Raw genomic sequence first — 72,089 nt, forward strand, 5'->3', positions numbered from 1 at the left:
GTATGTTGATCGCGTGAAAAAAGATCTTATCATGGCAAAGCAGTTTCTGCACTCTCACTAATGATTTCACCAATGCAAACATGAGGCATATAAATACAGTAAGAGCTTCGTTGTGTATACACAGTACAGGTCAAAAGTTTGGAAACATTACGTGTTTTTATATTTTTCAAAGAAGTCTCTAATGCTTATCAAGGCTGTGTTTATTTGATCAAAAATACAGAAAAAAAAAACAGTAATATTGTGAAATATTATTACAACTTAAAATACTACCCATACACAAAATAAATATATTTTCAGAGTATATTTTGGAATATATGCAAATATTTGAAATTGGCCCAATAAATATGTTTCACACTTAACATCATATATTTTTGTTATATTTCAGAATATATTTCAATGTATTTGGAATATATGCAACATATATTTTTGACACTTTTGGGGACCCATACAGAAAAAAATACATTGAAATATATTCTGAAATATAACAAAAATATATGATGTTAAGTGTGAAATATATTTATTGGGCCAATTTCAAATATTTGCTTATATTCCAAATATACTCTGAAAATATATTTCAAATATATTTCTTTTGTGTATGGGAAGTTTTCTATTTGAATATACTTTAAAAAATATAAGAACCTCAGGAACTCCAAGGCACTCGAAGTAAGTAGAAAAAAGTTTAAAAAGCCTTTATTTCATTCATGGCTTAAACATTAAAATTGGTGACAGATCCACCTACGCGTTGCGGCTTTACATGCCTTCGTCAGGGTGTGTGTAACCAACAGCATCTCAGGTTCATTTTTAACAGCAGTTAATTAGGCCTAATCAAATTACAAACGATCCCGTTGACATTGAGAAAAAGTGGGTCCGAATACCTACGTACTATAGGAAATGGCATTCTTCGTGTCACCGGTCTGGATCTTCGCTCTACGTTGTGTGTTGACAATTAAAAGAGACCGGACAACAGAAATTCCGCAGACCACTTTTTATTCTGGGTGAATAAAAAAGGAACATTTATGAAAAAGAGGCCTTTCTTCACAGTTTCGCCATTGGCCTGTCAAAACAGATCATTTTAGCCACAGATCTTGGTTAAACACTTCAAACGAATACATACTTCATGTTCCATAACCCTTCAATAAGATTAACTTCATTTTTAACATAAAAATAGATATTAAATGACAAGAAACTAACTCATCTATCTTAAACTTTTTAGAGAGAGCTCGAGCAAACCTCACCTTTGCCCAGCCGTGCTTACCAATGTTAGTTTTTTGTGACAGCGCCACCTACCGAGTCAGAGAACCGCAGTCCCAGGAAAGCATTTCCAGGACCCTAGTTTTGGAGGACCGAAAAATGTGCCACCAAAGCAGTATTTCCACCCAGTTTTAACCATAGATATCATATTAATAAAGGCTAGATGTCTTACGGCGGAGTCACTTCCGGCATCAGCGGCGGCCATCTTACCACAGGGCTCTGTGAATTAAGGTGAGTGATCAGCACGCACACAAATCCTATCTCGCTGAAATCTTGACGGATTTACAAACGGTTTGATTTCTTACAAACGTTATTAACGTGGCTATAATTCTTTCATATGGACGTCCGTTGTTAGAATTATTCATATGTATGCAGTGTAATAGCTACATCTCTGATGTTTATAACAAACCAAACCGTTTGAAAATCGGTAGAAAATTGAGCAAGTTATGGTTATTTAAAAGTACATGCACCATGTTACGAGTGAGCGAGCTCCCTGTGGCAAGATGGCTGCCATGTGGACGTCGACCTCCATTGGCCAGCAGCGCGGAAGAGACATCTAGCCTTTATTATATGATATCTATGGTTTTAACTACATTAAAGGTTTTTTTTTATTAAGTTTTATTACACTCAAATGCTACTTTCTTTATTGCAATCAAACCTGGTTCATAGGAATGTTAAACAATTATTGGGTCTAAGTAGCATATTATAATAACTCAAGTAAAATAAACAAGGAATCATGTTATAGTCTTTTCAGTCACTAGATCGACCACATTTTTAAGTACAGAGGGAAGACAAGGATGATGAGAATTGGGTTGTAGCTCATTGTCTAGGTTACTGTGAATGTAAATAGGTGCCGTTTGTGTTTTAATAACGTTTAGCTCAAGAATAGGGAAGTTCGAATAGCCTATGTGAATATTGCCAACTTCACTAAACTCATTGAGTTAAGCACTGACCACATTTCTTTATATTTGAGTCCAAGTTCAAACACTATGAAACGATCCGTTAACGTACGGAGCTCTGAAACACTGCCAGCGGGACATTAAACAGGAAGTGTTTGTCAGAGCCCAAAACAGGTTTTGCATGGGAACGCAAATAACTTTGCAAAGAAATGCAAAGTTTCTCGGGGGAACGCAAGATTTGAAAAAAAAAAAAAATTCCCCCAAATACATTCAAATACATTTTGGTATAGTTTTTTTTTCACTAGGTATGTAAGATTTTTTAAAACAAAAGTCAATAGTAATGTTATCAAACTTTATTAGTAGGAGCATTCGTCCATTTTTATCCATTCAACAAGAGTCTTTTAGCAAGAGCTCATAAGAGATGATACATACAGAGAGGAGTATATAAAGAGTGTTTAGGCATTAAGTAGAAAGGATTGCGGAACTCTAGTTTACAAGTACAGAGTTTATAAAGGCTTAACATCATCATACCAGGTTACCAGCATCATGAGGCAGAAAACTCAAAGAGGACGATGAGTGTGTCAGCGCTCTGTAGATCATTCAGTAATGGCAGGTGTAGCAGAGGATGACACACTTTGTGGTGCGTCTATTTTCTCCAGTTTGACCTTTACACGTTTGTACTCTATTTGCCACTGCTCCTTGGAGAGAGAGGAAGGATTGACCTCCAAAAACTTGTAGGCATCTTTGTTCTGGAGCTGAAAGATGACAGATGCTTTTTTACAGTCTGCAGCAAAACTGATCCAAGCCTGTGGAATTAAAACATATCAATCATCCCTCAGGTACAAATAAAGATAATAATAATAATAATAATAATAATAATAATAATAATAATAATAATAATAATAATAATAATAATAATAATAATAATAAGAAGAAGAAGAAGAAGAAGAAGAAGAAGAAGAAGAATATCTTCCTGGAAATGTTCTTGTAATCATGTAAACATTAATTTTACCTCTGTGGCTTTTTTGATTGAATCAAGAAATTCATCTTTTAGGATAAGGTCTTCGATAAGATCTTCTCCAGCAAAGGTCTTCTGTTCCAGGGAGACCAGCAACACACGAACTTTCACCCAGAAGTTTAGGAGCTCACCCAGAATGTCATGAATTTTTGTCAAGCTTTTCTGAACTTCATTTAGATGGATGGGGTCGGGTATGGACTCTGAAGAGGGGAAATAAAGGTTTCAACAAGCCACACGTTCGTCTGTCTTAAACTAGACTTGAATCTTGGCATAGTCTAAAGCATGACTTGTCATATAAGAATACTTTAAACATGAAAGAAAACAGACTCACTCCTGTCAGTACTGGCTCTGTCAACCTTCATCTGCCAATCAATGATCTGGAGTTGGATCTGCCACTGCTTCTGTTTCTGAGCGGTCTTATCAGCGATGAGGATATTCAGTTGAGCTGCAAGAGCCTTCAAATGTGCAACATGTTCAGGATCATGTGCTGCATCATAAATGCTTTTAACAATTGGCCCGATGCATGGAACGACTGCAGCGAAGATGCCGAGGCATCTACTTTTTTGAGTTATGGATTTGGCAAATTCTTGAATCTCGTGGTTTTTGCTGTTTATCTTTTTCTCAGTTTCATGAAGCTCTGCTGTGGTTTCCTGGAGTTCAGATTTCATATAATTCAGGGATTTTTCAGTCTGCTTCAACTCTTGGTCTTGTTCTGTAATCTTTTTATCTGTATCTTCTTTTTCCTGGTAAACATCACTGGCGGCCGATACTACATCTTCAACGTGTGAAACAAACCTATACAATGTTGAAGAAATGTTGCTGTGAAATTAGCATTTTATAACAATGGGCTGTGTAACTAGCTTAAAAGTTTATCTTAAAATATGTTCATACTTTTGCCTGATTGTAGCAGTTGCATGTAGAAGAATAATTCAATTGTTCAAGGTATTTTTCATGAGGAAAATATTCTTACCTATCCACTATCTTTTCCACATTAGTGATAATGTCTGTGATCCAGGCTCGTGCATTTCCTAAGGATTTGACTGCCAAAATCGGCTTATTTTTCTCCACAGCTGTCATCAACATGGGAAACAGCGACTTAACCAGGTTTTCACTGGTCAAAATACACTAGAATTAAGAGACAAGTATCTTAGACCTTAAAAACCGACAGTCACACTGATGTGGCAAAACCTTCAGAACTCTTATTGCCTGTTGTCAGGGTGTGGTGCAAGCAGAAGGCGGCGAAGAGGCACAGAGCTCCAGTTGGCTTTATGCACAGCTGCACTACTTCCTGAACTTCAGCCAGCTCCTTTGTTTCCTGTCTGCCATTATTGGACAAACTGATTAATCCAGGTGTGTCTGATTATTGTTGGTGTGATTACTGAGGTCAGGCACACCTGGATTAATCAGTTTCTCCAATAATAGCAGACAGGAAACAAAGGAGCTGGCTGAAGTTCAGGAAGTAGTGCAGCTGTGCATAAAGCCAATTCAAACGTTTTACTACAATAATACAATTCTTAACAGAGGCAAGCAGGAACACACACACTCTAAATACAACTTACAAAGGACAATGAACAAGGCAAAACACAGGGCTTAAATACATGGGGAAACAGATCAGGGAAATGAGACACAGCTAACAAGACTAACGAGGTAACAGGTGAGACAGATGAACTAATAATGACACGTGATATGATGACAGGTAGACAAATCCAAACTAAACAGAACACAACTGTGACATTACTCCCCCCTCCCGGTAGGCGCGTCCTCGCGCCATAGAAGACCAACTGTGGGCGGAGGGAGGGGACTTAGGAGAAGGACGAAGAGCAGGTGAAGACATACAGAAGACAGGGGGGACCAGGGTGGTGCAGACGGCCAGGGCGGAGTCGACGGAGGGAGGAGCCATGGTGGAGGCAGGGCTGATGACTCCAGGAGGGCCGGAGCACTGACGGGAGCGGAGCAGGTGGGACAGGAGACAAGGGTGGAACCGAAGAGCCGACGCACCAGGGTGACACTGAGGTCCCGGCAGGACACGGCGAAGCTGGCGGCTCCGGTGACTGAAGCACAGACGGGGACCCCGAAGGACGCAGCGCCGCCGAAGCAGCCGAAGCGACCGAAGACCCAGGTGGAGCTGGAGGGAGTGAGGAGCTCAACTGAGCCTGAGGGACGAAGTGACGAGGCGAAGCCAGGGGGGTAGTCCCAGTGCGAGGGCGGGTCGATGAGGGACCAAGGCAGAGCCGGTGGATTGAGGATCCATGGTGGAGCTGAGGGCGGTTGGAGCCAAGGCTGCGTCAATGGCTCGACGGGCTGAGGCGGAGTCCAGGTAGCGGAGGTGGGAGGTGGAGACCGGGGATCCTCCGACCCTGATGGAGCTGGTGACAGGCAGACCAACGGCGACTCCACCTCCCCAAAGGTGGATAGAGGAGCCGAGGGGCTGACAGGCAGTGGAGGAGGAAAGGTAGAGAGGAGCCAGATGGGAGGAGGTGGGAGAGGGAGGCTGGGTGGGAATTCAGGCTCTGGTGTCAAGACGAGCTCCGGGCTGGAAGGGACCAGCGGTGAAAAAGTCTCTGGGCTGGACGGGACCAGCGGTGAAGAAGTCTCTGGGCTGGACGGGACCAGCGGTGAAGAAGTCTCTGGGCTGGACGGAACCAGCGGTGAAGAAGTCTCTGGGCTGGACGGGACCAGCGGTGAAGAAGTCTCTGGGCTGGACGGGACCAGCGGTGAAGAAGGCTCAGCGGGCATGACGTTTACAGTCTCTGGCTCGACGGGCATTACATTTAAAGTCTCTGGTTCAGCGGGCATTACATGTACAGTCTCTGGCTCGGTGGGCATTACGTAATGCTCAGGCTCGGCAGGACTGACGTGAAATGCAGGCTTGGCAGGACTGACGTGTGCGGGCTCGGCGGGCAAGACGTGAAGATCAGGCTGGTCAGGCAGGATGTGAAGATTCCCTGGCTCTGGCTGTGCTCTGGATCGGGGCACGACGCTCTCCAGACACCGGATGACAGTTAGAGCTTAGATTCTCTGCCCGAGCCCGAGCCCGGACTCGACCCAACCCGACCCGCGGGCCGGGCCGATATTGCCCGCCACTGTCCTCGGGCGGGGTCGGGTCGGGCCCTTGATAAAGCACGTCACGTGTCATGCGCAGCGTCTCGTCCACTCGCACTCGCAGTCTCGCACGCGTGACGCATCACACCTGCTGTGCGTACTGTAGCCTACTATTCTGTAGCTTAAGTGCTTGAAGAAGCAAAGAAAAAAATTAAAACAGGAGAATTAACTTTGAGCAAGTTTGGAGGAAAATCGGAGGTATGGAAAGTGGAAACATTTTAAACTAGTCGTGGGGAGTGACAACATATGTGTTGTTGGCTTTGTTCTCGTGCAGTAAATGCGGCACGCTGCTCGCCCATGACAGCAAAAAAAAAAAAACGGGGACTTCGACGATGAACAGACACATGAAGCAGTCTTGCCTTGACAGAAATTTTGATAGTCAGCCTCAGCCCTCGATGTCCTCTTTTTGTTACTTTTCCGATCCATTCAATTATTTCTGAATAAACAAACAACGCAATTTACATGCTTCTTCCTTGTCGCATTATTCATTAAGATAATAATTAATAAATGCACGCACAGTTATGAATGTGATAAATGTTACAGATATGTTTTACTATGCACAAACAAATGCCTTTCAATATGTGCAAAATTCAGAATTAAATGAATGTGCTGCAATTTGTTCAAAAAGAGAGTCTGTAGTAGCCTACGTGTTTTAGCCATTGAATAAGCACATTTAGTTTCAAGTTTAAGTTTTGTTTTGAAGAAAGCTTTTCTTTAAAGTGAATTTCGTTTAGTATAAATTGTATTTTAATTGTAATAATTTTTTTTACAATTACAATTGCCTAGATTTAATAAAAAGCATTTTACCAGACATCACGACATGGAGTCGCGGGCGCGCCGCGGTCACTTACACCATTTGAAACTCGCGCTGTCACCGAATTTACAAATGCACATCTTGCTTGTTGCTCACACACATATTATGTTGAAATAACAATATGTTGAAGTAACATTATAAATAATAATTATTCTTTAAGAATATTTGATTGAATGCTGAATGTTGTGCTTGTCCAATTTAATAAAATTAAAACTTTAATTGTGATAATTAAAATAATCGAATATTTAATATTGAGTGGCCAATTTTTGCTCATTTATTAATAGTATTTATATAATATATATAACTGTGCACAGTGTGCAGCTCCCCCCTGTAGCCTAAATGATCTAGCGCAGCAGCACCTGCATTAAAAAAATTATATCGCCGCCCCTGGTTATAACGGCCCACATATTAAAAATGGTCGGGTTTAAATCGGGCTCGGGCTCATAATTACAGTGAACGTGTCGGGCCGGGCCGGGCTCGGACACAACGGGCTCGGGTAGGGTCGGGCTTGATTTGTTGGGCACGATCTAAGCTCTAATGACAGTCTCCCTCCAGTCCAGTCCGTTGGTGTCTGGGAGGTCGATGTTAGGCGTGTGAAAATGTATAATTTCTACGATGCATCGCGATGCAGACGAGGACAATTCAGTATGGGTTCAGTAATAGACCATAACCGATTATAATGTACTGACACTTTTCTGACGTCATGCTTTGTCCCGGTAGCATACAATGGCAGAGGGAGGCGAGACGCGAGTGCGAGAAAATAAAAATGCTCCAACTACTTTAAAAGCCTACATCTGGGCACATTTTGGCTTTTATAAACAACCTGGTAAGCACGACCCGCAGAAGACGTGCTGTGTGCGCTCATTTCACTTGATAAACCACATTAGCCGCTTTCACCCCGAGATGTTATCGCCTGCTGCTAGAGATGCGCGGATGAGCTCCAACGCCGAATCCGCAGCCAAAAATAAATCATCCACCCGCCCAAATCATTTTCTCTGATTTATGTATCTGCACCCGATGGTCAGATTACAAATATTCTGTGTTGTTACGCGTGATAATAAATGGATGATCGTCACCTTCAACATCGGATTCGGCAACGGTAGATGCATGCATCTTTAATGGTAACATAATACACTGATTAATGAGCGCTGCTTTTAAATGAACATTTCTTTAAAACAAAATTTATTTGACAGATTTTCCTTTTCTTAAAGGTGCAGTGTGTAATTTTTAGCGGCATCTAGTGGTGAGGTTTGCGGATTGCAAACAGTCTGTCACTCACAGCCAATCCCTCAAATTGCAAACTCGAATGAGAGGCTACGGTGGCCGACGTAGGATCGGAAGATGTCGTCATCTGAGTCAGCAGAGAGTAGCAAGTCAAGCAATGAGGTTTCTTTATATTATATTTTATACTAAATTATATTTACTTAATTATTCAGTAAAACTACGTTATTGCGATTGTTATTTTTACTTGTTTATCATTGTGTTAGTCTTTTATTCACTGACTTTACCATAGCCTGTTTCCATGCAAGTTGGTATAAGATAAGAGCTATGGTTAAGAGCAGCTAGGTAAGAGGAAATAGCTAATGTTACGATGTCCGAGGCTTCATTCAGACAGCATGTTTTTCTCCACGTTTGCAGAGTCAGGGGCGACCTGAGTATTCTGCTGCGTCTTTTTCTGCTGCTTCTCATTCAAGTTAGTGACGAAACGCGCTCTGTAGCGCTGTCTGTTCGCTGACGGCTACGGTACAAACATGACGTCATGATATGTCGACCTTCATAGAAGGGGTGCCCGCGGTTATGTAAATTACTCATTCTAAGGTAATAAAAACATAATGGTTCATTAAGTAAGGTCTTTATACACCACTGAAAACATAGTTATGGATCTTATATTGCATATCTGTCAATAGTTCTCAGAAATATCACACATTGCATCTTTATTGTCATAAACAAGCTTTACTCCCTTGAAACTTAAACTGTTTCTGTCACTGCGAATTCCCGAACAGGCGAGCACAGACATGCGCGCGCACATCACTTTTGAAGTAAAATTTAAAATTGAGGATGCGGTGCATCACGATGCATTGTGATATCGAATTGAACTGAATTGATGACATGATAATCGTAATCGAATTGTGAGACCAGTGGATCTCTGTTCACACCCCTAGTCGATGTGCTGGTTGAATGTGACCCCGATCCGGAATAAGGTGCTCAGGCTCAGGTCTTCGAGGGTGCTGGTGACAGCAATACACAAAAAGTCCTCCAAAAGAAAATACATTTTGGCTCTCTTGAGCAAGGAGGATGATTCTTGCCCTATCCTCCATGTTGGGCGCTCCGTTGCTCTGTCAGAGTGTGGTGGAGGCAGAAGAAGGCAAAGAGGCACAGAGCTCCAATTCAAACGTTTTACTACAATAATACAATTCTTCACAGAGGCAGAAAGGAACACACACACACTCTAAATACATCTTACAACGGACAATGAATAAGGCAAAACACGGGGCTTAAATACATTGGGGAAACAGATCAGGGACACGAGACACACACAGCTGACAAGACTAACAAGGATAGGTGAGATAGATGAACTAATAATGACACGTGACATGATGACAGGTAGATAAGTCCAAACTAATCAGAACACAACTGTGACACCTGTATTTGTCCTGTAAATCTGTCTGTTCCCAGCAAACATTTGGACGTTTAATGACCGTTGAAAAGACGTTCGTCCGAGACGTCCCGTCATGGTTGAAAAATAGTTCCAAAATGAAAGTTGAACCGACGTGTTTGACGTCGTCTGGCCGTGAATTCCACGTCTTTTCTGCGCGTCCCTGGACGTCTAAATGGGTTTATTTTTTAGTTCTTCTGGATGTTTATAAGATAGGCCTATAGGCTATATAATCCTGCATATAAAATAATCACACCCATATTGTGTAACATCGTGAAAGGCAATCATTTAGGCTATTTTTACACATCTTAACTTGACAAAGGGTTTTAAAAAGGTCCAAAATCGGTCCGGTCAGACCTGAACGTCTATAAAACCGTTTAATCACGTGTACATCAACACATTATTTGTGGACAAAAGCAAAAAATAGTGCTATAATTTAGCACAACATTTTATTGTGAAAAATACATTTGAAATGTCTTCCAGTTGTTAAACAGCTACTATTCAAAAAAGATAATAGAAATAGTACAATGTGGTAAATTCTGTGGTAATGGCATTTTCTCTAACAGTTTCACATTAAGGTTAAGCAGACATTAATCAAACCAGAAAATAGCAAAAGTACAGGAACAGTCAACACATTCTATTTTTAGAGTCTTTCTATAATATGCCATCATTGATGAATAGAAGTCAGAGCTGTGGCAGTACTAAGTTTCAGTTACTTACAGTCTTGCATTACTGTTAAACAGCCATAAATAAAAGTTTTTAGAGTCTATGAAGTTTATGGCTTTATGGTTTTTGTTTTGTTTATGGCTCATTTTTTAAATCCACCACCCTCAGCTGTTCCTGGAGCGTTCTTCAGGTGTTCCTCCAATGCTGCATCAATGTCTGAATCTAGCATTTGGGCTCCACCTCATCACAGCATCTGAGGAAAGAGAATATGGTTTAAAAAGAAAAAGAAAAAAAAGGCTAATTTCTAGGTAAATGACGTACTTTTTTTTTTTTATGTCGGAAAATAACTGTTATTGTACTGAATAAACGGTCCGTGGAGCACAAACGAGTTGCGCAGTTTCGTTCCGCTTTCATTTTTTATTTTATTTTTACCATTCGCTGCTGGGCAATGTTGTCAAGCAAGGAATTATCTTTATGAAATACACGATTTTTATACAAAGTAAATATATTTACTTTATCTTGTTTAAATAAATTATAATCACAAAGTGCCCATTGTGGTTAATTGATTGCAAAGCCACGGCATTTTAGTCGTTTTAAGTGGACGTCCAGTAGGTGACGTCCTTTACACGTGCATTTATAGTCCATCATGACCCTCTATGAAATCCTTATGAAATATGCAAAAGTATTATACATACACCTTGGTTGATACTGCAATAATGAATTTAAGTGCCCCAAGTAGTTTTTAAGAGGTTCTGAAAAGACGCACACTGCTTTACATGTCAAAACTGTGCCACCGGGATGTTGTAGCAAATCTCGCGATATTGCAAAATCCCACGATATGATATATTATCTCGCGATAAAGCGATAACGTAGCCATTTTCCAGTTTTTCTACAACCACGAGGCGAGCAGGATTTGAGGGTGCATTGATGTGTTGCCGAATTACTAAAAATCTGCTGTTGGGTAAGTACATTTTGTATTATAAATGTAAATTAGACATTCTCTGCTTCAACAGAGTACCCGCCTTCAATGAAGTTAACGCTTGTCAATGGAGAGGGGGCAGACTCTCTGTACAAATTTTATTACATTTTACATTTATGTACGAGAGTCTGGTAGAACCAGGCTAATTTTTTCTGCCGGTGAGACCACATTTTGTTATAGGTCGCGCTACCGCAACATTGCCCAGCAGCGAATGGTAAAAAAAAAAAAAAAAATGAAAGCGGAACGAAACTGCGCAACTCGTTTGTGCTCCACGGACCGTTTATTCAGTACAATAACATAGTTCATTTCCGACATAAAAAAAAAAAAGTAGGCTACGTAATTTACCTAGAAATTAGCCTTTTTTCCTTTTTTCTTTTTTAAACCATATTCTCTTTCCTCAGATGCTGTGATGAGGTGGAGCCCAAATGCTAGATTCAGACATTGATGCAGCATTGGAGGAACACCTGAAGAACGCTCCAGGAACAGCTGAGGGTGGTGGATTTAAAAAATGAGCCATAAACAAAACAAAAACCATAAAGCCATAAACTTCATAGACTCTAAAAACTTTTATTTATGGCTGCTTAACAGTAATGCAAGACTGTAAGTAACTGAAACTTAGTACTGCCACAGCTCTGACTTCTATTCATCAATGATGGCATATTATAGAAAGACTCTAAAAATAGAATGTGTTGACTGTTCCTGTACTTTTGCTATATTCTGGTTTGATTAATGTCTGCTTAACCTTAATGTGAAACTGTTAGAGAAAATGCCATTACCACAGAATTTACCACATTGTACTATTTCTATTATCTTTTTTGAATAGTAGCTGTTTAACAACTGGAAGACATTTCAAATGTATTTTTCACAATAAAATGTTGTGCTAAATTATAGCAATTTTTTTTGCTTTTGTCCAGAAATAATGTGTTGATGTACACGTGATTAAACGGTTTTATAGACGTTCAGGTCTGACCGGACCGATTTTGGACCTTTTTAAAACCCTTTGTCAAGTTCAGATGTGTAAAAATAGCCTAAATGATTGCCTTTTTACGATGTTACACAATATGGGTGTGATTATTTTATATGCAGGGTTATATATATATATAGGCCTATCTTATAAACATCCAGAAGAACAAAAAAAAATAAACCCATTTAGACGTCCAGGGACGCGCAGAAAAGACGTGGAATTCACGGCCAGAAAAGACGTGGAATTCACGGCCAGACGACGTCAAACACGTCGGTTCAATTTTCATTTTGGATCTATTTTTCAACCATGACGGGACGTCTCGGACGGACGTCTTTTCAACGGTCATTAAACGTCCAAATGTTTGCTGGGTAGCTAAAAGTCAAAATAACAATTATACATGCAACCCCAGAGAACTGTAGACATGTACAAATGTATCTGAATGCATTTTTAGGAAATGTTCTGTGTTACATATTTTTACCGATTAATGCCGTCCTACCGCGACTATTTTTGGCCAGGGACACGACGTTGCCGTCGGACCAATGTTTGCTGGGTTCATAATGCTGCTGCATTAACCGTTGTTATTATAATTTAGGTTAAAGGGATAGTTCACCCAAAAATGAAAATTCTATCATTGTTTACTCACCCTCAAGTTGTTCCAAACCTGTATGAGTTTCTTTGTTCTGCTGAACACAAAGGAAGATATTTGGAAGAATGTTTGTAATCAACAGATCTCGATCCCCATTGACTTCCATAGTAGGAAAAAAATATACTATGGTGGTAGTCAATGGGGACCGAGATCTGTTTGGTTACAAACATTCTTCCAAATATCTTCCTTTGTGTTCAGCAGAACAAAGAAACTCATACAGGTTTGGAACAACTTGAGGGTGAGTAAACAATGATAGAATTTTCATTTTGGGTGAACTATCCCTTTTTTAACAGTTTTAAAAATGTAAGAATTGCATTTAAAATGTATAAGAAGCATATCCAACCAAGATTATGAGTACAAACTCTTAGGTTATAAAAGAGATTTTACCTAAGATTTTTCATGGCTCACATTATGATATTATGACACCAGGGAGAGACTCTCATAGCAGTTTAGCTCAGATTAATCTCTAGCTAAAAGACGGACTATATGACTACAGACCCTTCATGTTTGGTGAGTTGATACACTTTCACCTTTTTTCTTTCTAGGAGACAAGATAATGAAATCAAGAGAAATCTGAAACTGTACTTTCAACATGGCTTTATCAGAAGAGCCGAACAGAAGCTGGGTTTCCACAGCGCGACTCCTGATGGTTCTCTCCAGGCTGGTGAACTTGCCCAGGCACAGGTAAGAGAGATGGTAGAGAAGCGCTGTCTTTTCGGCAGAAGGGAGAAGATCTTGTACAAACGCCGGGCTCAACGGGGACACAGCCACTGGTGATAAAAACACATTGTACATTTTTAAAGACTGAAAAGATCACATTGATGGCTGGTATTGTATTCAAATCGGTTTGATGAAATAAGATAATACTTGCTTTTGCTATCAGCCATCCTTAGTAGGTTTACACAAAAATGTGTGCAATGATTTTCTCCTACAATGTACTGAAAGCAGAACAGATGTCTCAGAAAATACAATATGTAACTGGAAGGATATCTGACAATTATTATACAAATGTTACATGAAACTGACTTACCTTTGTTTTAGTAAGTGATTTTGACAATGTATCTGGTTCTTTTATACTAAAGCTATGACCATCCTGCCTCCACCCTCTCAGAGAAGGACTTCCAAAGAAACTGAAATTTAACTTATGTCTTTATTTAAGAGAAAGGACCACAGGTGCTTAGGAAACTATAGGCCTAGTTCTCGCCCTGGAGAACGCAGGACAGGAGGCAGGAATCAGTCCGAACACTTTACTGAACTTTCTTCTACTTTCACATTACAGGGCAGATTTGAATGTAGTAGTTGCCTCTTAGCTTATATTGATGGAAATGGTTGGTTTACATTATGTATTTGAATGTATTTGTGTCGCTGCAAATAAACAAAACAGTAATAAATGTTACATATACTGTATAAAGTAGCATTATTGATGAAGTCTATCAGCTTAACATTATATCTAACACAATACACCAGCGTAACCAGGTGACTAATAACTTGTGAGTCACCATTCCTTAACGTAATCTGTACAGATAATGATATATCTGTTTGAATAATACAAGCGCAACACATATATATATATATATATATATCGATCTTAAACAAGTATTGCGTAAAATGAAACTCACTTTTCTCATAAGGACGTACACAGTTGATTTTCAACACAACCACTGCACCGCGACTTCTGGAACAGTCTTACTGTGGAGAGCACAGCTGTTTAGCACCCATATCACCCTGTAGCCCAAGACTTGTTGCCCACTGAAGCTAAGCAGGGTTGATCCTGGTTAGTACCTGGATGGGAGACTCCTCAGGTTGCTGCTGGAAGAGGTGTTAGTGAGGCCAGCAGGGGGCACTCACCCTGTGGTCTGTGTGGGTCCTAACCATAGATATTAAAGGCTAGATGTCTTAAGGCGGAGTCACTTCCGGCATCACCGGTGGCCATCTTACCACAGGGCTCTGTGAATTAAGGTGAGTGATCAGCACGCACACAAATCCTCTTATCTCGCTGAAATCTTGACGGATTTACAAACGGTTTGGTTTCTTACAAACGTTATTAACGTGGCTATAATTCTGAATGCTTAAACATTTTGAACATAATTATTCATATGTATGCAGTGTAATAGCTACATCTCTGACGTTTATAACAAACCAAACCGTTTGAAAATCGGTCGAAAATTGAGCAAGTTATGGTTATTTAAAAGTGCATGCACCATGTTACGAGTGAGCGAGCTGCCTGTGGTAAGATGGCCGCCGTGTGCGGACGTCGACCTCCATTGGCCAGCAGCGCGGACGAGACATCTAGCCTTTATATGATATCTATGGTCCTAACGCCCCAAGGGGACACTATACTGTCAAAGAGCACCGTCCTTCAGGTGAGACGTAAAAGCGAGGTCCTGACTCTCTGTGGTCATTAAAAATCCCATGGCGTGTAACCCCGGTGTCCTGGCCACATTCCAGCCACTGGCCCTTACCAATCATGGCCTCCTAATTATCCCCTTACATTGAATTGGCTCTATCACTCTCTCTCCTCTGTCCACCTATAGCTGCTGTGTGGTGAGCACACTGGCGCCGTTGTCCTGTGGCTGCCGTCGCATCATCCAGTGAATGCACACACTGGTGGTGTGAAGGAGAGATCCCCTGATATGATTATAAAGCGCTTTGGGTGTACAGTAGTACATATGAAAGCGCTATATTAAAGATATTTCTCGTATCATTTATATGCCAAAATGAGTTTTTGCATACATATGATACGCAGTTTTCGCGTGTAATATGCACACCCTCCTCACCCCTAATCCTACCCAAGGGGTTTACAGTGCATATCATTTGAACGCAATAAATTGGCGTATAAATGATATGAGAAATATAATTTGTGCAGCTATAGATACGTATTTTCATGAGGGCTCATTCTATTCTATTCTTCTTCTATTCTTGATATCATGTGCATTCCTCTGGCAGGCTAACGTGGCTTAAAGCTACAATATGCAAATTTTTTGGCCGCTAGAGGGCGCTGCATCCAAACAACAACAACGGCGTAGCCCATGGAATGATGTCGTTTTAAACTCCACCGTGAATGTAAATCAGTCAGCCAGGAATCGAAAAATCATGTTAATGGATGAGGCTAAGTTATGTTTTTATAATGACATGCTTTTTGTGGCGAGGGGGGCGTGGTTCAGCGCGGTCTGTAATGGGAGAGAGAAGAGACGAGCGGGACGCAAGTAGGTCGAGTGCAAATGACGAACACCTGTGTCTTATTGCTGTGATCCGTGTGGAGAGACGCTTATAAGCCGCGCTGGAACGAGAGAGAGACTGAAGAGAAAATTGGATGCAGAGAAAGAAAACCGGTGGATCCGAGCTCGCATTTTTTAACTGTTTTATATGTTTTATATGTTTTGCTTTATTTTAATAAAGTACGAGTCCCAGTCACGCGACCCCTGTCTTCTTCCTTCCCGACTCTTGAACCTCATCACACTTTTATTTCATTAAAATAAATTAACCGCAAGAAAAGTAAGGTTTAATACTACATTGGTTATCATAGATGTTACTGTATGTCGAATTCATTGTTGTGATAATGCGGCGCAGTTTTACGTGTTCTAAACAATTGTTGTAAAAGTACATTCGAACATACCCACATCATTTGCCAAAATACTGATTAATCTTTATGTATAACACATGCTATATTTATTTACATGGCCATAAACACCAGACTGGAGCTCTTTTACTCTGGCTAATGTCTCCACTGCCACAGCAGTGATGTCTCCTATGCTCCCACTGGAGCTCTTTTACTCTGGCTAATGTCTCCACTGTCACAGCAGTGATGTCTCCTATACTCCAGAAAGAGCTCTTTTACTCTGGCTAATGTCTCCACTGCCACAGCAGTGATGTCTCCTCTGCTCCCACTGGAGCTCTTTTACTCTGGCTAATGTCTCCACTGTCACAGCAGTGATGTCTCCTATACTCCAGCAGGAGCTCTTTTACTCTGGCTAATGTCTCCACTGCCACAGCAGTGATGTCTCCTCTGCTCCCACTGGAGCTCTTTTACTCTGGCTAATGTCTCCACTGCCACAGCAGTGATGTCTCCTATACTCCAGCAGGAGCTCTTTTACTCTGGCTAATGTCTCCACTGCCACAGCAGTGATGTCTCCTATACTCCAGCAAGAGCTCTTTTACTCTGGCTAATGTCTCCACTGCCACAGCAGTGATGTCTCCTCTGCTCCCACTGGAGCTCTTTTACTCTGGCTAATTTCTCCACTGCTACAGCAGTGATGTCTCCTCTGCTCCCACTGGAGCTCTTTTACTCTGGCTAATGTCTCCACTGCCACAGCAGTGATGTCTCCTCTGCTCCCACTGGAGCTCTTTTACTCTGGCTAATGTCTCCACTGCCACAGCAGTGATGTCTCCTCTGCTCCCACTGGAGCTCTTTTACTCTGGCTAATGTCTCCACTGTCACAGCAGTGATGTCTCCTATACTCCAGCAAGAGCTCTTTTACTCTGGCTAATGTCTCCACTGCCACAGCAGTGATGTCTCCTCTGCTCCCACTGGAGCTCTTTTACTCTGGCTAATGTCTCCACTGTCACAGCAGTGATGTCTCCTATACTCCAGCAAGAGCTCTTTTACTCTGCCTAATGTCTCCACTGCCACAGCAGTGATGTCTCCTCTGCTCCCACTGGAGCTCTTTTACTCTGGCTAATGTCTCCACTGTCACAGCAGTGATGTCTCCTATACTCCAGCAAGAGCTCTTTTACTCTGGCTAATGTCTCCACTGCCACAGCAGTGATGTCTCCTCTGCTCCCACTGGAGCTCTTTTACTGTGGCTAATTTCTCCACTGTCACAGCAGTGATGTCTCCTATGCTCCCACTGGAGCTCTTTTACTCTGGCTAATGTCTCCACTGTCACAGCAGTGATGTCTCCTATACTCCAGCAAGAGCTCTTTTACTCTGCCTAATGTCTCCACTGCCACAGCAGTGATGTCTCCTCTGCTCCCACTGGAGCTCTTTTACTCTGGCTAATGTCTCCACTGTCACAGCAGTGATGTCTCCTATACTCCAGCAGGAGCTCTTTTACTCTGGCTAATGTCTCCACTGCCACAGCAGTGATGTCTCCTATACTCCAGCAAGAGCTCTTTTACTCTGGCTAATGTCTCCACTGCCACAGCAGTGATGTCTCCTCTGCTCCCACTGGAGCTCTTTTACTGTGGCTAATTTCTCCACTGTCACAGCAGTGATGTCTCCTATGCTCCCACTGGAGCTCTTTTACTCTGGCTAATGTCTCCACTGTCACAGCAGTGATGTCTCCTATACTCCAGCAAGAGCTCTTTTACTCTGCCTAATGTCTCCACTGCCACAGCAGTGATGTCTCCTATGCTCCCACTGGAGCTCTTTTACTCTGGCTAATGTCTCCACTGCCACAGCAGTGATGTCTCCTATACTCCAGCAAGAGCTCTTTTACTCTGGCTAATGTCTCCACTGCCACAGCAGTGATGTCTCCTCTGCTCCCACTGGAGCTCTTTTACTCTGGCTAATGTCTCCACTGCCACAGCAGTGATGTCTCCTCTGCTCCCACTGGAGCTCTTTTACTCTGGCTAATTTCTCCACTGTCACAGCAGTGATGTCTCCTATACTCCATTAGGAGCTCTTTTACTCTGGCTAATGTCTCCACTGCTGCAGCAGTGATGTCTCCTCTGCTCCCACTGGAGCTGTTTCTCTGGCTAATGTCTCCACTGCCACAGCAGTGATGTCTCCTATACTCCAGCAGGAGCTCTTTTACTCTAGCTAATGTCTCCACTGCCACAGCAGTGATGTCTCCTCCGCTCCCACTGGAGCTCTTTTACTCTGGCTAATGTCTCCACTGCTACAGCAGTGATGTCTCCTCTGCTCCCACTGGAGCTCTTTTACTCTGGCTAATGTCTCCACTGTCACAGCAGTGATGTCTCCTATACTCCAGCAGGAGCTCTTTTACTCTGGCTAATGTCTCCACTGCCACAGCAGTGATGTCTCCTCTGCTCCCACTGGAGCTCTTTTACTCTGGCTAATGTCTCCACTGCTACAGCAGTGATGTCTCCTCTGCTCCCACTGGAGCTCTTTTACTCTGGCTAATGTCTCCACTGTCACAGCAGTGATGTCTCCTATACTCCAGCAAGAGCTCTTTTACTCTGGCTAATGTCTCCACTGCCACAGCAGTGATGTCTCCTCTGCTCCCACTGGAGCTCTTTTACTCTGGCTAATTTCTCCACTGTCACAGCAGTGATGTCTCCTATGCTCCCACTGGAGCTCTTTTACTCTGGCTAATGTCTCCACTGTCACAGCAGTGATGTCTCCTATACTCCAGCAAGAGCTCTTTTACTCTGCCTAATGTCTCCACTGCCACAGCAGTGATGTCTCCTCTGCTCCCACTGGAGCTCTTTTACTCTGGCTAATTTCTCCACTGTCACAGCAGTGATGTCTCCTATACTCCAGCAAGAGCTCTTTTACTCTGGCTAATTTCTCCACTGCCGCAGCAGTGATGTCTCCTCTGCTCCCACTGGAGCTCTTTTACTCTGGCTAATTTCTCCACTGTCACAGCAGTGATGTCTCCTATACTCCAGCAGGAGCTCTTTTACTCTGGCTAATGTCTCCACTGCCACAGCAGTGATGTCTCCTCTGCTCCCACTGGAGCTCTTTTACTCTGGCTAATGTCTCCACTGTCACAGCAGTGATGTCTCCTATACTCCAGCAAGAGCTCTTTTACTCTGGCTAATGTCTCCACTGCCACAGCAGTGATGTCTCCTATACTCCAGCAAGAGCTCTTTTACTCTGGCTAATGTCTCCACTGCCACAGCAGTGATGTCTCCTCTGCTCCCACTGGAGCTCTTTTACTCTGGCTAATGTCTCCACTGCCACAGCAGTGATGTCTCCTCTGCTCCCACTGGAGCTCTTTTACTCTGACTAATGTCTCCACTGCCACAGCAGTGATGTCTCCTATACTCCATTAGGAGCTCTTTTACTCTGGCTAATGTCTCCACTGCCACAGCAGTGATGTCTCCTCTGCTCCCACTGGAGCTCTTTTACTCTGGCTAATGTCTCCACTGCCACAGCAGTGATGTCTCCTCTGCTCCCACTGGAGCTCTTTTACTCTGACTAATGTCTCCACTGCCACAGCAGTGATGTCTCCTATACTCCAGCAAGAGCTCTTTTACTCTGGCTAATGTCTCCACTGCCACAGCAGTGATGTCTCCTATACTCCAGCAAGAGCTCTTTTACTCTGGCTAATGTCTCCACTGTCACAGCAGTGATGTCTCCTCTGCTCCCACTGGAGCTCTTTTACTCTGACTAATTTCTCCACTGCCACAGCAGTGATGTCTCCTATGCTCCCACTGGAGCTCTTTTACTCTGACTAATGTCTCCACTGTCACAGCAGTGATGTCTCCTATACTCCAGCAAGAGCTCTTTTACTCTGGCTAATGTCTCCACTGCCACAGCAGTGATGTCTCCTCTGCTCCCACTGGAGCTCTTTTACTCTGACTAATGTCTCCACTGCCACAGCAGTGATGTCTCCTATACTCCAGCAAGAGCTCTTTTACTCTGGCTAATGTCTCCACTGCCACAGCAGTGATGTCTCCTATACTCCAGCAAGAGCTCTTTTACTCTGGCTAATGTCTCCACTGCCACAGCAGTGATGTCTCCTATGCTCTCATTGGAGCTCTTTTACTCTGGCTAATGTCTCCACTGCCACAGCAGTGATGTCTCCTCTGCTCCCACTGGAGCTCTTTTACTCTGACTAATGTCTCCACTGTCACAGCAGTGATGTCTCCTATACTCCAGCAAGAGCTCTTTTACTCTGGCTAATGTCTCCACTGCCACAGCAGTGATGTCTCCTCTGCTCCCACTGGAGCTCTTTTACTCTGACTAATTTCTCCACTGCCACAGCAGTGATGTCTCCTATACTCCAGCAAGAGCTCTTTTACTCTGGCTAATGTCTCCACTGCCACAGCAGTGATGTCTCCTCTGCTCCCACTGGAGCTCTTTTACTCTGGCTAATTTCTCCACTGCCGCAGCAGTGATGTCTCCTATACTCCAGCAGGAGCTCTTTTACTCTAGCTAATCTTCTCCACTGCCGCAGCAGTGATGTCTCCTCTGCTCCCACTGGAGCTCTTTTACTCTGGCTAATCTTCTCCACTGCTGCAGCAGTGATGTCTCCTCTGCTCCCACTGGAGCTCTTTTACTCTAGCTAATCTTCTCCACTGCTGCAGCAGTGATGTCTCCTCTGCTCCCACTGGAGCTCTTTTACTCTGGCTAATGTCTCCACTGTCACAGCAGTGATGTCTCCTCTGCTCCCACTGGAGCTCTTTTACTCTGGCTAATGTCTCCACGGCTAATTTCTCCACTGCCGCAGCAGTGATGTCTCCTCTGCTCCCACTGGAGCTCTTTTACTCTGGCTAATGTCTCCACGGCTAATGTCTCCACTGTCACAGCAGTGATGTCTCCTATACTCCAACTGGAGCTCTTTTACTCTGGCTAATTTTTATACTGCCGCAGCAGTGATGTCTCTTCTGAAGTACTTCTCTAATCTCCTCTTTCTCCTCTTTCCTGTCTCCTCTTTCGGAGTGAGAACTTTCCCAGTAGAGCACTTACGTTTTCTCTCTCATCCAGCGATGCAGTGTGAGAAAATCTCCTGGGAAAGCACTCATTTTTCTGTTTCCTTTCCGTCTAGCGAGCATTGGTCTCACAGCGGACGGAGTGAGAACTTTCCCGGTAGAGCACTTACGTTTTCTCTCTCATCCAGCAATGCAGTGTGAGAGAATCTCCTGGGAAAGCACTCATTTTTCTGTTTCCTTTCCGTCTAGTGAGCATTGGTCTCACAGCGGACGGAGTGAGAACTTTCCCGGTAGAGCACTTACGTTTTCTCTTTCATCCAGCGATGCAGTGTGAGAGAATCTCCCGGGCAAGCGCTCATTTTTTCCGCTTCCTCTTTCCGTCCAGGGAGCATTGGTCTCACAGTGGACGGAGTGAGAACTTTCCCGCGAGCATTTGGGCTTAGCGGAAAAGCACAAATCCTCCCGATCGGTCACTGTAAACTACAACCGCTCCTTGTTCGCAGACCAACAGGGGCCGTCAGTCCAGGCAGTGAGCCACCATTACGGGCCTCCCCGGTCAAGCATCCAGGCCCCTTCTTGAGATGCCAGCCAGCCAAACTCGGCACTCATTGGGGGGTCTTTAGTCCGGCGGCTGTCCTATGCACTTTAGCCTTTGGGGGGAGTACTCTGGGTTCGGGCCGAACTCCGAGCTCGGAGCCCTCCCTCTGGACAGCACGCCAAATATGCATTAAACTTTACCCCTTCAAATTATATGTAAGTGTGAACTCGTGAAATTATGTTTTATTAACAAGGTTCGGGAGGAGCACGTTCAGATAATTAACACAAGTGGAGAGCACTCAGCAATCAGTGGTAAGAGGTGTATATATACTCAGCAGTCTCACCTCATTCCATTGACAGTTTTGCAGCATCCCTCCACCACCCCTTCTCCACACTTCTAGTCCTAAACACTTACATACGGGGGGAGTACTCTGGGTTCGGGCCGAACTCCGAGCTCGGAGCCCTCCCTCTGGACAGCACGCCAAATATGCGTCAAACTTTACCCCTTCAAATTATATGTAAGTGTGAACTCGTGAAGCATGCTTTGTCGACAGAACCAGCTGCAATCGTTATAGAATAATTGTGTTCAATAACGACTGCAAGAAACAAGCTAACGTTTGTTGCTTGATAGACGCTACAACTACAACTTCCGCATTTGTCCAGGACTCCACACAGTACGAGCAGAAACCGAGGGTAACGCGGATATGACGCAATTGACCGGCGACTCCCATCTCTCCTGCTCTAACGCCCCGTTTCCTTGGTTAAAGGTCCCATGACATGCTACTTTTTGTAGGCTTTAATATAGGCCTTAGTGGTCCCTAGTACTATATCTGAAACAGTCCCGGCTCCAGGACAAACTACTTGGGGGGGCTTTTACAATTCTTAGGTGGGCTTGCGTGACGGGGGGTGCGCGAAATGTGATTGGAAACATTTCGCGGGGATAAGACGTGCGCTAAATGTGATTGTTGTCCATCATTCTGCGCAATTGTTGAAAAAGAAAAACGTCACGTCGCAACATTTGAAATTTTTGCGTTTTAAACTATGAAGGCGAGCACTTTGAGCGAGAGTTAGCCTATGTAGGTGAAGAAGTACTATCAAATACCATTCAATTAGTCACTATAGAAAGTGAAACTAAAAACTGACCGATGAGAGCTGAATCTACTCAACATGTGCTAATAACGTATATAGGCCTAACCTTAATTTATTTTCTTAATATTTCTCTTGTGGCCCATGGTGAAAAAAAATGAGAATTATTTCGTGTTAAACACGTTGTTTTTTAAATGAGGACAACATCTTCATCGCTGCGCGTCGGTTATGCAGTGATGCGCTATGAGATTATTGCGGGGCTAATTAATTGTAATATTGATAATAAAAGTAGCCTCATAATAATAATTGTAACAGACCTTATGTTTGATTGTGTATATGATGCATTAATTCTGGATGTGCTGGCGCTTGTTCTGTGTGTGTGTGTGCAATGCATTTTCCCCTCGGGGCTTGTGTAGATGTAGACAATTAAGTAGGCAATTAAGGTCATGCATTGCATACTTGGGGTGTCACGGTCTTCGGGTTTTCCTCTCACATGTGTGTGAGACGTTTAATAGCCTAAAGTAAAGAACAGCTCAGGCAGTTCTCGTTTATTGTTATCTTATTCATAAAGTGTTTAGGCGAACACTGCACGAACGCTCAGTCACATAATCATCATTCAGATCACCGCAAGGGGGGCTTGAGATCATCTTAGGGGGGGCTAAGCCCCCCCAAGCCCCCCCTTGACGCCGGGCCTGATCTGAAATCTATTTCCAAAAATTCAGCCTCTGTGCAGAATTATAGCCACTACAAGCCAGTCCCAGAATGAGCTTCCTTCAGACGGGCCGTTTCGGGTGCCTGTAGCCTTAAATGTTAATGAGGAGGAGAAAGGCGGCGCAAGGTGGAGGGTGGGTGTGGCCTTGACCATATTGCGCAACAACGGTATCATGCATGTTTACATTGGATATATTACAATGGCACGAAGACACGCAGTCGTTCAAGCATTACGACCTAGATTGACCCAGAATCTGATCCAGATGGAGAAGCTGCAACTCAGCGGCTCCAGCAGGACGTTTCCGAATGGTTAGTTTAAAATATTATGTCTGGATACGGTACTTTATTCGGATGGTTTACAGTTATTATCATGTTAGCTAACGCTAACCTACTGTTGCCTTTTCATGAGAGATCTGTAACGTCTGTAATTTATCTTATTACGATTACTAAGCTCTGCGATCTTGAAATGTGGATATCCCGTGTGCCAAATAACCAACAGGAAAACGGTTATCCAAATAACAAAGAAGTGTACAACAATCGCGTTACAGTGTGTGTATTCACACACATAAACTGCATAGCTGCATAGCTAATGTTACAGCCACATTATATGTGTAACAATCCAGGTAACCATAAACAGTAAAGCAACACACTTATATATCATTAGTTGACTTACTTCGAGGTGTGTAGCTGAGCCAAAGAGAGTGATCCAGACTTTAGTTTCAGACGTTCAGCAAGCCCAGCTCTGTATTAACCCTTCAGTGTTCATTTGTACATCCAATTATTGAGCAATTATTATGCTTCGCTCGCTCAAAAGCCATGATATCTCTCGTGGACAAACTAAAATCGTGCGCGTGCGTTCCTACAGTTCCTAGCGCATTTTCTCATGGGTGGAAAATATTCTCTGGGCGGGCAAAGAAGAGAAAGGGGAGGTAACATTTCCTCCTTATAACGTCACAAGGAGGAGATTCAAGATCAGCCTGATTAAGCCTCCATTTTCTCAAAGGCAGAGAAAGATAGCAAAAGCTCGATTTACACCAATTGAAATTTCTAGAAACTTGGGGACCATATACAGGCTAGGGGAACTCATATTAATGTTAAAAAGTTCCTACCTCAGAAAGTGAAAGTTTCATGTCATGGGACTTAAAATTGCAATTTTCTCACGAGTTGGAAACATTTGGGATTATTGTAAGTAATCAACTTAACAAAATATATAACACTGGCCTTGAGATTATGGGATATTTTAATGTAAAATTCTTGCATATTGTACCTTGCATTAGACTGATCATTAAAAGAAATAAATGACATTATCAAACTCAGTAAACACCATACTAATAATGCATGCTACAGAAAAGCAGATGAGCACAAAATATGATGAAAGAAAGCAAATTTGTGTTCAGTTCAAATAAACCTGCTGCCTGTGTTTTATTAATTATAACGAATTGTGTGTGTTTTTCTTTTTTTATAACTGTTGGTCCATTAAAGGGATGGTTCGGAGTAAAATCAACCTAGGCTCCTTTGCACCATGACCTCGAGCCAAACCAGAAGCCTTTTTTAATTTCTAAAGACAAGTATTTTTCTGTCTTACTTCAGCTATACAAAGACAGTTCAATAGCAATATAAAAGGCATTTATACATTTTCAACTGACCAGGACAAAGGAGATCCAGGAAGCTTTCACGGGAGGGCAAGCATGAAAGATCTTTTGAGTCAATGTTTGGCTCGAGGTCATGCATGGTGCAAAGAACCCTAGGTTGTTTTTACTCCAAACAATCACTTTAAGCCTTATTAAGCTTTTTCTAGGTTTTCTTTAGGAGGAAAATGCTTAACGTACAATTAAACACGTTGCGTTCATATTCTGTGCTCATCTGCTTTTCTGTAGTATGCATTATTAGTATGGTGTTTTTACTGAGTTTGAAAATATCATTTATTTATTTCAGTATCAGTCTAATGCATTAAGCCGTGTAGCGTTTCAGAGAGCGTCCCAGAGGACCGCACAATATAAGTCCCATTTCATTGGCTAGGCGCCCACCAATAGGAGGATCTTTGTTGACATATTTGTACGCATGCGCGAGTGGTTGTGTGGCAACAAATCAAACAGTATTGCGGGCTGTAAAGACGCGACGAGCACTTTCAAGAGAGTTAGCGGGCAAAATCCACAATATATAAGCACTTTAACATCTGAAGACCGGAGGAGGTTTGGAGAGAAGCTCAAAATTTGTATTGGTGACAAAATCGAAGTTATTTCAAAGCCCATATGAGATCTCCGCTGACTGTGCGTGCAACTCCCCAAACAGACGAGGCATTTATACTTGACGCAACTGTTTTGTTTTAGACTGAACACCAGACCATACAACTGATTTAGACGCGCAAACTGGGTGATGATGAGATGTACTAATATCCGTCTGCTCGCGCTAAGCCGAATCTGCCCGAGCAGACGGATATTAGATTTTTATTACCTTCGCACTTATGCGGACGCGTCGACTATAAACAAGGTTTTACAGCTCAGACACTTGTTGTTGTTTTTTTTTCAGATTTTTTTGCAAGTGGAAGATCTTGGTTTACATTTGGACTTGAATGTGATCTTATAGGCTTGAAAAGGTTGGTGACCACTGCATAACGCAAACCCAGTCAAACGTTTGACTGCAGTATCTTCTATTCTATGCGCCTTATAATCCAGTGCGCCCTATGTATGAAAACAGTTATAAAATAGGCCATTCATTGAAGGTGCGCCTCTGCTTATAGTGCGGAAAATACGGTAGTCTGGGTGTTGTGTGGATCGCGGTTTGGGACACCTGAATCAGAACGCGAAAACATATGACTCGGTAGATTTGACTCAGTTTTATTATTTTTTATTTTATTCAATCTTCTATAAATACATAGTCACTAAGACTTAGGCCTACCATGAACAAAATTAGCCTCACAAACTCGATCAGTAACGTTAGGAATCCAGGCTTCGGAGCGTCCAGGTTCAATCGCCTAATTGCACGCAACCATTTCTTTCGTTTTTCGCGATCCTTTTCGGAGGGAATTCGAAAAAACTTTTTATCAGGCCCCCAACGAGCCGTACAATCGACCACACAGCAAGAGTGAACCATCCTCTTCTCTAAATCCTCCTCCAAACGTGCAAAACAATCAAATTATAGGTATCTAGCGGTGTTTCCTGCCACACGATTCCCGTGATGCAACGCGGCAAACATAAACAATGACGTCACAAAAGATCCGCCTATAGAACGGCTCCTTGGAACACCCCGCTCGCGCCCCCTTTCTTTCTCGCCGCCACTGAGTTGCAAGTGCGCAAGTTAGTTTTGCACCTAAAATATCGCGAAAAGAGTAGCAAAAGTCAAGCCGCTAGATTTGAAATTGCAGTGACAGATTTGGGAAGTTGCAAGTGTCTAATAGAGGTTGTACTGCGAATTTCAATGTTAGAATAAATGCAAATATATATTACAAGTCATTGTATTCCTGTGAATGGCATTTTACACATTTGTGACTACTTGTCTGCAGCTTCAAATTCAGAATACAGGTTTGTGACTATTGTCTGCGAGTGCAAATCTCAACATTCAACTTCAGATTTTAATTTTACAGGTTTTCCCATCGGAGCTGTGAGTGTAAATGTTCACGTAGCCTACAAGTACAAATATTTATTGTACAAGTTCTCAAATTCACATCTACATGCTGTTGAGCTTTGCTACTCTTTTACCTTCATAGAAAGGAACTTAAATGACATCCAGTTCATAACCAACACCGTAAATGAGAGTAAATCCTGCTATATACACCCTTGATCTCGCAGATGTCTGATACTACTAGAACAGAGAACTGTTCAGCTTGTCTGCACTTTTTCCACTACTTGAATCTCTCCATCCGCCAAATCTTGGCTGAATTTCAGGAATCTGACCCCATCTGACGAAACCTTCACTGAACTGAATCTATGTGAGCAATTTACTGAACTCTTGCAGAAAATTAAAGCAATCCAAGGTTTTATATGTTGAGAACCAAAGAATGCTTCAAATAAAGGCCGACGCATATTTATGAAGTTAACATTAGCCTATAGTATATCAGATAATAGCCTAGTTTATGTACAGATATGAACTGTAAAATAAAGCTGCAGGCACCAAATGCCTGAAACATGTCATCTTTTATTTTTTGAAGTTAAACTAGTTTAAAGTCTTTTCAGTAAACATGAAGAGAGATCATATCACATCTTAGATTTGAACAGAAATAAGTTATTTTTTAGGGCTGGGAAATGATTAATCGCGATTAATCGCAACCAAAATATAAGTTTGTGTTCACATAATATTTGTGTGTGCACTGTCCATAATTATTTTGTATATATATAAAAACACACACATGCAAGTAAATATTTAAGAAAAATGTGTTATTTATATATAAAATATTTATATTTATTTATAATACAAATTATATATAATACAGTGCTATGCATAAGTTTAGACACCCATGCTAAAGTTGACTAAAAAGAGGAATAAAAAATCATATTTTGGAAATTGAACTTAATGCCTTAATTTAAAAAAATAGGAAAAATCCAACCTTTAAGGACACCAATTTTCTTTGTGAATGAATAATGTATCGTACATAAATAAATGTTCTTCCTTTATAATACAGGGTGCATAAGTTTGGACACCCCTATATTAAATTCCCATAGAGGCAGGCAGATTTTTATTTTTAAGTATTTAAAAAAAAAAAATGTTTAGGATACTATGCATCCTGATAAAGTTCCCTTGGCCTTTGGAATTAAAATATCCCCACATCATCACATAGCCTTCACCATACCTAGAGATTGGCATGGTTTTATTTCACTTTGCCTAAAAGCTAGTTTGATTTGCATTGCTCTCAATGCAAATCAAACTAGCTTTTAGGCTAACTGAAATAAATAGTATGCATAGTATCCTAAAAAAAAAAAAAAAAAAATACTTAAAAATAAAAATCTGCCTGCCTCTATGGGAATTTAACATAGGGGTGTCCAAACTTATAACATAGGGGTGCCCAAACTTATAACATAGGGGTGCCCAAACTTATGATACATTATTCATTCACAAAGAAAATTGGTGTCCTTAAAGGTTGGATTTTTCCTAATTTTTTAAATTAAGGCATTAAGTTCAATTTCCAAAATATGATTTTTTTATTCCTATTTTTAGTCAACTTTAGCATGGGTGTCTAAACTTATGCATAGCACTGTATATATACAGTATATTTAAGCAAATATTTCTTAAATATATACATGCATGTGTGTGTATTTATATATACAAAATAATTATGGACAGTACACACACATATATTATGTGAACACAAACTTTTATTTTGGATGCGATTAATCGCGATTAATCATTTCCCAGCCCTATTTATATTACGATGTAATGTATGCCTAGGCCTAAGCATTTGTTACAAATTGTATCTTTTATAAAGGAATTGATGGTGTACTTACATGTTCTGTTTCTGGTTCCTCCTTCATCTGGCCTGCAGCTGCTGCCTCAGTCATATATATAGTGTGAAATCACGTGCTTTCAGAACATTCTCACCATGGGCGTTGGACTCAAAAACAATGTGAGAATGTTTTACTGGAGTAGATTAGGGGGTTTCCCGAAGCCAAATACCTTATCTAAAACCTCTATATGCAATAATGAGTGAGAGTAAAAGGGTCAAAATCACCATTAAGTGCCTTTGAGACTTCACAATTTCCTTTAAAAAAATCAGAGATTTTCTATTTAACTTCTTATGTGTTGTATTAAGCAGACATTAGGCTGTTAGAAATGCATATGGTCAAGCTCCAGCACTTTTTATAAATTAACTGCAAGCTGACAATATAGGAGCGAACCATAAAATAGGTCCACCCTGTCATGGACAAATTCATAGTAGAATAAATACTTTGTAATTGCATAGTGATTATAAAATGTAGATCTGAGAAAAGATAATGTGTCCCTTTCCCAACAAAACATTTTAGTTAATGGTAAAAGTATTTTGATAATAATGAAGTTACTGCTTAAAGGTTCTGTAAGTGATGCGACGCCAAAACATTTTTTGTCACATACAGCAAACATCTCCTCACTATCCGCTAGCTGCCTGTCCCCTGAACACATTGTAAAAAAACGCGGTCTTTCTAGACATCACAGGCTCCACAAACGGCAGCAAAAACAAACTGAGCTCACCCGGGGCCTGTACCATGAAGGTAGCTGAACAAACTCGGGGTTACAGGATTAGTTTTGAGTTGACAAAACCAAACCGATGCAATCAGGCTTTATTGGTACCATGATGCAGCTCATCAACTTTCTCTGTCAACTCAGGCTTTGATCTTAAGCTATGATTACTCCACGCGCGCGTGCACATAAAAGAGTGACGTCGACACTGAACAACCAATCGCGGGTAGAGCGAGAGCGATATATTTTTCCGCGGAGGAGCAAGAGATAATCATTCAGAATTACGATGAATTTAAATATGTATTTCAAGCTCGAAACAATACGGTCTCTGCGGCCAAAGCAAGAGAAGACTGTTGGAGAAAGATTGCTGATTGTTAATGTGTAAGTTAAACAAATACGTTCTATATTTATAAAACTATGTATGTATGTGTAGCCTATACGTGTAATATAGCCTATAGCCTATTTTTATATTATATAAAAATGTGCATGTACTAAGAAAGATTAATATTCATAGATTTTTAGATGCAACCCCAACTCTAAATGTTCTTGGCAGCAGATAAAGACAATATATAAAAATATAATTCACAGTGGTGAGTAGGCCTATTTACCACAACCTTTTATTACTTTTGTGAACATTTTATCACAAACACTTGTTTGCAGCAAACAGAAATAAAGAGTTAAATTCAGAAAACCAGAATACACTGTGGCGGTTAGGGTGAGATAACCAGTTGGCTCTGAGTAGGCAATAAGGGACGGCCGATTATGGATGGGATTACAGGTGCTGTACAATCTGACCCTGGTGCTGGCTCCTCTAAGCAAGTAACACTGGGTAAGTGTGCAATACATTACTACTTTTAAGTTTTAAATATGGCTGACTGTATGTTCTGCAGGGAAATACAGTGTCCCTGTTGAAGCCAGCACACACACACACAGTCTCCCACACAGAGGTCAGTATGCAGCAGACAGAACACCAAACATAACCTGCTTTACAACAGTTATGCTTTACATTGGCCTACTTTTATTTATTAGGGTGGAGGAAATGATGAAGACACTGTCTGTGTGTTCTCAGAGTTGCTGATGTGAATGCACTGGGCTTTTATTATGGCAAACATTTGAATGTGTGGCATAAAGGGACTGGCCCTTACACATCTCTTTTATTGTAGGATTTTACACAACCTGCCCCAGAAACTGAGGCCTCTACCTCAATGGGTTTCAGAAGAAATGTGGAAGGATTTAAAATCCTTGACATAAACTACAGTCAGTCCTGTGTTTGTAGGAAGTCAAGGAACTTTTTGTGATTTGATGAGCCTCCAGAAAACTTGTAATGATCATGTTTGTGGTGGAATTATGTTTCAGGTGGAAACAGACTCAGTCAGGGCCCTGTACAATAGGAGTCTTGAACTAGACTGCACACTAAAGGAGTCTCGAACTAGACTGCACACTAAAGGAGTCTTGAACTAGACTGTTCACTAAAGGAGTCTTGAACTAGACTGTTCACTAAAGAAGCTGGACTGTGAGCTGAGGAGGCTCCAAAAAAAAATAAAAAAATTGGAGATCAAACAGCTGGATAAAACTGATCTCAGTATGTGAACTTATTTAACCAAGTAACACTTTAGTATGAATATTTATTAATGCAACTTTCTCTTGCTTTATTTCTCCCTCCCATCCCACAAAACCAATAAAACAGTTTGAGACATATCTGCAGTTTCAATGTGCTTTTATTAAGTGTAATATTGTATGGTAATTGCATCTACATCTGCACCAGCTGGGTGGTCCGCTCTGGTGACTCTGAAGCGTCGAACACAGTTGAAACGTGCCTTTAGGAGGCCAAAGGTCATCTCTATCTTCACTCTTCACTCAATAAGTTACGTCATCTATATGTTTCTTTGCTATCAGCTGCTATCAAACTTTAGTCTGAGATCTTGAATCCAGAACATAACTTGCCCCGGAGCAGGTTAGCCGTGCAGCGTAAGATACCATGGCAACGAACACCGATTAAAGCCAAGCTACTTTCATAGTACCTAAAACCCAGGGTTGGCGGAAGCTAAACTGAAACATAGCTGGCTAGCCACCTAAACCGGCTTCATGGTACAGGCCCCAGCAACCAAGAAACATAATAAACAGTGCTCCAGCCAATCACCGACAAGAAGTATTGGAGGGCGGGGTTTGGGGGGTTAGTGCACGTGAAGGGGGTGTGTGGAGGAGAGAGAACAGAGAAGCATGAAGAGGGAAGTTTGAATTATGGCCGACACACGACCAAAGAGACGACGTTCCGATGAACAAATTGCAAAGAAGAGGGACAAGGATAAGGAACGTGCGAAGTCCCGAATTTACATCCGAAAAACCTTCGAAAGGTGGCGAGAACTCCGCCGGCAGAAGGGCTTCCAATCCGACATAGTTGCTCTGTTTTTGCAGAACAGGTAAATCCATTTTTCTTTCTAAACTGACGTTCATGTTCGCCAAACCAACACAAGGATGTAATTAGCTAGATATATGCAGTCAGCGTTAACTTTGGTGAATACAACATGTATGTTTCTAGCAGCGATCAATCTCTATTGTAAATGATCAAGCAAATTCACAGTCGACAATTTGTGTGAATGATTGTTTTCACCCACTGTTTGTTATGAATTTGAATGTTCATTTATAGGCTATTGACAACTTTGACTAAATTTGTTTACGCCGCCGCCGCTGTTGTTTATGCTCACTGGCAAATGCAAAGCTAACGTTAATTTACTAGTATTGCTTCCTTGTATGGGAGCTATAGTTATAACCTCAGGTGGCGAAACGATTTTAAGATAATGTTTCTCTTTTTCTGCATTCTGTTCTGCAATATACAGTACAGTGCTATGCATAAGTTTAGACACCCATGCTAAAGTTGACTAAAAAGACGAATAAAAAATCATATTTTGGAAATTGAACTTAATGCCTTAATTTAAAAAATTAGGAAAAATCCAACCTTTAAGGACACCAATTTTCTTTGTAAATAATTAAATGTTCTTCCTTAAAATACAGGGTGCATAAGTTTGGACACCCCTATGTTAAATTCCCATAGAGGCAGGCAGATTTTTATTGTTAAGTATTTTTTATTTATTTATTTAGGATACTATGCATCCTGATAAAGTTCCCTTGGCCTTTGGAATTAAAATAGCCCCACATCATCACATAGCCTTCACCATACCTAGAGACTGGCATGGTTTTATTTCAGTTAGCCTAAAAGCTAGTTTGATTTGCATTGATGCAAATCAAACTAGCTTTTAGGCAAACTGAAATAAAACCATGCCAATCTCTAGGTATGGTGAGCCTTTGACAACAATTCGAATGTCAACAAGAAGTAACGTCTCCCGGGATCACTTACAGAACCTTTAATTATGTATTGCCCAATAAAATATGCAATAATTGCACATTCTATTCTAAATAAAATCTAACAACAAAGATATATAGTCAAACTTTAAAACAATACTAACTGGCCCTTATTTGTTTATTAAGAAATCACACACAAAGTTTTGTTAACTTGTTAAAATAATTTGTTTATTTTCATCATAAAAGTTGAACATGACAGGGTGGACAAATGCTTTAATGGGTAAAAAGTCACGCCTGAAAAATCCTCTCACTCTCACTTCTGTCATTAGAAGTAGAACCAACGTGACTTTTTACGGCGCCGAGTCGAAGTATAGTGCTATTCCGACATACACTATAGTTATCCTTTTTAACCCGCTTAGAAAAGCGCCACGGGTAGTACTTATCAGGGTCATGGTGTCAAAATGATTAATTTGATTAATATAATATATGATATAATTTATACGCTTTTAAGGAACAGTATGTTTCATGTAAGATGAAGTTTTATTCTTTAATTTATCTAAAACTGAATGAATTGGTTTCAGTAGTTTTTAGTAAGATATTATTGTATATTAAATTATTTGTGTGAAATATGATATCTTGCTAATTTAACTAAAGTTGAAAAACATACTATTCTTTTTAAAAGTGTATAAATGATATATATGATATCTTGCTAAAGTTGAAAAAAACATACTTTTTTTCATACGCTTTAAAAGCGTATAAATTATATAATATAAAATAAAAAATATCTTGCTAAAAATCTACTGAACCAGCTTAGGTAAAATTCATTTGACATGTTTGTAAGTCTTGTCGGACTCCGAGACTGTATTCAGCGATCAGAATGAGACATGGTCAATAGTGTGCTAAAATTATTTCAAAGTTTAAATGATATCTTGTTAAAAATGTTTTAAAAGCTGTGATAATGTTTTTAAATTAAATTTAATACATTATTAAAAGTGGTAAAACAAAAAGACTTGCGTGCACGTGTCTGTGTCTGTCTCCGCGCATCCTCTGCATGTGAGCTTTGACCCTCCCTCCTTCGCATTCCAGTGATTTTACAAAATGATGCAGGCCTATATTTCACACAAAATTTGAAAAACACTCTGTTCTTTAAAATTGTATAAATGAAATGGTAATTAAATTTTCTTGCCAAAGTTGAAAAACATTCAGTTTTTAAAAGTATATAAAAAACTACTGAAACCAATTCTTTTAGATAAACAAAACAATAAAATTCATCTTACATAAAACATTCTATTCTTTAAAAATATATAAATGACATAATATAATGTAAAATCACAGAGTGGTTCTCTCTCTCTCTCTCTCTCTCTCTCTCTCTCAGCTCCGTCTGTCGGTCTCTGACTCACTTTATTTTTTTAAATCTAAAGTTTTTGAACAGACACTGTTTAGGCAAAAATAATACTTCTAAGTCTTCTAAGAAGATATGAATGTATTCAAACTTTAAATATTTGATTTAAACAGTCTTTTGATTTTAAAATATCTAATTTAAACTTTTAAGGTTATGCTTCTAAATTAATTTAGTATAAAACTCTGCATTTACTATGGAACGCAGACTAGATTTAATGCGACATTATCCCCCCGAGGCTCATCTCGTCTGTCATGCTATATCCCGAAGCTTCAGTTCACACTGTAGTTTATCTCTGAAGGATCTGGGGCTGTTTGCTTTTTTGGGATTGTTGCATAAAGAACTTCTTCACCTCTCTGGAAATGTAAGGTGTTTTTATTTAGATATTTATTTAGCTAAAACTTGTTTACATTTTAGAAACATATGTTATTATTTCATGGCTATGGAACGCCCCCACCATAAAATTGAACCCCCCGCATGGACAAAAAATGCTGATTGAATCTTAAATGACATTTAAGACGACTAAGTACAGTTTTTCAACAGTTTTTGAACAGACATTGTTTAATAACAATTATTCTTTAGGTCACCGTTAAACAAAATCATACAGTAATCTTCTAAAAGATAAATAGAAGATGCGCATGTATTCATACTTTAAAGATATAAACAGTCTTTTAAAATTTAAACTTTTAAGGTTATGCTTTTAAATGAGAGGGAGAGAGAGCCACTCTGTGATTTTATATTATATTATAAGCAATTCATTTATATAGGCTACTTTTAAAGAATAGAATGTTTTTCTGATATTTAGGAAAACCCCTTTCTTGCTGTGTTCTGGTATGCGAAGGAAAGGGTCAGAGGTCACGTGCAGAGGATGTGAGGCCCCCTCTGAGTCAGAGACCGACAGACGGAGCTGAGAGAGAGAGAACCACTCTGTGATTTTACATTATATTATGTCATTTATATACTTTTAAAGAATAGAATGTTTTATGTAAGATTAATTTTATTGTTTTGTTTATCTAAAAGAATTGGTTTCAGTAGTTTTTATACTTTTTTTGTACTTTTACAGTAGTACATATGAAAGCGCTATATTAAAGCCTCATTCATTCATTCATTCAATGAGCTGTCAGCGCATTTAACTAATCATATCTCACTGAATACCGAACTGATTTTCACGCGGGGGGGGGGGGGGGGGGTTCTGCAAAGGTCATACATGTAGCTATGAAACAGGACACATGGTTTGGCATTTTTTAATATTCATAGTAGGCTTAACAGTAATAGAATATTCTGATATATGATATAAAGTGACCAGACGTTCGAGATCAAAACTGGGAACATAATCCCAGAAAAGGGGAAAAAACGAATTGCATTTCTCAAGTCGAATTCTTTTGCCGCCGGGAAGTTGGTCATCACGGCACCTGCCCAAAAAAACTCGGTCTCTCAGTCGATGCCATTCTCTTAAGTAGTTGAGATCCATAACTGTTGAATATGATAATTAAAAAATTACATCATAATTTAATGTGCATCACTGTTACCGCATAAGACATGTTTGACTACTCACATCATATGATTTGAAATTAAAATATATAGTAGATTTCTAATTAACATGATACAACTTTTTTTTTTTTTCATTTAAGTTTTTTCCTAATTGTTAAGGCATTTATCACTAATCCATTTGTCTAATGTACATGTAAGTATACTTAAACACTTCACATGTTTTTAGCTATGGTGTTGCATTAGAACAACGAGATGGGCAATTGGGAAAGCTGCTTTTATTCCTTTATGTGAGTAATGTGCTGCCTGTAAATGTAAGTGTTATGTTCTGTATGTTTATTGTTGTGCTTAGTTGACTGTATGCTGGATAATTTGCAAGAAACAGTGTCTTTAAAACCAAGAAAGTGGATCTCTCCAGTTCTGAGGTCTTTACGCCGACTTCTTGTCTGTAAAAGAATTTATGTCAAAATACTCATGTTGGTTTAACCCATACACAAAAGATATATATTTGAATTATATTTTCAGAGTATATTTGGGAATATATGCAAATATTTGAAATTGGCCCAATAAATATATTTCACACTTAACATCATATATTTTTGTTATATTTCAGAATATATTTCAATGTATTTTTTTCTGTATGGGTCCCCAAAAGTGTCAAAAATATATGTGGCATATAATCCAAATACATTGAAATATATTCTGAAATATAACAAAAATATATGATGTTAAGTGTGAAATATATTTATTGGGCCAATTTCAAATATTTGCATATATTCCCAAATATACTCTGAAAATATAATTCAAATATATTTCTTTTGTGTATGGGAAGCACTGAATGTTTTAGGACCAAAGTACATTTCTGATCTTCTGCTTTCTGTCCCAGACTCCCTAGAGTCAAAACTAAACCGAGAAGCAGAGTTCAGTTTTTATGCACCATATATCTGGAAGTTGAAAACTTATTTAAAGTTAAGGCTATAACCTTTAGCTTAGTTTTATTTGCTACTACCTTTTATTAATTGGACAAATTATTAATTTCTTACTGCACTGTAAGTTTTACTATTCGGTTTTATTTGTTTTTGTTTAAGTATTTTAAAGTGTTTTTAATTGTTTTCTTATATTGTATTTTTATATTGCCTTGCTGTTATGTGCTATACAAAAATATCATAATAATGATCTAAAGAAAAGAGTAAAAGATATGGCTTTCATAACACATTATAATAGGTTGCACATGCTTCATGTTTACCCCTATGAATTGAAATTGGAAACAGGTTACTGTTCCCTGTCTAGCCTGGCTAACGTCAGACCACTTTCTCTTGAGACGTGGTCTGGAAACCACATACATTTTCCCGTATTTGAGGCGTGGTTTACGAATGCCCAGAGCCGTTTATTGGGCGCTACGAATGTCTATCAAATGCGCCTGTACGCAGCTCATAGCCAATCGTTTCAAATTATACCAGATGACGTATGTAGAGCGACAGATATTCAACGAAGAAGACGACGATGGGTCAGAGAGTTATGTGTACACCAGAGAGTCCTGCACGGGTCCGATTTTGTAAATCCGCACCCGACCCGTTTTCCAACAGCAGCACTAATGAAAATCTGCACCGACCCGCTTAAAATAGAACCGACACCCGACTCCAGGGCAGGACTTAGGGTGGTGGGGGCCCCTGGGCTTGAGTCACTTTCGGGCCCTACCTTCTATACATTACTTTAAATAGAACAAAATGATACATACACAAGCTATGTATTAGAGCTACACAATTCTGGATAAACTGAGAATAAAAATAGAGATCACGATTCTGAACAAACAACTAAACAAAATAACATAATTTATGTTAATTGCTGAAGTCTATAAAAATGTTTAATTAATCTGAATTATTTATTTAAAAAAAAACTTGGGTTTGAATGAATGATTCAATTCCTCAATCAAATGCACTTCGTGAGCTTAGAATTATAAGGTTCTATCTCCACTTTTGGTCGAAATTGAGTTTTTGAAATAATCTGATCCATTAGGTGTTTATTAATGCCTGTGTGATGTTATTTTTGTAAAAAAAATATTTTGTTAGTAGTTATTAATAAAATAAAAAGGTTCCATCTCAGTTTTGCCAGCTGGGATGTAAAAACTTTGATGCTCAATATCTCGGAACTACCCTAAACGGAGATAGAACCTTATAATTCTAAGATCACTACTTGTTTCATAGATGAATCAGCATTTTTGAACGAATCTCCTGAATGAACGATTCAATGACAAATGTTTTTTTTAAAAGTCATTTGTCGCCATCTGGTGGCGTAACAATATAATCGATCCAATCGTTATTTGAAGTGCAAAGCTACTTTCAAAAGGTGACTAGTACAGTATACAGTGTTACATGTTAAAAAAAACGTTATAATTTATTTATATGACCACTGATTGAAGCTTGAAAAAGTTTTTCTAATAAATAAATAATGATTTAAAAAAGTTCAAAGTGATCATGTGTTTATTTGCAATGCATAAATGTCTTGGTCAGAATGAGAATAAAACACTTATTTACCTGGAAAACATATTGAAAAACAAACAAATACCTTGTAAGGTTGCAATCATAACAAATCATTTGTATTACATATAAATAGCTAAATCTATCAAGTCAAGTCAAGTCAAGTTTATTTATATAGCGCTTTTCACAACACAGGTTGTATCAAAGCAGCTTCACAGTAATAAATTAGAACAATACATCAATGTTTGTTTCTAGTGGAACGTCTACGTTCGGTAATGCTGATCAATAGTATCGTTGATTGATTAATTCAATTAAATATCCCCAAATATCCCCAACTGAGCAAGCCAAAGGCAACAGTGGCAAGGAACCGAAAAACTCCATCAGGTGACCTAATGGAGAAAAAAAAACCTTGGGAGAACCCGGGCTCAGTCGGGGGCCAGTTCTCCTCTGGCGTTTATGAACTAGAGGTCGGATTTAACTGTAGGATTAAAAGTATTATATGAATGCCTGGCTGAAGAGATGCGTCTTTAATCTAGTTTTAAACTGGGAGAGTGAGTCTGAGCAACGAACAGTATCCGGAAGACTATTCCAGAGTTTTGGAGCTAAATGTGAAAATGCTCTCCCTCCTTTGGTGGATCTGGATATCCTAGGTATGACCAAAAGCCTCGAATTTAGTGATCTTAAAGAGCGCGATGGATTATAGGGCGATAGAAGATCGGTTAAATAGACTGGAGCTAAGCCGTTTAGGGCTTTATAAGTCAGTAGCAATACCTTGTAATTAATACGGGACTTTATAGGTAACCAATGTAGGGATGATAAAATCGGTGTTATATGATCATATTTTCTTGATCTAGTTAGAACTCTAGCGGCGGCATTTTGGACTAACTGTAGCTTGTTTATTAAGGATGCAGGACAACCGGCTAATAACGCATTACAGTAATCTGGTCTCGAGGTCATGAATGCATGAACTAACTTTTCTGCGTCAGAAACTGATAGCATATTACGTAGCTTAGCAATGTTTCTAAGGTGGAAAAAGGCTGTTCTTGTAACATATGAAATATGATTTTCAAAAGACAGGTTGCAGTCTAATATAACACCCAGGTCTTTTACTGTAGAGGATGAAGTAACAGGACATCCTACTATGTTAAAGTTGTATTGTGAGAGGTTTTGTGGGTGGTTTTTTGAACCGATAAGTAGTACCTCTGTCTTGTCTGGATTTAATAAAAGAAAATTATGCGTCATCCAATCTTTTATATCTTTAACACACTCTGTCAATTTGGATAATTTAGCGTTTTCATCTGGCCGTGATGAAATATAGATTTGAGTGTCATCAGCATAACAATGGAAACTAATTCCATGTTTCCTTATAATATTTCCAAGTGGCAGCATATATATTGAGAATAATAGAGGGCCTAACACAGATCCCTGCGGCACTCCATAGTTTACTGGAGTTATGATAGATTTTTCTCCATTTAAATAAACAAAATGGTAGCGGTCAGATAAATACGATCTAAACCAGCTTAATGCTTGTCCTTGAACACCAGTATAATTTTGTAATCGATCTAAGAGTATTGTATGATCTATAGTATCGAACGCAGCACTAAGATCAAGTAAAACTAATATTGAGATACAGCCTTGGTCAGAAGCTAAAAGTAAATCATTTGTGATTTTAACGAGCGCAGTTTCAGTGCTATGATGCGGCCTGAATCCAGACTGAAACTTTTCATAGGTGTCATTTTCTTGTAAGAAAGAGCCCAGTTGAGCGGACACAACTTTTTCTAGTATTTTAGACATAAAAGGTAGATTTGAAATGGGTCTATAATTTACTAGATTATTCGGATCTAATTGTGGTTTCTTAATGAGAGGTTTTATAACTGCCAATTTAAATGTTCTTGGAACATGACCTAAAGATAAAGACGAGTTAATAATATTGAGGAGAGGCTCTTCCACTACAGGTAACACTTCTTTCAATAGTTTAGTTGGTATGGGATCTAATAAACATGTTGTTGTTTTAGAGGAAATGATAAATTTATTTAACTCTTTTTGTTCTATAGTTGAAAAGCACTGTAATTGTTCTTGCGGCGTGATAATTGAGGCTGAATTATAAGGCGCGATTGAGGATTGAACGTTTACAATTGTGGTTCTGATGTTTTCTATTTTCTCAGTGAAGAACTTCATGAAATCATTACTACTAAACTGTAATGGAATACTTTGTTCAGGAGACATCTGTTTATTTGTTAGTCTCGCCACGGTGTTAAATAAGAACTTAGGATTGTTATGGTTGTTTTCTATTAGTTTGCGTAGATGCTCAGCCCTGGCCGCTTTTAGGGCCTTTTTATAACGTGACATACTGTCTTTCCATGCGATTCTAAAGACCTCTAAGTTGGTTTGTTTCCATTTACGCTCTAAATTACGGGTTTCTCTCTTTAGAACACGCGTAGTATTGTTGTACCATGGTGCTTTACTTTTCTCTCTGACCTTTTTTAATCTAATGGGCGCAACAATATCCAATGATCCAGAGAGAATGGTGCTCATAGTGCTAGTTAATTCCTCAAGTTCATCTGTTTGTTTGGGTTCACTGAGCAGCTGAGACAGATCCAATAAGCTGTTTGAAAAATTATCTATGGTGGATGGAAGGATTGTTCTGCCTAATCGATAACGCGGCGCAGCATGATATATTACAGGAGTACGTAATATGCAAGTTACCATGTAATGGTCAGTGACATCGTCACTTTGTGGAATGATATCTATATCGGTTGGATCGGTTCCATGTGATATAATTAAATCGAGTGTATGATTAAATCGATGAGTCGGTCCGGTAATGTTTTGCTTGACCCCAAAGGAGTTTAATAAATCAGTAAACGCAGCCCCTAACGCATCATTTTGATTATCTACATGGATATTAAAGTCTCCAACAATTAATGCTTTATCGAAGTTAACTAATAGGTCTGAGAGAAAATCTGCAAACTCTTTTAGGAAATCAGCGTAAGGCCCAGGCGGTCTATATACGGTAGCCAAGGCTAGAGATAATAGGGATGTTTTTCTATCATCTAAGAGCGTAACATTTAGTACAAGTACTTCAAATGAAATAAACTTATAACCCGTTTTCTGAGTAACATTGAGAAAATCTCTATAGATTGTTGCAACACCGCCGCCACGACCATTCAGACGGGGCTCGTGCTTATAGGAGTATCCTGATGGAGTAGACTCATTTAAACCAAAATAATCATTTGGTTTAAGCCAGGTTTCAGTAAGGCAAAGTACATCGAAGCTATTATCTGTGACTATTTCATTTACAATAACTGCCTTAGGTGTGAGTGATCTAATGTTTAGAAGACCTAGCTTTAAAAATTGTTTTTGATTACCAATAGCAACATTTTCTGGTTTAATAACAATTAGATTTTTTCTAGATCCTGCAGTAGATTTATGATTTGATCTCACTAAACGAGGAATAGACACAGTTTCTATGCAATGTTCTACACTATTTATATCAGTTAAATTGGTGCAGCAGAGACTATGATTTGGACTTTTGTTTACTAGTCAAAAGGTATTTAACATTTTGGAGATGTTATCTGACAGAAGATCCGATCCGAATCTGTTTGGGTGTAAGCCATCAGCACGGTAAAGCCTAGGACGCTCCCAAAACAGATTCCAATTATTTACAAAGAGAAGTTTCTGCTCATTGCACCATGACATTAACCATTCATTAAGCGCAAATAATCTACTAAACTTTTCATGACCTAGTCGGTACGTGGGAAGCGGTCCTGACACAATAATCGTTATATCAGGCGATGTGCTGCGTACCGTATCGATCAGATTCCTGAAGTCTTTCTTCAAAACTTCCGTCTGGCGCAGTCTGATGTCGGCCCCTCCCGCGTGCAGGACAACGGTTCCGACGCGCTCGTTCAGAATCTCGGGAACGTGAGCAGCGATTTCAGAAACACGAGCACCAGGAAAGCAGTGACTATGCACCTTACTTTTATTTAACGTAACGTGTACGTGTCGAACGATGGAATCGCCGATGATCACAGCATCGCGTTCTGTTTCGCGAAGAGGGGAGAAGCGGTTTTGTGTGGATATCTCGAAAACCGGGAGGGTCGGAGAGAGTTTTCTTGGTCTAGACCTGACTCGCGACTTCCGCTGCGGAAAAATCCAGGCTTCGTGATGGCATGTTGGAGCCGGAGTGAACGAGACCATGGCTGATCGCGACCTCGACGTTCGGGACCGATGTTGAGGAACGCACGGAGTAGACGAGGTCGGAGTCAGCGGGTTAGTAACATTAATCTCTGATTTGTGTGCCTCGGCACGCGATGTTTCGAGAGCCAAACGCCGGTCTATCAGCTCGGCTTTTCTTACTAAAAGGTCGTGGATCTGTTTCTCAACAGCTTCCAGCTCAGACTGCACCGCGTGCAGCACAAATGTGTCCTCACCTGCACCAAAAGGTAGACTACTTACATTTGATATATTCGCCATTTTAACAGATGGACAGTAAGTTACAACGACGCTACCAGTGGTGCTATCAATATTAATACTAATTTATGGCTTAAGTCTTGGATATAATCCGTCTTTTCAGTGGTACGGGTGTAGAGTAGACGCACGATAGGTGAAAAATGTTTGTTTGTAACTTAAATGAGTGCGGAGAAGACGCGTTCAGCCGTGATCCACGGACGTAACCTATAAGAGTATCCAGCGTTGGATCACAAGGCTTGAGACGCGTCTGCTCAACAATCCGCGTTATAACTATGAGGTGAGGAAAAGTAGAAAATGTTCGTTGTAAGTGAGTTTAAAGAGAAAACAAGAATTATAAATCAATCGATGGAGCTCCAAAGACAACAACGCGCTCAGACGCGACGCATGCGCATTCGAAACAGGAAGTTATTCGAGAATGTATCATGGTTTCCACAAAAATATGAAACTGTTTTCAACATTAATAATAATAAGAAATGTTTCCTGACCAACAAATCAGCATATTGATTATAAATGAAATATAAAATGAAATATCATCATGACTGGAGTAATGATGCTGAAAATTCAGCTTTGATCACATGAATAAATTACAGTTTACTATGACATAGAAAACAGATTGCCTATGTTAAATTGTAATATTACAGTTTTTACTGTATTTTTGATAAAATAAATAGGCCTACAGAAGAGAATTAAAAATCTTACAGACCCCAAACTTTTGAACAGTAGGCTAGTGTACAATAGTACTTTTACTATAATTAGGGTAGTTTTGTAAAAGTCACTGACTAATTACAGGCGAGTTGAGAGCACAAATCACAAAATATTTAGTAGTTATGAAAAAGTATTCAGATTTAGCATATTAATGATGCATTCACCTCATAAATCATGACACACTGCTCTAGCACAGGAAAGTGCATACAAGTTCAAGTGCATGCTTTTAAAATGAAAAAGTATTGGTATCGGTATCGATATCGGCGATACTGGCCCTGTATTTACTTGGTATCGGATCGATACCGAAATTTGCAGTATCGCCCACCTCTAGTACAAATAAAAGCTTATGTGATACGCGCATCGAAGCTTCAGTGTCATATGTAACATCACTAGACGCAACCAAACCAATAGGAGGCAATGGCGCAACGCTACCCAGCAACAGCTCAGTAATGGCGCCCGCTTACTTCCGGTAGTTTCGCCGGATTCGTCTATGCCATAGTGATGTTACATAATTATGACACTGAAGCTTCGATGCGCGTATCACATAAGCGACACAATTTGTAGTGAAGCCCCGTATCGAGGCGTGTATTGGTTTACTAGAGTCACGTGATCGATGACAAATGAAGCCTCACTTTCTGTCCAGTCACGTGCGCGTTTCGCTTTGGGTGTCAGAAGGCTCGAACTTCAGATCGTATTTAACGAGTCATTGTTGCCTCAGTCTGGTTGATATTTACAATTATCGATATTGACATTTAATAACAGATGATCCTATCAGACTGTCCTTATTCATTGTGTGTGTGTGTAGAAAGAGAGAGAGAAAGAGAGTAGGCCTACATTAAATCGTATTGAATCATATAAGCTATTATATTTTATTGTCACACTTTAATGGGAAAATTAATTTATTTAATGAACAAATCAAACACAAACATGTAAGGCTTTTATTTGTACACATCACTGAAACTATGGAGTGTGTTGTGGTTGCTTCATCTGCCAGAGCTTCTAACACAGGCTTCTGGCTGCTTTATTTTAAATAAGCACCAGATGGCGCTGTTCTCGGCGCTGTTCTCGACACTCTCGAAGCTTTGAATCTTTTCCCGGAACAGTCAGGGGAAAGCCTCAGTGATTCATGAGGCTTCATTTCCCCATCCCTAGTTGCGTCCACTGGAATAAACAGCCCGCGATTTACGACTGTCACTAACGTTACATCTACAACTTTACTATTCTTCCTCTGCAGAGTTATTTGAACAGTATTGTTAATGGTCTGTGAAAATCGGACAGGTCCTTTAAGAACTATGTATTTATCATCTTGTAGAGTGTGCATTATTTGACCAACCCATACGGAGCTCAGATACATTTTTTTGACCCTCTATCAGTGACCTGTAGTTGGCATTTTGTTGATCATCGGATGCCAGGCGAAGGAGAAAATACTCTTGAATACCTTTAAAACAACCGAAGGGGCGCGTTGGGGCAATGACTGTGACTCACTCTGAGAACCAACAACGCTAGCAGTTAGCTGTACCTTACCCTTTCCTTTTGAAATGTGAAAATGAGATAAATAATGGTCACAAATGAAAAACATGAATTCGTTTATTTGATATCATTCATTTATTTATTGTTGCCAAATGGACAGATCTTTTAATAGTTTCCTCGTTAGCTTACCTAGCTAGCATAGTTATTGCCAAACTATTTTCATAAATAATCTGTAAGATCGTTTGTACCTTCATCTGTGACTGGAGGCTACTGTCTAACATCATCAACCCAACAAGTCATACTGCCTGGCTGTAGCTGTCATCGAGGGTGCGTATGGCAAGCCATTTTAACATTTAAAAGCTAGACTGGATATGTGTTGCAGATATCTTTAATTCAGTTTTGCCTAGTCAAAAAGAACATTTCAGATATCCGCAACTACATTCTTCCTATCCATAATTGTCATTTCAGATATCCACAAAGACATTCTTCCTAGGACAAATGACATCACTTTTGCCATTCATTTGAATGGGTTTTATCATTACAGATATCTACAATTCAGTTGCAGATATCCACTATGTGAATTACGGATATCTGTAACTGAATTGTAGATATCTGTAATTCTAGTTTGAGATATCTTCAATTAGATTCTGACTAGTCATAACTCCAGTTCAAGATATCTTTAATTCACCTCAATTCAAGATATCTACATGTTCCTTTTCAGATATCTTAAATTAGGTTTTGACTAGGCGAAATTACGTTGTAGATATCTGTAACTGGAGTTATGACTAGGCGAAATTACGTTGTTGATATCTCAAACTGGAGTTAGGGATAGTCATAATTTAATTGCAGATATCTATTATCAAGTTATAGATATCTTGAAATAAATTTTGATTAGAGATATCTGAAATTTGAGATATCTGTAACTTTCATTCTGCCTAGTCAAAATGTAATTACAGATATCTTAAATTAGAGTTTTGACTAGGCGAAATGACGTTGCAGATATCTGTATGCAAATTAGGCCCGCATCACACTTTAGGCGGGAGCGTTGTTTTTTTAATCATTCAAATCGCACCTGTTAACTGTTAACTTAATTAGCACTGATTAGCACCATGTTGGAGCAGCCAGAGGGCGAAGGAATTTTTAATCGTCTTTTTAATGCTGCAGCCCGTGCAAGACAGGAGCTGGCAGCGAGAAATGATGATTCCTTACTTTCCACAACAAGACGATTATTTCGCCGGCGAGTTCATCGAGGTCGAGGTAATTTTTTATTTTTTAACATCAGAATTGCTAATGTGCTATCAGAGGTTCGGGGTAGTTGTTTAATAACTTAAAGCAAAACAGTTGCCAAAATGCATTATAGGGTCTTTTTGTGAATGTAACGTTACTCGAGTCAAATGTAGCCTGCTACTTCGTTTAAAATTTATATTGACAATAAAAACTTCACTTTTAAGGTCTAACTAATGGCTTTTTGAATGGGTTCGCTAGGTGCACTAGCAGCTAGAACTACTGCAAATATACATGGAAAAATAGCTATTTCTTAAATCTCAAGGAGGCACGACAACATGACACTTTGCTTTTAGTATTATAAGGGTCCCTATGAACTCAAGCATTGAGAACATTGTTCGTGTACAAAGACGAGTTTGTTAGCACAAGACCTAGCTCACTTTTTTTTTTTTTTTTGCGTAATTATAAATCAGTAGGCTACAAATGAAATACAGAACCATGAACATGTGGGGATACAGAGATAAGGAAAAACTAAGTTACATTTATAAAACGTAAAGCTTTTTTATTGGAGGGTTTTTTTTTTTTTTTTTTAAGTGATGACAATAATTGTAAATCATAAGAAAATACTTTGCAGTTAGGTATTTGAATTTATGGTAGGCCTGTCTTGCTTTGTGAATTTATGGTAGGCCTGTCTTGCTTTGTGAATATGATACCATCATACAAAAATTTTATATATCTAGCTTTTTATTTTCAGAGACATCCGAGTGAAAAAGAACCTTACTGACAGAAATATTACACAACTGATGAAATGCAAGATGGAAGCTGAAATTTAAAACCACAATTTAGTCTTCGTGAGCTTAATGTAGTTCTGTTTTGATACATTTAAACCATATAGTTCAATAATATCTTAAGAATAAAGTCTCCACTATTGTTTTTTGTAAGTCTGAAACAAAAAAACAATGCCCTTATTAAACCAATAAGGGAAGAAAAATGATTTACAGGCTGATAATATTGGTTGTTCCATATGATATGAGGAGAAAAATTGTGTTTAAAGATCAGCTTCCAGGACATAACATGGAAAGTTTCATAGGTAGTCTCGTACATTTAAAGTCACAAGAAAGCAAAAATTTTAAATTTCCACATCTTTTAAAAATCAAATTAGGAATCCAAAACCAGACTGAATTCCCCTTTAAACATTTTTTTCCAACCAGTTTTTTAAAAACCTGGTTCAAGGTAAAAAATCTAAAACATGCAAACCTTCCTTTGAGTACGGTTGAGTTCAATATTTCCTGCTGGTGTGTTGCCCTTTATTTTTCCATATAAATTTAAAATTAAGTGTCAAATTTACAGGCGACCGAATCAACATAAAGGGATATAGAAGGATAAACAAAGTGTGAAATTCCTTCAGCTTTAGATAACAGCGTTCTGCCATATATTGTAAGTTCTCTTTAAGCTAAAGATCTTTTTGGCAGAATCTAAATTAGGGGAATTCAGAGAATTCTTTTTTTCTGTTCTAAGGAAGTTAAGTGTTATTGCAAGAATAACATGCATGCCAGCATCTTTATTAAAGTGTATTAGAGTGAATCTCTCTCATAAATCTTATGTTAACAATAGCTTACAGTAATTTTAAGCATGAATCTCCCCCCCCCCCCCCCCCCCCCCCACACACACACACACATTTTAGCCTAGAATTACTGCTGACACTTATGTATTTGTGTTTTACAGGAGGATCTGGTGGCCGCAGGGAAAACCCTATTTGGCAAGCAAAACTTTTCCTCCTCCCAGGGCCAGATAATGGTTTTCTGCCCCCCACAATAGAACTTGAGGAACTGGCTAAACATGGATTAGGTAAATGTGAGATTGAAGCAGATAAGAATTGAGTGTTATTTACTTGTACACCTTATCTTACCTTCTTGCAAAGAAAGCTATGGAATGAGCTGCTTTGAATTTTGTTAGCTTGAGCCTGTATGGTCCGATTTGTTGTAATGTCTCTATATTGGGAAACATTTGACTGTTAATACATTTAACATTTGTTTTAAAGAAATATTGTAGAGCAGTTTACTCTTTGATGCATTTCTATAAATGCCGTTTTAATAGTTACACCTATGCAACACTTTCTAATGTTAAGGCATCACTTTGAAAGTGTCCAGAAATACCTCCCAATGAATCCTTTTGCATTAGCTATCTGAAGTTAGTCAGTGGTGGTTATGGTTAGTGTGAGGATCTGGGTGGTGCATTCAGACGCTAAGGCAAGCTACACCATATATTGTATGTTAATGTTCTTTCACATATGGTCAAATGTGTGATGGCCTTGTGAGTGAGACCAGGCTCTTTCTTCTGCAATTTTCTTAGGAGTGTATGGGTTTGTTTAGATTCAAAGCTGTAAACTTTGTAGAAACACAAATGATCTTAGGTTAACTGTCATACAGGTGTACTTTGGGGGTTTGGCAACACTACGATTATCTCTGAAAATGAGTCCTGAATGCTAGGAGTCCTGAAAGATCTTGCAGCAACTAATGAATGTTACTTTGCCACTAGGAACTGATTATACTGATGTTTACTTTTCCATTTTTAGGAAAACCTGTGCATGAGTCAACGGAGGCCGGATGCACAAACTCAAAGATTGTGTTAAACTGGAGTTTATCTGAATTAAACAACTTTGTTTGCCAAAGCTACCCTCGTATCAGTTTAAATTTGGTAGGCTTTGAATTGGCAAGGACAGGCAAAGGACGCAAGATCCAGAAATTGCCAGTTAGTTCTGTGAAGGAACTAAAAGCTGTTGTTGGCAAAAGCAGGCTTTACATCGTGCCACGAGCCAATGTTTTGCAGGTATGGAATTATGCACAGGGATTTATATCATACTATCATATAAATGTGTTCTCTGTAATGTCTATGCCTATAACTGAAGTTACCCTCTGCTCAGGTAACATCACCACCCTCTGCCATGTCCCAGAATTCATTCCCACCACTCGCAGCTCCAGCAGTAGATGAGACCTCAGAAGTGGTTTCAGATCAGGTCCATATTAAAATGATTGCACATCTAATGATTTTATGTCCACTATACACTTTTTAGTGATGAGTGACAAATACAAATAAAAACCCTTTTGTTATTTTTTTTAAAATGTACAGTATTAAGATGTATCTATTTATTCTGTGTGATGTCTGAGCAGTTACATTCCCTAGGATAACAGTTTTTTCTACAGATGGATATTTTCAGTTTCAATTCAGTTGAATTGGCCTTTCATTAACCTTAATATAAATGATATGTTTTTGCACAGTGCACATTTAATGTTAGGTGACAGTTCAAGTAACTTCTTTACTGTGCAGTGACTAACAAATCCTTTGTCATATATTTTTTGTCTTCTCTTAGGTAATGACACCATCCGCAGCCATTCCCCAGAACTCACAACAACCATCCAGCACTACAGCACTTGATGAAATCTCCTTCAGCTCTGAGACTACAGAATCTGTGAATCTCCGTGTGAGTGAAGTTATTTTTGATGTTGTCAATGGTTGTAAATATGACTGATTTGTGACTCATAGTTGTACTTTATTTCCTTCAGGAGTGGCGAGCTGTACGTTCCCAGCAAGATGAAGAATATAATGCTTCTTTGTTGGCAGATATAGAAAAGGTAATTTGACTATTCACAGTTTGCTTGCCAAGGTTAAATTTTTGTTTAAAACAAAATGTGTATTACATATATGGTATTTCAGGACAGAAGGAGGCACAGCTATGAGGTTCTGGAAGAAAAGCGCAAAAAGGTTAGTGCTGCCACTAAATATTTTATTGTTTAATTTTTAGCGCAATTTTCCACCGGACAAAATTGCGATTGTTAACTCATGATTTCTGTTCTGTCTGTGCGCACCAATCTTGCACTTCTATCTATTCCTCAACCAGACCACCTAGAGACTTCGGGTTTTCGGCATTGTTAAAGGGTTACTTCAGGATTTAGCATTAAGCTTTGTATTAGTAGAAAACCTGTAGTATTTTCGAATTACCATGCTTTCCACCCTCATATCCCCCTGAGACGAGAGATTTATGTATTTTTTGTCTGGAAAAAATCCTCCGATGGCGCAAAAATCGTAATTTTGCGTCATCGGAGGATTTTCTGTCCAGAGGCTAAAGACTACAGCCAGTAGATGGCGTTGTTCCGCATGTTTTCAGCCCGCCCATACAGGGTGGGATCTCACTCAGAATGTACACAGTATCAGCCGTCTTTCTTTGGAAGCTAAGCTAGCATGCTCTTGTTCTGTGGAGAAAGCTGAATAATAGGAGAAAGCTGAGTAAGTAGGGGTTACCATCTTCCTTTTCCCGGACTTGTCCTGCTGGCGAGACTGTTAAAAATGTCCGGGATTCGGCTTTTGCGTTCTGCGGTCGCCATTCATTGTTTACATGCACACCTCTCGTTTCAATCTAACTGAATTAATTCCGATCGGTGAATCTGACTGTAGTGTTTACATGAACGCTAAACAAGTGATCGGTTGATGTGCGCTTTACCCTTGCTAAGAAAATTCCCGCTCCTCCGTGAGAGATACGAGACTGGCGCGTCTCAGTAATGACGCCACCGGCCTCGCGCTGTTCTCCCGCGGCCGTCAGCCTCGTCCTGCTCGCCACAGTAAACATGATGAATGGCGACTGTAGAACGCAAAAGCCGAATCCCGGACATTTTGGGTCTTTAAATCCCTGGCAAACTCATCACTTACTTAGGCTAGCCTTGTTGTTTTCAACTGTGCTCTAACCGGTAGGCGTGGCCTCCTAAGGCAGCGAAGCAAGTGCATTCTGGGAGTTGTTGTCTTTCATCCACATAAGCCAAAAATACATTTTTCTGGCTTTTCTCAGTCTAGAAAGCTCCAAATTCAAAAATTTCTCCACATTTCTTCTACTTAAATGACCTATTTTAAATACACATTCATCTTCCCAGAGGTGAAGTATCCCTTTAAGGAAGGTCTAATCTTGGGAACCCACAAAAAAAAAAAAAAAAAATCCAGGAAAAGATTTACTATCTCTTAGTGTTGTGATCCCATGAGGTCAGAAAATTGCGCTAAAACACTCACTGAGGTTTTATTACTTGTTTTATATATATATATCTCTATCTATATCCTTTTTTTTTTTTTTTTTTTTTTTTTTTTTTTTTTTTTTTTTAGGCCATTGAGGAAAGACGCCAGCGAATGACAGCCCGTGTTGAACCTCTTGATGGAAAATATCTGAAAGCCAAATATCCAAATGGAGATGTGAATAAGAGGAAGTTCATCATGTCTGATCCAATTCAAGTAAGACGTTCATTGTGAAGGATTAAGGTGTTTTTTACATAGATGTTTTATTTAGTTATTTTTCCTCATTTCTGGATATCTTTATTAATATTTGCCATCATGGGCTCTTTGTTTTTAGGTCTTGTTTGATTTTATTGGAACAGATGAAATGGCCAGTGAGGTGTTCAGAATCCAGGAAGCTACTACTTCAAATGCTATAGAAAGCACTTCTACTGGGTCAATTTCAGATCATGGAATCAAACCGTTCTCTACATTGTATGTCCTTTGGACATCCCCTTTTGATTATCTGGTAAGTTACTACGACAGTATCACTTGAACAATTTTTTATTTTTTTTCATAATGATTTTGATTTGGCCATATGCATTACCTTTTATTGATCAGTTATCATTTTTTGGCCTGATTGTCCCTGTTAAGTTTTCTTAAGGCTTGTTAAGAATCCCTGCGTCCCAGTTTACCTACTTATACCATGCCCTAAAAGTATGTGCTCTTTTTGTGAAGAAAAAGTACATACTTTTGAGTGTGTAAGAAGACTAGGCAAGCTTTTGGGACATACTATCCAGTCATAAAACGGACACCATAAACTGGCCTGTCAATCATCTTTTCACAGTTAATATCCTCCACAATTTCATTTAATTTACTACTAGCCTGAGAGAAAATATTTATGAGCCTTGCATGTAAAGACATTTACATTTATGCATTTGGCAGATGCTTTTATCCAAAGCGACTTACATTGCATTCAAGGTACACATTTTACATTTTGTCAGTTCTTCCTTTCCCTTGGAATCGAACCCATGACCTTGGCATTGCTAGTGCCAACGCTCTACTGTTTGAGCTACAGGAAAGCCTGTAAAGACTCTAACAATGTGAACTTTTATTACACATGAATTCTAGAAGAGTTTTTAGTTAAGATGAAATCTAACATGAATAACATTAAATAAACATTTTTATCAGTTGAAATTTTTATTATTAGTGACTCAAACCCCCTCTCCATCGGTCTTGCATGTTTGAAACCTCGCTATGTGTCCATCCACCTATTTCTGTGCATTTTGCATGAAAACATGCACATAAACTAAGATGGAAACACATTTACCAAATAAAATCCAGTACATGACAGATTATAGCTCATCATGCCCAAATGTATAGTCAGTACAGTTGTGTTCAGTCTGCGATTACAGTCTACATTAATGTCTGTGTGTTTCATTTCAGGAAAAACACTGTGACCCTGTTGACACTGTGAATGTTGCCCAGCCTCCAGTGGATTCGCCCTTTGCCCAGTCTCCAGTGGCTCTATCCCCTGCCCAGTCTCCAGTGGCTCTATCCCCTGCCCAGTCTCCAGTGGCTCTATCCCCTGCCCAGTCTCCAGTGGCTCTATCCCCTGCCCAGTCTCCAGTGGCTCTATCCCCTGCCCAGTCTCCAGTGGCTCTATCCCCTGCCCAGTCTCCAGTGGCTCTATCCCCTGCCCAGTCTCCAGTGGCTCTATCCCCTGCCCAGTCTCCAGTGGCTCTATCCCCTGCCCAGTCTCCAGTCGCTCTATCCCCTGCCCAGTCTCCAGTCGCTCTATCCCCTGCCCAGTCTCCAGTCGCTCTGGCCTCTGCGGCTTTGTTCACAGCCCAGACTCCATTCATAAATTTTAATTTTGAAGACCAACCTACAGAGCCAATTGTCATTGATATTGATGAAGAGACACCACTTAGTTTTCCATCTCCCCAGCAATCAGACATTGTAGATCTATCCCTAATAGATCAAGGGAGGTCCGTGGCCCTAGATGAGTATGTTCCTATATATGCTTATTTACTTAGTTAAATACTTTTTATGCATTCGCAAATTAACAAACACTCGCACACAAAGCCACCATCTCTTCATTTAAAAATAATGGGATGAGGTTGCTTTGTGACTGGAAGTCCCTGCATGTGTGAGCGGGGCTTTATGCAACTAGCAATATTCTAAAATATACCATAATGTTCAGCATTTGACTAAAAACAATCCAATCTTTGTCTCTTGCAGGGTTGACCTACAGACCATTCTAAAAAAACTGCAAAGCAAAATCAATGGAAACATCTGCCCAACAGCAAACCAAATAAATGTGTTCAGAGAAAACATACTACAGTGCAGCCTGCAAGCTATCAAGCGGCGACGATTCAACCCACAAGCGAAATTAGATGTAGTGTTTGTTGATGCTGAGGAAAATGGGGAAGGGGCAATAGATGAAGGCGGCCCTACTAGAGAATACTTGCGGTTGTTGATGCGGGCCATCCATCAATCAAATGTCTTTCAGGGCCATGAGAAAGACCGGAGTTTGGCTCTAGACACACAAGGTCAGTACTCCTGTTATAAAAGAAAGCTTTTGTGTCAGGTTATGTTTTAATGCTATTCAGCTATTTGGTATTCATGGAAAAAATGCTTTTTTTTTTTTCTCTCCCGCCACTACTGGTCAGATGATGCTTTTGGATTCCACCTTAACAGTCAAATAGTCTTTTTGATCTTTTGTGTTTGTATTTTTGAGGGTTCATAAACTGACAAATCAAATTTCCTAAGTTTCACATTGTACTATTAAAACATTCTGCTTGTTTCAGAAATATCTAACTTGGTAGTCCAGTAAAGGGTTTTATTCAAGGGTTTTATTGATTCCAGACTCGTAAAATGTCCGTTATAATGACAGTGCTACACTGTAGTCTCATGCTATTTACACCTTGTTTGCGCTATTAGTTATGATAAAATGATTTTGTGAGAACGCAGAAATCATGTTGCAAAGATGAGATCACTGCATTCACTTGATTAATGCTCAGTGCTCGTTCCTGCAACCTTTCAGGTGATGAGGGTAGATCTAAATATAATCCTATAATCTACAACTCACACTGTTAATCTATACAGCTGTTATAATAAAAATTTGTAAAAGTATTCAGTAGTTACACGTGTATGTAACTGTTTCATATGCAAAGATGTTTTTGTTGAAGCTGCCACAAAATAAAAAAAGTAACTGACTTTTTATCTAACAATTCTGATTTTTTGCTCCCAATTGTGCAATTTCTGTTTTACTTTAGCTTTGGAGAATAGGTTGTATGCATCAGTGGGGAAGATGATTGCTATGTGTGTCGTCCATGGAGGAGTTGGCCCACATTTCTTCTCTGAAAGACTTTTTCAGCAGATCTGTGGCATGCCAACATCCTCTGCCTCAGTGGATGAGGTTGGAGATCATACATTGAGGGAGCAACTAATCAAGGTACAGAGATGTTTGAGAATTTCAATAATTGTTTAAAAATGATGCTATTATTAAAGATCATGTGTATTTGGAAAATATGTTGACATGCTTCAATGTTTAAAAAAAACATTATTTTTCATATGCAGTGCATCATTTTAGCTCCTCTACTATGCCCAGCCTCTCTCAAATGTGGCGTTTTCTACAAAGCCCCTCCTTCCATCTGCTCTGATTGGTCAGCTGACCCAGTGCATTGTGATTGACAAAATACCCTCAAGTGTGTGTCAGAAATATAATGCCCCTTACCATAATTGTGAGCTACAGCTTTCAAAGTACATATAAAAACAGTTAATGGGTACATGTTGCTCAGCTCTGCTTGAGCAGGCATCAGTGTCATACAGAACACAGGGCATCTAGAGCTGCTTTTCCACCATCAGGCTGAACGTTTCTCTTTGCTTAACAGTTTCATTCTTTTTTTCGCAACTGTTTTAGATACAGGAAGCAACAACTGTTCAGGAGGCAAATTGTGCCATTGCAGAAGCAGCAGACAGCTTAAGTATCATTGGTGCCTTGAGATATATATCACACTTGACAGAAAGGAACTCTCTTGTCCAGTCAGCTGCAGAGTTCTTTGTGAATGGGAGACTGCGGGCTGCCTTGGACCAGTAAGTGATTTAAAGGGTTAGTCTGCCCAAATATTGAAATTCTGTTGTTAATTATTCACCCTCATGGGTTTCCACACCCCAGGGGCCTCATGTATCAATCTTGCGTACGCACAAAAACTTTGCGTACGCCAGCTTTCACACTCACGGTCGTATGTACTAACAGTGAAATTAACGCGAGAATGTGCGTTCCTCCACGCCAATTTCATGTCTAGTGTACGTACATTTCTCATTGTTTTTGTCCGTTGGCGACTCTTACAGGCAATGAAGTGAAGTTGCAAACATTACACAACGAATTGTTCTACAAGTCTATCGCACCACCAACCGAGGTTATTACAAAAATTATTTTTATATATATATATATATATATATATATATATATATATATATATATATATATATATATATATATATATATAATTAATAATAATAATAATAATAATAATAATAATAATAATAATAATAATAATTTATATAATAATTCAGCATTGACCGCATCAGCCAAACTCTCCCGCTCATATTTTTTCCTTTTTTTTTATTAATTCCGGAGGACAAAGTTCCAAATAAAATATTTTTTCTCGTTTCTACCTCCGATAGTAGCACATACACACTTTCTGTAAAGTTTCGAATCTTGCCGCTTGCTTTAGCCATTTTCTTACTGCTTTCTTTTGCCAAAGTGGACTCATTACCATATTTAAATTAGTTTAATTAAGGGAGGAGACTGGGTGGGGCGTTGTGCTCGTGCATGTGCGCTCAATTTTACGTTAACTGGGATGTACAAAGAGAATATGTGTGGGATCCTTCGTACGCAGAGATTCATACATCTGATTTTTTTTTTGTGTGTACGCACATTTACAGCTTTGTCCGTACACAATGTTTTAGTATGAATTCCACGCAAGTCTTTGTACATGAGGCCCCAGGACTTTAGTTAGTAAATTAAGCCTTTACTTTTTGACAACATAACTAATCATCAGCTTGAAACTTCCATTGACTGCTTTGTTTGTTATGCAGGTTTTCAGAAGGGTTGCAAACTCTCGGTTTGCTGGAAGAGATGCAGAAATATCCTGCACTTTTTAATGACATGTTCGTCAATGAGCAGAGGCCCCTTCAAGCAAAGGACCTCAGCAGTCTTTTTTATGTGAACTTTTCCCCACAAGGCAGCAACAGAAGGGCAAAGGAAAACCAGACCATATGCTACTGGAGGGACTGGTTGATCGATGTTGAAGGTATGACATGTTTTTATGTAATGTTAAAGGTATGCCATGTAATAAAAATAAATTCAACATGTTTAAAATTTCTACAGTATAATGAGTGAATACTTAAATCCATTTTCCAAATTGTATTTGTGCCTTGTCCTGAATCATTACAATTACAGTAAATATTTATATTCAGACTGTTTCATTATGAGCAGGACACATTTAAAGGAGCATTTAAATTAATAGCTAGAATGCTAACGCTACTTAATGTAGCTTTTAATTCTCTTGTAATGTGTCATTTGTATTTGTTTTATGCTATTGTTCCTCTATAAACAGTGATTAATAAAAACAGTGACTTAGATTTAAAGAAAACAAGTGTTTGAAGTGAAAAATTATCAGATTTTTGGTAAATCTAACCATTATGCAGAACAAATACTTAGGATTGTGTTTTTTTTGTTTTGTTTTTTTGTAATCAGACAATATATAGAAACCCTGCAGCTAGATGTAGTCATAATTAGACAGGCTGGCTAATTCTGTTTAGAACAAAATATCGCTGTCAAAAAACTGCATGTACCACACATTTTAGGTTAGTCTTTTGAGATTTGTGATTTTTCTTTACATATATTTTACAGAGGGAGAGACTGATGGAGTCACTCTTGAAATGATAATGGAGTTTGCCACTGGAGCCTCCACAGTGCCACCTCTGGGTTTCCCCCACCGCCCGGAAATAGAGTTCCTCCAAGACAGGAAAATCTTTCCAGAGGCCAATACTTGCCTCATTATACTACGACTGCCGATACACACAGAATATGAACTGTTCAAGACCTACATGACAGAGGGGATCATGCAGAGCCCATATTTTGGTGTTGCATGAAATGTTAAAATGTTATTTTTTCCTCTTTTTAAGGAATAGTTCAGCAATAAAATAAATGTTGTCAATGATTTGACTTACAGAAGTCTCATGCTTTAAGCTTTAATATTAGCCTACCTTTTTACACTTAAGTAATTTTAGGTACAGTCACAACTGAGTACAGCTTTTATAAATTTAAATTTCCATTAAGAAGCACCTTGAAGTCAAATATGTTTGAGATGTGCATCATTGCAAAATAAAATGCATTGTTCTGCATTATGCATGTTCGTGTTTATTGTGGAAAACTGTTACATTGCTCATTAACTGTTCAGGTTCTCTCACTTGTTCACCAGCTTTTCATCGAAAATATATTTTTTTTTTCAATGTTAGCATCTAAGTATCTATTAATTTTTCAACAGAGCATTCTTGTAGTTAAAACTTTTACATATTAAAATATTACAAAATAACATTCTTTAACACTCTAATCTGCAACACTAGTTTACCAAAACATTATCAATTTCTGCACAACAAACCTGAAACTTAATCTTTAAATCTGTAATATGGTCAATACCATGGGAAACCGTTTCCATTTGCTGAGGAGTAAGGTTAATTTGAGTGTTCAAAAGTTCGAGCTGGGATTTCTTCATTTTCAGCTGTGGGCAAAGACTCAATGCCATGTGAAGGTTGTTGCTGGGATCAAGCAGTTCAGAATCTTCAAGACTGTAGAATATGCTGTAGAATGATTGTAGCACGTGTAAATATACATCCCTCCACAAACGTTCTATCCTTTGGTTGGATGGATTCCCCAGTAATGTGACTAATGGATTGATGTTAAAGGGATAGTTCACCCAAAAATGAAAATTCTGTCATCATTTACTCACCCTCAAGTTGTTCCAAACCTGTATGAGTTTCTTTGTTCTACTGAACACAAAGGAAGATATTTGGAAGAATGTTTGTAACCAAACAGATCTTGGTCCCCATTGACTTCCATAGTATACTATAAAAGTCAATGTATTCTGTAGTCAATTATATATTTTCTGTATTCCATAGTATACTATGGAAGTCAATGTATTCTGTAGTCAATTATATATTTTCTGTATTCCATAGTATACTATGGAAGTCAATGGGGACCAAGATCTGTTTGGTTACAAACATTCTTCCAAATATCTTCCTTTGTGTTCAGTAGAACAAAGAAACTCATACAGGTTTGGAACAACTTGAGGGTGAGTAAATGATGACAGAATTTTCATTTTTGGGTGAACTATCCCTTTAAGGATTTTTTGGCAGTTAAACCTGTTGATCTAAAATTTTCATTCAAGCCATTAAACATTCAATCTTTTTTCATACATTACCAGTTTATTCATCTTTTTTTATTCATTTTGTCAATCCCATTCAAAATAGTTAGATCCTTCTCCATTTTTCCAAGGATTAATTGAATTTCTTTTTCATGCATTTTCAAGTCTTGTCTATTGATTCATATTCAATTTAAACCTTAAGATGTTTCACATTTTTCATACATTAAGAGTTCAACATTTAAATCTCATTCATACTAATTAGATGATTTTCTGTTTTTTTTTTTTCTACAAAAAAGGAACAACAGTAGAAAGGAACAATACAAATATTGTCAGCCAACAATACTACAAAAAAAAGAAAGACGAAACATAACACAGCACCAACAGTGCTGTTAGCTACTGCCAATGTTTGGACTGGCACCCACAAATCTAGCACACCTGACATTAGCTCCATGCATCAGCTGCAGCTGCACCGACCATACCGCCTTATTTGAACAGAAAATATAACTTAAAGCTCTTTAAACTAAAAATGTCTTACAGTCAGTCCTGGATAATATATGCAGCCAATAAACTTTTGTCTCTGGGCTTGGAATTGGACTATACCTGAGTTTGCAAAATACTGATAATTGCAGTACAGCAAGCCTGATATTTTATCTTTAGATCAGAAAGGTGTTGGATTGCATTGTGTACAGATGTCTGTTGTTGCTGAGTGAGGATGAGTTGAGGTGGCTCTACATTAACAGCTGGGAACTCTTCCTCATCAAGTGTAGGCAGTGTTTGAATTCCATACTGCGCTAGGATGGCATCAATGTTTTGGTCGCTGTAGGGATTTTCCCCAAACACATTGTTGACAGCTGTGCTGTCTGTTGCAATGTTTTTGAGCATGCCCTCTGTCCAGAGTTGAGTTGGTGTGCGATTATTTTCTGTTCGCAACGGATGGAGGTTCCAGGCCTGTCTAAACTGCTCCAGTCTTTTTTGAATCTCAGGAAGATAAACAATATGCAGTGAAAGTCTGTGGACATCATCATCTGGGTTTAGAACCTCTGAATCCTCTAAGGAGTAGAACATAAGGTAAAACTGCTGCAACACATGCAAAAATACATCACGCCAAAGGCGTTCAATTCTCTGATTGTGAACTGATTGTCCGGTTATGAAACCTCTGTGTTCAAGTCCTTGAACTAGATGCATGAATAAAGCCACAAGGACATTTTCACCACCATGGTCAGATCTGACTCTTGATGGTAAGGCATAGAGGCATGTTGCTTTCAAAAACTGAGAAAGCACTGTTGTGGCACGATTGTCTGTGCTGCAGTTTAGGTAAGTAATCAGACGGGAGTATCCATCAATTGCACCATGAATCACAAAGCCCCATCTAGAAAGGTTGAAAAACAAATATTACTTGAAAATGAAGATACTATTGACAGTAGACTGCAAACAATATAGCTGTAAACTCCATTTTTTTTATTTGCTGAAGTTCTTTTCAAAATATTAAAAAGGTAATAATAACCTTATGAGACGCATGTTCCCATCAATGTGCCACAAACTATTGGGGTAAGGTACATGATAAACACGTCTTGCAACTGTCTGGCTCCATCTCCTTGCAGCAGCAGTAGGATTGACCCGTGTCAACATCTCACGCACCCTGGACCGTGTAACAAGCACACCCTGTGCGCGCAACAGGGCTCTTATCATCTGCAACAGATTTGTGAAAAGATCTAAATTGACATGATATTCACAAAACAATGGCACACAAATGTGAATTAAATACAGCCTAAAGATAAAGACCTCCAATTACCTCATTTCCAGAATTAGGGTATTGGCTCTGAAGTTGCCTCACACGTTGTTCTAGTTCACCATCATCTATTGCAGACAGCATACTTCTAACAGGTATACCCAGCAACTTTGATTTCTTGTACAGAAATGATGAGGAGCATCCCAGTATTTCAGCAGTTTTTGAAATTGTATGGCCTTGCTTCAGCAGAAATTCAATGTGTTCTCTGGTAACATCAATGGCTGGTCGGCCTCTTCTCCCTACAAAAAGAACAGGGTTTAATTGCAACGTTACTATGCATCAAGTTCAAATTAAGTTGTGACAAAAAAGGTTTTATAAAAAGATAAACCTCACATATTTCAGCCTTTAAATCATTTTTTATAAAAAGAATGAGTCAAAAAAGATAAATGAATGATATTTACAATGCACATGATTAGCTTATTTTTTATTATTAATAGTAAGATTCGGTCCGATTTGCCTGTGGCGTCTGTCGTTACTATGCAAACATGCGCTGCTCTCCACAACGGACAAAGATTTCCACCACCGAAAAATGCTTGCTGTAGCTTTGCTACAAGATTTATTAACAAATAGGAGAAAAACACCTGTAATGATTGGTTAGGTTCTTGTCATATGGTTTGTGGCATTCTGAAAAGTTGCGCCTGGAAAAAATGAGCGCGCTTGTCGCGCGCCTACATTTGAATGAACTTGAGCGCGCAAAAGACGCGATATGTGAACGGCCCCTTGGCGAGCTACCTCAAATCAGGCAACGAGCTACTGGTAGCTCGCGAGCGACGTGTTGGAGACCCCGCTAAATGTTTTAAACGGCCGGATTTCCCCTTTAACGTTAATGCAATGATAATGCAGTGATAAACAGACTCACCTGAACTAATGCGCCTGACAGAGAAACGTCTGTCTTCCCCAGCATGGAAATCTGCGTCTATTCGAGTTTTTAGTTGAGCCAAACTGCTTTTGAGTTCATTGTTTGTGTCTGGTGATAGCAAATGCTCAATTCTTCCGAGATTTCTTTCACACTGTTCAATGGACTAGGTGCACGTGGCCGCCATTTTGTATTTCGGATCAGCGAGTATGCGCTTAGACACTTCCGGTTTCGCATTACGCCCAGTGTAGTGAGCCGGAGAAAGCCGAAATTGATCTTTTATAGTTGTTTATAGAATCAATTATCACTTAAAATACTACTAAGATCCATATTACTATCACACGAGCCAATGGCAATTAAATACACGGATGCATAGTCAGATTAATGAATGAAATAACTGTTCACGAACAGAAGATTGTATTTGACTCATATGCATACGCAATGACAGTTATGCCTACTGTAAATATAGAGTTACAACTACGATTAGAGTTGTTTGCATAAAATGCACCGTGAACATTCACACGTTTGTCCTGTGATAGGCTACAATCACTGTCTATGGCTACAATTCGCTCCGTGCACGGCGACCGTTCGAACTTGAGTGTGTGGGCCAGTACTTCCAGTGAAAACTAACGGTGATCTGACAGCGAGAGCGAGAGACAACAGCGACCGAGTTCCATTACCACAGAGATATTTTTTTCACAATGAGTATTCAAGAAATGACTTGCCGTTCAGACAGTGACAGCACTTCATCGTTGTGTGCCGTTTTGTACCATTTCGTCACGTTACAACAGAGAAGTCAGCTTTCATGCATTCCCCGTTGACGCTGCGGTAAGTGGATACAGAAGATCAGGAGGGATAACTTCAACCCGACCAAATTTTTAAATGCATATAATTTTCAGTGTATTTCACCTGTGCGTTTATATGCTTTCTATTAGGCGCATTTATTTTGTGCAAGTGAGATGAGTAAAGATCTATTTCATAAATAATAATAATATGTCTGGTGTTTATAAGCAACACATACAGTGTAAAAAACTTACCTATATTAAATTGTTTATGGTAGGCTACCTACAGTAAAAAAAATGTAAATGTAAAATATGTGATGATAATATTGATGAGCTAAAATAAGTAAAAATGCATGCAGAATTGAGAAAATAGTATTTATGGATATAAATTGTAGCCTGTCACAGGGCAAACGTGTGAATGTTCATGGTGCATTTTATGCAAACAACTCTAATCGTAGTTGTAACTCTATATTTACAGTAGGCATAACTGTCATTGCGTATGAGTCAAATACAATCTTCTGTTCTGAACAGTTATTTCATTCATTAATCTGACTATGCATCCGTTAATTTAATTGCTATTGGCTCGTGTGATAGTAATATGGATCTTAGTAGTATTTTAAGTGATAATTGATTCTATAAACAACTTTAAAAGATAATTTTCGGCTTTCTCCGGCTCCCTGCACCGGGCGTAATGCGAAAGCGGAAGTGTCTAAGCGCACACTCGCTGATCCGAAATACAAAATGGCGGCCACGTGCACCTAGTCAATAGAACGACGTTCTCTCTCTCCACAAATCCCCTGTGTGAGGGCTCGTTGAATTTCATGCCATTTTCTGGTGGTTTTTTCGATTACAGCCAACGCCATGACTGCTTTCTTCTTCTATTCACAGAAATAAGGAAATGAACCCCACTTCTTCTTTGATTAGGGCGGGGAGGGGAAATTACGTATTTATGGATATCTAAAATAGAGCAACGTCATGCACAATAATTTGCACTAGTCATAATGACGTTTGAGATATCTTTAACTTTAATTCTGCCTAGGCGAAACTGAATTACAGATATCTGCAATTGTCATTTAAGATGTGTGACGAGTTTAATGTCGTTTTCAATGACGTCATTGCAGATATCTGTAATTCAGTTTTGCCTAGTCAAAACTGAATTACAGATATCTCTATCTGTCGTTTCGACTAGTCACAATTACGTTACAGATATCTTGAATGACAATTCCAACTATCCAAAATGTAATTACGACTAGTCAGAAAGACATTGTTGATATCTACAATGTTAATTCCGGATAGTCAAAATTAGCTTTTAAATGTTAAAATGGCTTGCCATAGGGTGCGTTTGCATTATCACGGAGGTTTGTTTACATACTAGTAACAGCTCAGTAATGGCGTCGCCACAAGATGGCAGCCTACACAGAACGCTCGTCGGATTCGTATAGAGACAGAGCGCAACGCGTCATAATCTGAAGACCACGCCCACCCAGGGGGAAAACAAACCAACCGTCTCCATTGACTTTGCATTGCGAGAGGCTGCCTCCTTGTCATTTATGACTTATAACAAAAGACAGAAAAATGCCTAAAAGCTGCTGTGTGACAAGGTGTACAGCAAACAAGCTAAAAAACCCAGAATTAAAATTTTATACGCTTCCGAACCGTAAAAGCCAGCCTTTAAAGTGTAAGTTGCAGGTTAACCACCACAGCCAATTAATGTGTAAATTAAAGTGTATATATTTAATTATTTCTGTCTTAAAATGTGTTAAAATAACATTTATTGGGGGTTCTTCGAAGGTAGCCTGTTTTTTCAGTTACTGGGTGATGACGTCACAAGAGGAACTCGCAACCCATACTCTGCTAGATTCCTACTGTATTATGGCTATTTGGAGAACCACTGAGGAAGTGGGAAACCATCAAATTAACCGGTCAGGCGTGAGAGAGGGGAGCCATGGCACTCAAAGAGTTATTAATGCTTGGTGTGAGGAGAATTAGTGGAGGGTTGGCCAGGTGTCCTGGTGAGTAACGTTAGCTACGTTAGAGCTAGTCTAGCCTGGTGCAAACTTAACCCGGATAATATAACGGAACAAGCAAGTCTTTTCAAAAGTTTGCCGTCATGTAGAATAGCAAGGAGGGACAACGACTGAAGACATTATTAACTTACAGTAAGTCAGTCCAAATCAGAGCTGTAGAGATGCACACACTGCACAGGCATCAATAGCTAGTCTCATCGCCGCCTCAAACGTCATGTAATACCCTTCCTCAATCCACGCGTTATCAATTTCTCACGATTTAATTAGCGATGTTTATTGTCAGAAAAGAAAAAGAGAGATCGATGTCCCCATCACTGTGTGTGTGTGGGCTATCAGCAGTGGAGAGTGTGTGCTGCCGTGAGGTGAACGCGTTTAGTTTAGTGGAGCAGCTCGACCCGCGACCGGCTGATCTGACGTGCCTGAACCCGTTTGTTTTGCGAATAGCTTATTCTCATTTCAGGCAGGATCACGGTCCCCTTGAAGTCAGCACACACGAGTATGTTTACAATGGAGTTATTCTATCCATATTTTTTTTATCAAATAAAACATACAACCAACTTGTCTGTAGTTATGTAAGGCATCTATCTATGACTATGCCGGTAACTCTACTAGTGAGTTCCTCTTATGGCGTCACGCCCCATCTAGTGGAAGGGAGCGGGAGCGGTTAAAACCACTGTTAAAAGTGCCAACTTTTCATATTATATCAGCATTTTGGATTTAAAAAACAATGGTGGGCGGTTCTTATCTTTATGTTTAATAAACACATTGCATTATCTTCGTGAAAAATTTAACCTGCAACTTACACTTTAAGGAGACAAAAGTGGATACAGGCAATAAGACGTGAAGCATCAGCAGGAAGAATGGGTAAACTGTGGGATCCTGACACAGAGTATGTCTATGTGTGCAGTAAACATTTTGTCACTGGTAAGTCAAATATCCAAATGTCAGTTTTATATATTATATTTATGTAAGCTAAGCTGTAGCATTTTGACAGTATGCAACTTTTAGAATGTGGATAAAGCAGAAAGCTATGCATTTAACGGTTATGTTTGCGAGTGCCTTAGCTGCAGTAACCTTAGTAGGGTTGCGCATATTATTATATACGTTAATAATATAATAGGGTATGTAATTACCCATATTACTATTTTCATTAATTATTAGTGCCTTACAGTAATTGTTATGTTTGCAAGTGCCAAACACAGTTGCTCGCTAACGCATAACTAACACTAGCTTGCTAACTTATTTTAGTTATCGATATCAACTGCACCTCATCTTCCCTATATATCTGGCTCTATTTTTTGTCCATAAATAATTAAAAAATTTATAAATTGACATTTTCGTCTACACTAGAGAATCTTGGAAAAAGATTATACAAAGAATACATCATTCCAATAAAATGTCCCTTTCTCTCTGTGAGCGAGGCAGAGAGGGGTGATAAACAAGCTTTATTTACCACAGTAGATTGAAAATATTCGATGCCATTAATTTGTTGTTGTTTGTTTTTATTATTGTTGTTTCAGGCTCTAAAAGTGATGATGAGTCTCATCCAGACTACATTCCAACCTTACTGCCTCACAAAAGTGTAAATAAAGCCACTTCACTTCTGAGGCTGCAAAACAGAAACAAGCGAAATCTAGGTGTCACCACCACAACTCTGCCCACAACTGAAAACCCTTCTGAACCCACCCCAGATTTACCCGACCAGCCTACAACAGAACAACTTCACCAAGAGATTAAGCTTTTAAGAGAGGAAAGGGATGAAGCTAGGAGAGAGAGGGATGAGGCACAACAGCAAAAAGCAAGTTGTTAAAGCAAGCATTTTGAAAGAGAATGATGAGAAGTGCAAATTAATGACCGGTGTTTCCTGGACAGTTTTTGTTGTAATTCATAAATTTCTTTCTCCGTTCATTCCATTCAGTCGGCTCTGCAAATTGACCTCAGAAGACCAGTTATTTGTCACACTGCTAAAGCTGCGCCAAAACCCAACAACACCTGTACTGGCTGAAATGTTTGGGCTAAATAGAACAACAGTTTTACGTGTGTTCACAAAGTGGGTAGATGTCATGTATGCCAAAATGGCATTCCTAATTCGCTGGCCTGATAGAGAGTGCATACTAGATTCAATACCATCAGAAATGCGATTCCAGTTTCCCCACCTGACAAGCATCATTGATTGTTTCGAAATAAGGATCGAGCATCCAAAGAAACTGAAAGCTCGGTTAAGTAGAATGACTTTTCAATCTATCACTACACCACAATCTGAATTTCTTGCAAAAATGCATGTCTGTTATACAACTTACAATTTTTTCTATGATTTTTGTGTTTCAGTGCCAAGACCTACTCAAATTATAAGAAGTGGACAACAACTAAATATTTCATCTCCTGTCATCCATCTGGATGCATCACCTTCCTTTCAAAAGGCTGGGGGGGTCGGGCATCTGATGTCCATATTGTGAGGCAGTCTGGCTTTTTATCTTCCAGCTATCACAAGCCAGGAGACCAGGTATGTACTAGTTTGTGCAGATGTGGCTGGGAACATTACTTGTGAAAATACCCCTGACCTTTTTTAATCAATGAATTGTTTGTATGTTTGAATTCTCTATTACAGATACTGGCTGACAGGGGTTTTACTCTTGTGGAAGATTTTGCTGTTCTCGGTGCCCATTTGGTCATGCCAGCTTTCACTCGTGGCCGGAAACAACTGCCTGGCAAAGAAGTTGAGGAGTCACGTGTGAAATCGAACATCAGAATTCACATAGGTAAGAATTTGTATTTGAGATAATTAATTTGAATTACAAGAACAATTAAAAACAACAACAACAAAGAGATATTTCTTCTCTTTTTTTTTAAGAAAGAGTGATTGGGGTCCTCAAGGGACGGTTCCACATCCTGGATGGTCCGATTCCGATGCGTTTGGTGAAGAGCCTAATGGATGAAAGGCAAAACAAAGAAGAGGCAACAATTGACAAGATTGTTCATGTGTGTGCAGCTTTAGTCAACATGTCCAGCAGTGTGGTAAGTTAACAATAACAATCCCAGATGACAATCCACAAACCTGTTGAAGGCAATATTGCTCATTTACAGCTCATTTTCAATTAACTCTTGCACCTATATCATGAACTTTAGCATGAAATGTCTGGCTTTACAGGTCTAACTGTCCTATTGGGAAGTACCATCACTCTGCTCCTCTGCTGGTCCCTGCTATAATGCCTGAAGTACCATCAATCTGATCCTGCCCTGCCCTGCTGGTTCCTGTCATGATGCCTTCACTGCCTCCACTTCCTTTTCTGCGGCCCTTTCTCTTGCCTTTGACTGCACTCTTGTCATTTGCTCCACTACTCCCTGCCTCAGTGCCTGCGATAGTGGCACTACTACAACTGGCAGTGTTGTGCTCCAGTTCCTAATCAAGGGAAATGACTTACAGTATATAAAAAAGCAATGATAGAATTGAAATGATAGATTAATTGTACATCATAAAATATGTACAGTGAGATTGATGATAATGTAGATACTGAATATTCAATTAAATTTTTTTATTGCCAATTTGATTTTGTTTTTGAATGGTGTTTAAATGAAAGTCCAATGTTAAAACATACTATGTGTATTTGTGGTTTTATAATCTTGGCAAGTTCATGCAGATGATGTGCATCACCTGATTATAATCACCTGAGTGTTTAGGGTCAGTCTTGGTAGAATGTGGCAGGTCCAGAAGTCGGTGATGGTTCCCACAGCAGAGCAGATGAAGTCTTCACTTCTGGGTACCCGAAAGATGACGCACAACTGTGGAGTCCATGTTATGAAATCACAATAGGAACTCTTTGTCACAAACATCTCCATCTGCGCCTACAAAATAATGACACATACTGTACCCATCCATACTGTAAATAACTTGCCCTTTCCTGCCTCTCTTCAGCCTTCAACATTGGAAAAATATTTTAGAGCATTTTGCAATCAAATCGCTGTTCATTTTCTATATTGTATACCTGAGTAAAGTAGGGGTGATTGTTTTTCAAAACGGTTGCGCTCTCCAGGTGTCCTCTGAGGTCGAGGAGCCACTGATCTAGACTGCTGCCCATGTCTTGACCCCAGTTGAAGGGACACTTGGCCTCAACAACTCCTGGCCCACAACAGTCACACATTACATAGCCGTCACAAGATGCCCCAATGAATGGTTTGTCCTGTGAGACACGGAACGCAGCCCTCTTCACCTGCAAGTTGACATGTGATGTTCCCACTTGGTCATGCAGATAAATCTGGTTCGAAGTTCCTTGTTTTGGTTGGCCAATCCCTAATGCCATCTTGTATGTTTCAAGGGCGTCACTCTCATGATTCCTACCCTAGAGGATACATGGAGTCTTAATGGCTCTGTTCTTAGGTTGACATATGGTATTAATGAGTGGTGGGAGAGGTGTGGAGAACTCTGTGTGCAATTGATCCTGTGACCCTGCCAACTCTATGTCTGTGCCATAAGGCACTGCTCGCCTGGTTTACAGTTTCTCTATCAATGCTCAATATATCATCCTCTGATATGCCATTAAGATTGTGGAACCACAGCTTTGCTGATCTTGTAAATGTTCTGTGTGTTTTAAGGCCCACTGCACTGGTTCCTGTGGAGGACAACATCTCCAATAGTTGCATTTGCTGGGCTTCTGTAGCTGGAGGTACAGGGGCCTCATGTACAAAGACTTGCGTTGAATTCATACTAAAACATTGCGTACGGACAAAGCTGTAAATGTGCGTACGCACAAAAAAACCCAGATGTATGAATCTCTGCGTACGAAGGATCCCACGCATATTCTCTTTGTACATCCCAATTAACGTAAATTTGAGCGCACATGCACGAGCACAACGCCCCACCCAGTCTCCTCCCTTAATTAAACTAATTTAAATATGGTAATGAGTCCACTTTGGCAAAAGAAAACAGTAAGAAAATGACGGCAAGAAATGAAACTTTACAGAAAGTGAATTGGAGGTGCTACTATCGGAGGTAGAAGCGGAAAAAAATTTTTTATTTGGAACTTCCTCCGGAATTAATAACAAAAGGAAAAAAATATGAGTGGGAGAGTTTGGCTGATGCCGTCAATGCGGTGGGATCTGAAAGTAGACTGAGTACAGTTGCTCGACATTTTTGCTACACACTTTTTGCGTTTTGATTTTTCACACAAAAATAGACATTGAAAAGAAGTGCATTTCCACATGACACGCCACATGATTACATTAGCTTGTAGACTAAGATATTATCAATCAATAATACCCACAAGTAGTTTTTATTTTAAATATAAGGTGCTTTTTGTCTCAACTTTGTCTCTCAACTGTACCCATATGTGGTACACTTGAGACAGTGCATGGTACAGTTGAGAGACCCATTTCTAATGTCGTGAAGGTAACTAACCATTCATGGTAAATATAAAAAATAAAGACAAATAGAAAAGAAAATAACAACTGGGCAACATTTTTGTTTATTCATCCATTTATATTCATTCATTTTATTTAAATTAGCACTGGTTAAAATGTATAAAGCAGGAACAAGATATGTAACAATATTTATTTATAATACACAGTTTAAATATCACACATATCAAATTGTATTTTCATTTGCGTCCTATGCTGGCTACATGATTGCTGGCTGAACAACTAAACAGTGTGTTTCCTAATAGAACTCTATCGGGGGTACAGTTGGTACATGTGTATCTCAACTATACCCCGCTGGCCACCTCGCACATTTCTCTAGATTTTGCAATTACCTTGCATGACACAATACCATGAAATATGCCCGTTTTTAGGGCACAGAATAACGTTTGTGGTGATACCAGTTACTTTTAACAGTTACATAAGGATAATAAGCTATTCATTGTGGAGAGTGCATGGTGAAGTGAACATCATATCTTAGAAAAAAAAAGTTTTTCCGATTTCTTCGGATCGGAGATGTGTCCGTTGTTCAAATTTCCCACGATCAAAGAGGACACTAATACGCACGTGCACAGCAAAAATACAACTTGTTATTTAAGCAAGTTATAAGGTGTCTCAACTGTACACAGTCTACTCTAAATTACCTTAAAAAGAAATGGTCTGATATAAAGGTGGACATTAAAACCAAAGCTGCCATAGAATAAGGGTTGTATCATTTTGCATAATATGCTTTTATATGTTCTTACTTAATTGCATAATTGATAGAATATTTTCATAAGGCTCGTGTGACAATATATGTCATTTATTTTATAAATTGCAAATTAATAGCAATGTTTCCCACAGGTGGTGTGCGATAGACTTAAACGTTATTAAACGTTATATGTAATGTTTGCAGCTTCACTTCATTGCCTGTAAGAGTCGCCAACGGACAAAAACAGTGAGAAATATACGTACGCCAGACATGAAATTGGCGTGGAGGAACGCACATTCTCGCGTTAATTTCACTGTTAGTACATACGACCGTGAGCGTGAAAGCTGCCGTACGCAAAGTTTTTGTGCGTACGCAAGATTGATACATGAGGCCCCAGGTCCTTTCTGTTTGCTTCTCTTGGCAGGTGGTTTTGCCTTGGCTGAGTCACTATAGAAATTAATGTCTTTAATTAAGCCTGGCTCTACCTTTTTAGTGCACACCTTATTCCACTGACATGCAAGATCAGTGCATGCCACTGTGTTGAAACCAAGACGGACAGATGCCTCTAGCTTAAAAAGAACAGCCCCCACATGAGAACATGTCTCTCCAAGCCTAATGGGGAAAGCACAACAATGAATTGGTACAGGTCTTAAAACAACCTAAAACAAAGTGTAAAATTCTACTTTGCTGGTATCTGCTTTTATCTTACCCTGCCATGCAGTCACAATGGGCTGCCACAACGGTTCCATTACTCCTCACAGCAACCCATGTGTGATGTGATGGGTCTGTGACTCTCCAGGATGGCTTCACATCAGTCTTAAAAACTATGCAGTCTGAGTTAGTTGGTTTGTGGTGGTACACAACTTGCACCCATCCACTGATAAAAAAGTTGTGGGCATCCAATGAACGGTAGTTTTTCATTGTTGTACGAGTATAAATTCCTATCAATAGGTAAGACAAATAACAAACAATCAGCTTTAACTCGATCCTCTTCTCATGACAAACTTTTACTAAATCTTTACTGGTAATGCAACTTTCATAAAGCTACTGTCTCTTGATTATTAATAAACATGTTAGAGGCTAAAACTAAGCTAAATTAATTATGCATAGGGTTGCTAAGGCACAGTATCACACAGTGTATCATTTCAGTGTCTGCAGGTAAGTAGCTATGTTCTCAGACAAAAACACACTTTTGGTTAACCTATTTATATACAATTTAATTCTAAAAACACTTTTAATGTCATACACTTCTTTTCTTTTTACAACAAATCATCGTTTAAAATAATAGCATTTATCTGACAGAAAGCTTTTGGACGAATAGCCTATGCTAATTGGCCAAAGCTACGTGCACACATAGCTAATTAGCTATAGCTTTCTAATAGCTAACTTGTCCCATTATTTTAGTAACAGTGTGTGTTTTGATCGTAGGTCAAATGATGCCGTTACCTGGTGATTCGATCAAATAGTTGTAAATATCAGGGTATTTCACGTTGG

At 39.4% G+C, this 72,089-nt stretch overlaps 3 protein-coding genes across 10 annotated transcripts; 1 reads left to right on the forward strand and 2 right to left on the reverse strand.

Annotated features, from left to right (window-relative positions):
• Window positions 1–972: 972 nt before the first annotated feature.
• LOC308682373 (uncharacterized protein) lies at window positions 973–30,580 on the reverse strand. 8 transcript variants are annotated; one of them, XM_081352079.1, is made up of 10 exons: window positions 29,330–29,358; window positions 14,778–14,942; window positions 14,615–14,684; window positions 14,026–14,360; window positions 13,867–13,933; window positions 13,581–13,765; window positions 4,139–4,293; window positions 3,500–3,963; window positions 3,163–3,368; window positions 2,490–2,956 (listed from the first exon to the last, which is right to left on the reverse strand). In XM_081352079.1, exons 5-10 carry the CDS (start codon window positions 13,880–13,882, stop codon window positions 2,747–2,749), a joined length of 1,236 nt encoding a protein of 411 aa, XP_081208205.1. In that variant the 5' UTR covers window positions 13,883–13,933; window positions 14,026–14,360; window positions 14,615–14,684; window positions 14,778–14,942; window positions 29,330–29,358; the 3' UTR covers window positions 2,490–2,746. The 8 variants fall into 8 exon arrangements, with proteins under 8 accessions (XP_081208198.1, XP_081208205.1, XP_081208204.1 ...); XM_081352078.1 differs by lacking the exon at window positions 14,778–14,942; XM_081352075.1 differs by lacking the exon at window positions 14,026–14,360.
• Window positions 30,581–46,456: 15,876 nt separating this feature from the next.
• Window positions 46,457–58,027, forward strand: LOC308682869 (uncharacterized protein; the record flags this gene model as incomplete). Its single annotated transcript, XM_081352808.1, has 15 exons — window positions 46,457–46,604; window positions 48,297–48,419; window positions 49,147–49,400; window positions 49,495–49,587; window positions 49,942–50,052; window positions 50,135–50,203; window positions 50,286–50,333; window positions 51,717–51,842; window positions 51,961–52,131; window positions 53,049–53,611; window positions 53,847–54,157; window positions 54,884–55,062; window positions 55,531–55,703; window positions 56,712–56,926; window positions 57,529–58,027. 15 exons carry the CDS (start codon window positions 46,457–46,459, stop codon window positions 57,768–57,770), a joined length of 2,826 nt encoding a protein of 941 aa, XP_081208934.1. The 3' UTR covers window positions 57,771–58,027.
• A 1,061-nt stretch (window positions 58,028–59,088) lies between these two features.
• Window positions 59,089–63,365, reverse strand: LOC308682395 (uncharacterized protein). Its single transcript, XM_081352105.1, has 5 exons — window positions 63,227–63,365; window positions 61,690–61,840; window positions 60,834–61,069; window positions 60,546–60,730; window positions 59,089–60,410 (listed from the first exon to the last, which is right to left on the reverse strand). Exons 3-5 carry the CDS (start codon window positions 60,912–60,914, stop codon window positions 59,636–59,638), a joined length of 1,041 nt encoding a protein of 346 aa, XP_081208231.1. The 5' UTR covers window positions 60,915–61,069; window positions 61,690–61,840; window positions 63,227–63,365; the 3' UTR covers window positions 59,089–59,635.
• Window positions 63,366–72,089: the final 8,724 nt, after the last annotated feature.

The sequence above is a fragment of the Scardinius erythrophthalmus genome, assembly GCF_964197995.2.
Source record: "Scardinius erythrophthalmus genome assembly, chromosome: 22".
Lineage (NCBI taxonomy): Eukaryota > Metazoa > Chordata > Actinopteri > Cypriniformes > Leuciscidae > Scardinius > Scardinius erythrophthalmus.

What these genes read in the sequence shown, in the direction of transcription:
- LOC308682395 (XM_081352105.1), bottom strand. Translation starts at nt 60,914, where the DNA reads ATGCTGTCTGCAATAGATGATGGTGAACTAGAACAACGTGTGAGGCAA. An exon ending in ACCCTAATTCTGGAAATGAG is followed by an intron (nt 60,731 to 60,833) that starts GTAATTGGAGGT and finishes AATCTGTTGCAG; the next exon opens with ATGATAAGAGCCCTGTTGCG. An exon ending in GGGAACATGCGTCTCATAAG is followed by an intron (nt 60,411 to 60,545) that starts GTTATTATTACC and finishes CAACCTTTCTAG; the next exon opens with ATGGGGCTTTGTGATTCATG.
- LOC308682373 (XM_081352072.1), bottom strand. Translation starts at nt 29,383, where the DNA reads ATGACTGAGGCAGCAGCTGCAGGCCAGATGAAGGAGGAACCAGAAACA. An exon ending in AAGGATGGCTGATAGCAAAA is followed by an intron (nt 13,766 to 13,866) that starts GCAAGTATTATC and finishes TTTTATCACCAG; the next exon opens with TGGCTGTGTCCCCGTTGAGC. An exon ending in GTGGAAAAGATAGTGGATAG is followed by an intron (nt 3,964 to 4,138) that starts GTAAGAATATTT and finishes AACATTGTATAG; the next exon opens with GTTTGTTTCACACGTTGAAG.